The sequence below is a fragment of the Helianthus annuus genome, chromosome 9, assembly GCF_002127325.2.
Source record: "Helianthus annuus cultivar XRQ/B chromosome 9, HanXRQr2.0-SUNRISE, whole genome shotgun sequence".
Classification (NCBI taxonomy): domain Eukaryota; kingdom Viridiplantae; phylum Streptophyta; class Magnoliopsida; order Asterales; family Asteraceae; genus Helianthus; species Helianthus annuus.
In genome coordinates this window covers 37,710,698-37,782,786 of record NC_035441.2, presented here as the reverse complement: position 1 = coordinate 37,782,786, position 72,089 = coordinate 37,710,698, and the positions used below count along the sequence as shown (strand labels likewise).

General features: G+C 39.5%; 1 protein-coding gene and 1 long non-coding RNA gene across 2 annotated transcripts; both read left to right on the top strand.

Moving 5' to 3' along the window:
* The first annotated feature begins 33,005 nt into the window (after window positions 1-33,005).
* Window positions 33,006-38,138, top strand: LOC110872793. Its single transcript, XR_002554694.2, has 10 exons — window positions 33,006-33,202; window positions 33,358-33,439; window positions 34,206-34,253; window positions 34,395-34,418; window positions 34,907-35,088; window positions 35,220-35,295; window positions 35,505-35,635; window positions 36,233-36,335; window positions 36,915-37,171; window positions 37,352-38,138. It is a non-coding gene; the product is annotated as an uncharacterized LOC110872793 (long non-coding RNA).
* A 1,196-nt stretch (window positions 38,139-39,334) lies between these two features.
* Window positions 39,335-46,493, top strand: LOC110872794. Its single transcript, XM_022121668.2, has 7 exons — window positions 39,335-39,721; window positions 43,625-44,290; window positions 44,381-44,503; window positions 44,590-44,751; window positions 44,834-44,950; window positions 45,054-45,490; window positions 45,574-46,493. Exons 1-7 carry the CDS (start codon window positions 39,361-39,363, stop codon window positions 46,237-46,239), a joined length of 2,532 nt encoding a protein of 843 aa, XP_021977360.2. The 5' UTR covers window positions 39,335-39,360; the 3' UTR covers window positions 46,240-46,493.
* Window positions 46,494-72,089: the final 25,596 nt, after the last annotated feature.

Below are 72,089 nucleotides of genomic sequence, written 5' to 3'. Positions count from 1 at the left end.
TACATAATTAGCTATATCCTTTTTCATACCTATCCACTAGAAATTGTTTCTTAAATGTTGGTACATCTTATTATTTCCTGGATGTACGGTATACCTAGATTTATGAGATTCTTCTAAAATCTTATTTCTTAATTCTACCTGCTTAGGTACCCAAATTCGTTTCTTGTGGAATCTCCAAATTCCATCATTTCCTTGTTCCAATTCTTTTATGTAACCCTTCATTCCTTCAGCATCATCCTTGATTGCTGTTTCCTGAATTTCCTTCAATTGTTTCATTAAATCTACTTGTAGATTTAATCTAAGGGCACGAACTCGCTTTTGCTTCTCATGATATTTACGACTTAAGGCGTCTGCAACTACATTTGCCTTTCCTTCGTGATATTGGATATCACAGTCGTAATCGCTTAGGATTTCCATCCACCTCCTTTGCCTCATATTTAATTCTTTTTGCCCAAATATGTACCTTAAACTTTTATGATCTGTATAAACAGTAAACTTACTTCCATACAGATAATGTCTCTAGATCTTAAGGGCAAAAATTATGGCTCCTAATTCTAAGTCATGATTCGTATAATTCTTTTCATGCTTTTTCAATTGCCTAGAGGTATACGCAATTACCTTCTTGCGTTACACATCCAAATCCTAACTTTGAGGCATTACAATATACTTCGAAATCTTCTGTTCCTTCAGGTAAAGCTAAAATTGGAGCATTCGTCAATCGGTGTTTTAAAATCTTAAAAGCTTCTTCTTGCCTAGATCCCCATTCAAATTTAACGGTTTTACAGGTCAACTTAGTCAAGGGTACAGCTATTTTAGAGAAATCCTTAATAAATCTTCGGTAGTATCCAGCTAAGCCTAGAAAAGTTCTGATTTCCATAGATGTTTGTGGGACTTTCCATTTAGTGATTGCTTCTATTTTAGCAGGATCTACATGAATTCCTTCGTGATTTACTACATGTCCTAAAAATTGCATTTCTTGCAGCCAAAATTCACACTTCTAGAATTTGGCATAGAGCTTTTCTTTTCTTAACAAAGTTAAGAGTGCGTGTAAGTGCTCACAGTGTTCCTTCTGACTTTTGGAATAAATAAGTATATCGTCAATGAAGACAATTACGAATTTATCCAAATATGGTTTACAGATTCGATTCATCATGTCAATAAATGCTGTTGGGGCATTTGTTAATCCAAAGGGCATGACTGTAAACTCATAATGACCATACCTAGTTCTGAAAGCAGTTTTAGGTATGTCCTCTTCTTGTACTTTCAGCTGATGATATCTGGATCTTAAGTCTATCTTAGAAAAATACCTAGCGCCTTGGAGTTGATCAAAAAGATCATCGATCCTAGGTAATGGGTATCGATTCTTAATTGTAACTTTATTCAGCTCTCTATAATCAATACACATTCGCATCGACCCATCTTTCTTTTTCACAAACAACACTGGTGCTCCCCAAGGGGATGAACTAGGTTGTATAAATCCTTTGCTTAGTAATTCATCTAATTGCTTTTTCAATTCTAGCATTTCGGTGGGTGCTAATCGATAAGGTGCTTTAGCTATTGGTGTAGTACCCGGAATTAAATGAATTCTAAACTCTACTTCTCTATCGGGTGGTAACCCAGGTAATTCTTCTGAAATAACATCTGGGTATTCTGAGACTACACGGATGTCCTGAAGTTCCTTACTTTTAGCGTTAATGATTACGGAAATCATATACACCATTTCTTGTTTTCTCGAATAACTAGCCAATTTCATTACTGAGATGAATTTCAGTGGCTTTCGAGGTCTATCTCCTGTAATTAAAATTACATCTCCTGTGGGGGTACGAATTTCTACTGAATTCTTATCACATAGGATTCGAGCATGGTTGGCTACTAACCAATCCATTCCTAATACCACATCGAATCCAGCTAAGTTCATAGGTAACAGATTTGTGGAAAACTTATGGCCTAATAGTTCTATTTTTCCTTCTTGGAAAACTTTATTTATGTTAACAGAATTTCCTTCTGCTGTTTCGACCGTAAAAATATGCCTAAGGGTGGTTAATGGTATGTCAAGAGCTTGGCAGAATGAAGTATTAATAAAACTTTGGTTTGCACCAGAGTCAAATAATACTTTTGGAAACACGTCGTGAACTAGGAACGTGTGACAACTCGAAATTTAGAACCTTTCTTGTATCTTGATGTAACTTGCTTGAAACATTTCGTGACTAGTAACTTGTTAATGTAATAACATAAGTGAACATTTTATGTGACTATGTGCTTGCTTGTACGTATGGTATATATGTATGTATATTACGTGAACCGAGAACCCGACTCGAGACCATGAGGTTTCGAGTGAACAGTAACCATTAGGCCGGTTTGGGCCTTTGGCCGGTTGGGCCATTTGGGCCGTAAACCCTCATCCGAAACCTGTAGGGTGCACCACTTGAACTAGCATATATATCACCCCTCTAGCCAACTTTGCCATTCTTTGGGCAACCACTCTACACACACTCTCCTACTTTCCCTCTCACTAAAACCTTAAGAACACAAACACACCTCCAAGTTCTCGGATCCAATCGGTTGGCACAAGAACTCTCGGATTTGGACTTTGGATCGGCTCACACACACACCTCACCAACCGGTTAGTACTTATGGTGTTTATTGATTGATGTTTGTTGTGTTAAATGATAAAATGAATGATATGATGTTTATTGTGTTTGGATATTAGTGTTTACATGATGTTCTTGATGTATATGATGTTCTAATGTGTACAATGTTGATAATCGGTTAATATGTCTTGATTTCGGATATATAATGCATGATGGGTTATGGTATCTTGTGTCTAAATGTGATTCAAACCACTTATGTTGATGAACATGAAACCGGGTTGCACTTGTCATGTAATCGGATTTGTATAAAAACCGAGTTTGTGTGTTATGCTAAGTGTTTTGATGCTTGTTCATAATTTGGTAGAATAAGGGTTGTTTGTGTTATGAATATATGAAGAACTTGATGAATGTGTTTGAATACATGAAGAACAACTTGAATATGCAATGAAAGTGTGTTGAATATTTGAAATCTGCACTGTTTGATCCATTTTGAGTAAATATTAGACAACAAAACATGTTTAGTGGATAGTACATAATTCTGCATGAATTCTATTGGATAGTACAATCTGCGAAGGATCAGCAGCTGCTGGGGAGTCGGAACCCCTGGTTGCGACTCGAAACCTCCACGTTGCGACACCAGTTGCGAGTCGAGAACACCTGGTTACGACTCGCAACCATAGCATGACAAGCCGAGACCACAGGTTGCGACACAGGTTACGAGTCCCGTGCGACTCGAAACCTTAGCATGATCAGCCGAAACCATGGTTGCGACATAGGTTGCGACTCGCAACCATCCATGATCAACACAAACAGCATAACCCGCAACCATGCTTGCGAGTCCGGTTGCGACTCGAGACCACGCTTATTGGACTTGCTTAGTTACGGGCCTTAATTAATGGGCCGGCCTTATGGGCTTCTGAGTTACTGTTGATGAGTTATTTTGGGCCTGTTATTACGAACCCAATTGTTAGGACCTCACACTTAGACTTTGGGTTGTATTTGATTGTTAACTGTGCAACTTGTTGTGAACTATCGACGAACTGCCATACCAGAACTTGTATGCCATGACTACTACTTGTACGTGCACTGCTTGGTTTAAATCTGATAAATGGTATCCATGTTAGGACGTAATTGACTACTTGCGACTTGATTGACCTTTCTGTGTTACTACCGAGCAAACCAAGGTGAGTTCACACCCTCTACAAAGCATGGGATTCCCTGGGTTGGGAACGGGGTTAAGGAACGTGGATTCCTCGTCCTCCTTGGGTAGGACAGCTATGGTTCAGGAATGTGATTCCTCGTCCGGATGGACGGATAACTCGTACTAGACTAAAACTCTATCACGAAGTCCCTCCTTTTTATATCGACTTAATCGCCGGGCCAATGGCGAGCGGGTCATTAGTTAGATAGCGCTATTTAGGTCTGACAAACCTCACACCGTGCCGCAGAGGACGGGCGTGAACTAATGGATCTGGGGCACGTCAATGATGATAGACATTGATGTTTTCAGAGCACATAAACATGACTACAGTCAGCAGTCGATATGGTAACGAGTCTAGTGTACGCATGGGGTAGCCCCCACGGCCGAAATGCCTGATAACTAACATGGGGTAGCCCCCACGGCTGGAATGCCGGAGTGAATGGGAATGAACAAGTCACGTTTTTTTAAACTATGGGGTAACCCCCACGGCAGGATGCCAGATAAAGGAAACTGTTTTCGAAACAACTAAAACGAACACCCAACTGTGAACTCACTCAACTAGTTGTTGACTCGTTACTACATGCTTTGCAGGACCATAGGTACTCAGCTGGAGCTTGCATGGAGGAGAGTCGTTGTGGGACACGGATTGCTGCGTGCCATGTTCTATTTGAGAACATTTGAACTTATGTTATAACTTTAAACTTATGCTTCCGCTTACAACTTAAACTTGGTTATGTTGGAACACCAATCGTATTGGTTAAACTTTTATGATTATTTATATGCTTGTTCAGTATGATTGGTGGCTGGATCCTGGTCAGTCACGCCTCCAAGCGGTAGTACTCCGCGGGTGGGTTTTGGGGGTGTGACAGATTGGTATCAGAGCCATTGGTTATAGTGAACTTGGTTTTAATAAAGGGGAAACGTTTTTGTTAAAACCAGACTATAACCGGTACAGTGCTCAACGGTCCACAACGACGCTCCACTCCACATGCAAGGCTCGACATTCTAGGTGATATGATATGTGTATATTGCCTACTTGTTAGTTACATAGTACATTGCCCATGGTATGCTTGATTAGTATAATTACTGTTGCTTGAACACGTGCGTGCTTACTCTATCCTACTATCGTACTTTCGCGAACCTCTCTCACTCGTGTTACTCTTGAAATGAAGAATCATGTCTGGACGCGTTAACATGACACAAGCCCAGTTGACGGCTTTGATCAACGAACGAGTTGCCGCAGCACTCGCAGCTGCATACGCAGGAGGTATATCCTGCAGACCGAACTTATCTTAGGATCCTTAGGATCCTACTCTCGTGAACCAACCTTGTGTTAAACTCTGTCTTTCTTTCACCTACCTTAGGTCAACATGCTCAGGCACCGGTGTGCACTTTTAAGACCTTTATGGACTGCCGACCCACTACTTTTAGCGGAACTGAAGGAGCAGTAGGTCTCCTACACTGGTTTGAGAAACTAGAGTCTGTGTTCGAAATGTGTGAATGCCCTGAAGCGCGCAGGGTGAAGTATGCTACTGGTACTCTCGAGGGTTTGGCCCTCACGTGGTGGAATGCTCAAGTGCAAATGCTGGGGTTGGTTGCTGCCAACGCCACCCCATGGGAGAATTTCAAGGAAATGATCAGGGAGGAATACTGCAGTCGTGATGACATTCACAAGCTGGAAGATGAGTTCTACAATCTCAAGATGACGGGGTCAGAGATTGAAGCGTATACTAAGAGATCGCATGAGCTTGCCTTGTTGTGTCCTACTATGGTGGACCCTCCATATAAGCGAATTGAACTCTATCTCAAGGGCTTGGTGCCAGAGATCCAAAGTCATGTGACTTCAGCAAACTTGACTACTATCCAGCAGGTTGTTCAGCTGGCTCACCGTCTCACTGATCAGGCGGTAGAGCAGAACAAGTTACCAAAGCGCATAGGTGCTGCAACTACTTCTGGTACCTCTAGTGAGAACAAACGGAAATGGGATGGAACTTCAAGCAAGGGTTCAACTTCTGTGCAATCTCAGTCTCAGCAGAGAAAGACTGACGACCACAAGAGTCCCAGTCAGCAATCGTCTGGTGGTCAAAGTCATGGTGGGTACAAGGGGAATCACCCCAAATGCAATCGTTGCAACCTACACCACAGTGGGCCATGCACCAGGGGCAACTGTCATCGGTGCAACAAGCCTGGTCATGTTGCAAAGGATTGCAGGAGCGCATACCCCGCAAATCAGAATCGTCAGCAACCTCAACAGAACCAGCGACAACAACAGGGTAACAACAAAGGGTGCTTTCAGTGTGGAGCTGAAGGCCACTTCAAGAATGATTGTCCCCAACTGAACCAGAACAACAACAACAACAATCAGGGGAATGGTAACAATGGGAACCACAACAACAACAATGGTGCTAGGGGACGAGTGTTCGTGATTGGTCAAGGTGAAGCAAGGAACGATCCCAACGTGGTGACGGGTAAGTTCCTTCTCGACGACTTTTATGTTACAGTCTTATTTGATTCGGGTGCCGATACTAGCTATGTGTCACTAGAAGTTAGTAAAATGCTTAAGCGTATCCCAACACCCCTGAGCAACAAGCACACTGTAGAGCTAGCTAATGGTAAGAGCTTGGAAGCCTCACACGTAGTCAAAGGTTGCAAACTTGTCCTCGCTAACCAGACCTTCTCTATTGACCTTATCCCTATCGTCTTGGGTAGTTTCGACGTTGTCATTGGGATGGATTGGTTATCCCAACACCGAGCAGAGATTCTTTGCAACGAGAAGATCGTTCGTATTCCTGGTTCGGGTAGTGAACCACTTATGATTCGTGGCGACAAGAGAAGTGCTGTTGAGAACATCATCTCTCTCCTTAAGGCCCAGAAGTGCTTACGAAAGGGCCACACTGCGATTTTGGCTCTAGTTACTGATACCTCGGAGAAAGAGAAGAAGCTAGAAGATTTTCCAGTTGTACGAGACTATCCTGAGGTATTCCCTGAGGAATTACCTGGTCTTCCGCCCCATCGCCAAGTCGAGTTTCAGATTGAACTAGCTCCTGGAGCTGCGCCTGTAGCCCGTGCACCTTATCGTTTAGCTCCATCAGAGCTGGAAGAACTCTCCACGCAACTACAAGAACTCTTGGATAAGGGTTTCATTCGTCCTAGCTCATCGCCTTGGGGAGCTCCAGTACTATTTGTGAAGAAGAAGGACGGTACCTTCAGAATGTGTATCGACTATCGTGAACTCAACAAGGTGACTGTGAAGAATCGTTATCCTCTACCGCGCATTGACGACTTGTTCGACCAGTTGCAGGGGTCGAGTTACTATTCAAAGATCGACCTGAGATCGGGATATCACCAGCTGAGAGTTCGAGAAGAGGATGTCTCTAAGACAGCCTTTAGGACTCGATATGGGCACTATGAGTTTTTGGTCATGCCGTTTGGGCTGACAAACGCACCCGCAGTCTTCATGGATTTGATGAACCGAGTGTGCAAGCCTTACCTGGACAAGTTTGTTATAGTCTTCATCGACGACATCCTGATCTATTCTAAGAGTAAAGAGGAGCACGAACAGCATCTACGGCTTATTCTGGAACTTCTTCGAACAGAACAGCTTTACGCAAAGTTCTCGAAATGCGACTTCTGGCTTCGTGAAGTCCATTTCTTAGGGCATGTGGTGAACAAGGATGGGATTCACGTTGATCCATCCAAGGTAGACTCGATTAAGAACTGGCCTGCACCTCGTACACCAAAGGAAATTCGCCAATTCTTGGGATTGGCAGGTTACTACAGGAGATTCATTAAGGATTTTTCTAAGATCGCGCAGCCTCTCACCTTACTAACGCAGAAAGGCGTTGTTTATCATTGGGGAAATGCACAAGAGTTAGCTTTTCAGCATCTAAAGGATAGACTTTGTAGTGCACCTATCCTTTCACTGCCAGAGGGCACAGACGATTTTGTGGTTTACTGTGATGCATCAATTCAAGGTCTTGGTTGTGTATTGATGCAACGAGATAAAGTCATAGCCTACGCCTCACGTCAACTCAAAGTTCACGAGAAGAACTACACTACGCATGATTTGGAGCTGGGAGCTGTTGTTTTCGCACTTAAGTTATGGCGGCATTACCTGTACGGAACAAAGTGCGCAATCTACACCGACCACAGGAGCCTAGAGCACATATTCAAGCAGAAGGAACTGAATATGCGGCAACGACGATGGGTCGAATTGCTAAATGACTATGAGTGCTCCATCAGGTATCATCCGGGCAAGGCCAATGTTGTGGCTGACGCCCTCAGTCGAAAGGACACTGCGCCTAAGCGCGTAAGAGCTCTACAACTCACGATCCATTCTAGTCTACCTTCGCAAATACGAGCTGCTCAGATAGAAGCACTGAAACCAGAGAACGTAAGGGCCGAAGCCCTACGCGGGTCAAGACAACGCTTAGAACAGAAGGAAGACGGTGCTTACTACGTAACAGGACGCATTTGGGTCCCACTCTATGGCAACCTACGAGAACTTGTGTTGGATGAAGCACACAAATCTCGCTACTCGGTACACCCAGGTTCGGATAAGATGTACCACGATATCAAAACTACGTATTGGTGGCCTAGCATGAAGGCCCACATAGCAACTTATGTCAGCAAGTGTTTGACTTGTGCGCGAGTCAAGACAGAATATCAGAAACCCTCAGGCCTACTCCAACAACCAGAGATACCGCAATGGAAATGGGAGCAAATTTCCATGGATTTCGTTACTGGCCTACCTAGATCACAGCGCGGAAACGATACTATCTGGGTGATCGTGGATCGACTCACAAAATCCGCACACTTTTTGGCGATTAAGGAAACGGATAAATTCTCCACTCTGGCGGAAATATATCTCAAAGAAGTTGTTTCGAGGCACGGGGTACCCACCTCTATCATCTCTGATCGAGATGCACGTTTTACTTCAGAGCTGTGGCAAGCAATGCACAAGTCTTTTGGCTCACGTCTAGATATGAGCACAGCGTATCACCCACAGACGGACGGACAATCCGAGCGCACTATTCAAACCTTAGAGGATATGCTACGTGCCTGTGTAATCGACTTTGGCAACAGCTGGGAAAAGCACCTGCCACTCGTGGAATTTTCATACAATAACAGCTACCACACCAGCATTAAAGTTGCTCCGTTCGAGGCATTGTACGGACGTAAATGCCGGTCACCTCTTTGTTGGGCAGAGGTGGGGGATAGTCAAATCACTGGTCCTGAACATGTGGTAGACACTACTGAGCGGATTGCTCAAATACGACAACGCATGGCGGCCGCTCGAGACCGTCAGAAGGCCTACGCCGATAAGGGCAGGAAACCACTTGAGCTCCAGGTTGGGGAGCGGGTATTACTGAGTAAGTTTCACCCTGGAAGGGTGTGGTTCGTTTTGGTAAGCGAGGCAAACTCAACCCACGATACGTTGGACCTTTCGAAATCATTGAGAAAATAGGCAAGGTGGCCTACAGACTGAACTTACCAGCAGAACTCGGTGCAGTTCACAACGTTTTCCATGTGTCGAATCTGAAGAAGTGTCTGTCAGATGAGACCCACGTAGTTCCTCTGAAGGAACTCACGATCGACGAACAGTTGAAATTCGTCGAAGAACCAGTCGAAATCACGGACCGGGATGTTAAGGTCCTCAAGAGCACTAGAATACCTCTCGTTCGAGTTCGTTGGAACTCACGTCGCGGCCCAGAGTTCACCTGGGAGCGCGAAGATCGGATGAAACAAAAGTATCCCCAACTGTTCGCAAACAGTACAACCGCTACTGAGGCTGAAGCTACGGAATTTCGGGACGAAATTCCAGATCAACGGGGGGAGGATGTGACACCCCAGGAAAACCGGGAAAACCATACAACTTAACTAGCTTCCTCAGTGAGTGCCATCAAATTTCGGGACGAAATTTCTTTCAACTTGGGGATGATGTGACAACTCGAAATTTAGAACCTTTCTTGTATCTTGATGTAACTTGCTTGAAACATTTCGTGACTCGTAACTTGTTAATGTAATAACATAAGTGAACATTTTATGTGACTATGTGCTTGCTTGTACGTATGGTATATATGTATGTATATTACGTGAACCGAGAACCCGACTCGAGACCATGAGGTTTCGAGTGAACAGTAACCATTAGGCCGGTTTGGGCCTTTGGCCGGTTGGGCCATTTGGGCCGTAAACCCTCATCCGAAACCTGTAGGGTGCACCACTTGAACTAGCATATATATCACCCCTCTAGCCAACTTTGCCATTCTTTGGGCAACCACTCTACACACACTCTCCTACTTTCCCTCTCACTAAAACCTTAAGAACACAAACACACCTCCAAGTTCTCGGATCCAATCGGTTGGCACAAGAACTCTCGGATTTGGACTTTGGATCGGCTCACACACACACCTCACCAACCGGTTAGTACTTATGGTGTTTATTGATTGATGTTTGTTGTGTTAAATGATAAAATGAATGATATGATGTTTATTGTGTTTGGATATTAGTGTTTACATGATGTTCTTGATGTATATGATGTTCTAATGTGTACAATGTTGATAATCGGTTAATATGTCTTGATTTCGGATATATAATGCATGATGGGTTATGGTATCTTGTGTCTAAATGTGATTCAAACCACTTATGTTGATGAACATGAAACCGGGTTGCACTTGTCATGTAATCGGATTTGTATAAAAACCGAGTTTGTGTGTTATGCTAAGTGTTTTGATGCTTGTTCATAATTTGGTAGAATAAGGGTTGTTTGTGTTATGAATATATGAAGAACTTGATGAATGTGTTTGAATACATGAAGAACAACTTGAATATGCAATGAAAGTGTGTTGAATATTTGAAATCTGCACTGTTTGATCCATTTTGAGTAAATATTAGACAACAAAACATGTTTAGTGGATAGTACATAATTCTGCATGAATTCTATTGGATAGTACAATCTGCGAAGGATCAGCAGCTGCTGGGGAGTCGGAACCCCTGGTTGCGACTCGAAACCTCCACGTTGCGACACCAGTTGCGAGTCGAGAACACCTGGTTACGACTCACAACCATAGCATGACAAGCCGAGACCACAGGTTGTGACACAGGTTACGAGTCCCGTGCGACTCGAAACCTTAGCATGATCAGCCGAAACCATGGTTGCGACATAGGTTGCGACTCGCAACCATCCATGATCAACACAAACAGCATAACCCGCAACCATGCTTGCGAGTCCGGTTGCGACTCGAGACCACGCTTATTGGACTTGCTTAGTTACGGGCCTTAATTAATGGGCCGGCCTTATGGGCTTCTGAGTTACTGTTGATGAGTTGTTTTGGGCCTGTTATTACGAACCCAACTGTTAGGACCTCACACTTAGACTTTGGGTTGTATTTGATTGTTAACTGAGCAACTTGTTGTGAACTATCGACGAACTGCCATACCAGAACTTGTATGCCATGACTACTACTTGTACGTGCACTGCTTGGTTTAAATCTGATAAATGGTATCCATGTTAGGACGTAATTGACTACTTGCGACTTGATTGACCTTTCTGTGTTACTACCGAGCAAACCAAGGTGAGTTCACACCCTCTACAAAGCATGGGATTCCCTGGGTTGGGAACGGGGTTAAGGAACGTGGATTCCTCGTCCTCCTTGGGTAGGACAGCTATGGTTCAGGAATGTGATTCCTCGTCCAGATGGACGGATAACTCGTACTAGAATAAAACTCTATCACGAAGTCCCTCCTTTTTATATCGACTTAATCGCCGGGCCAATGGCGAGCGGGTCATTAGTTAGATAGCGCTATTTAGGTCTGACAAACCTCACACCGTGCCGCAGAGGACGGGCGTGAACTAATGGATCTGGGGCACGTCAATGATGATAGACATTGATGTTTTCAGGGCACATAAACATGACTACAGTCAGCAGTCGATATGGTAACGAGTCTAGTGTACGCATGGGGTAGCCCCCACGGCCGAAATGCCTGATAACTAACATGGGGTAGCCCCCACGGCTGGAATGCCGGAGTGAATGGGAATGAACAAGTCACGTTTTTTTAAACTATGGGGTAACCCCCACGGCAGGATGCCAGATAAAGGAAACTGTTTTCGAAACAACTAAAACGAACACCCAACTGTGAACTCACTCAACTAGTTGTTGACTCGTTACTACATGCTTTGCAGGACCATAGGTACTCAGCTGGAGCTTGCATGGAGGAGAGTCGTTGTGGGACACGGATTGCTGCGTGCCATGTTCTATTTGAGAACATTTGAACTTATGTTATAACTTTAAACTTATGCTTCCGCTTACAACTTAAACTTGGTTATGTTGGAACACCAATCGTATTGGTTAAACTTTTATGATTATTTATATGCTTGTTCAGTATGATTGGTGGCTGGATCCTGGTCAGTCACGCCTCCAAGCGGTAGTACTCCGCGGGTGGGTTTTGGGGGTGTGACAGAACGTACCAGCTATCACATCCGAGATGAGTTCGGCTTCTTGAGTGGTCAGCTGGAATGCTCGTGCATTCTTTTTAGTAGCTCCCTCAGTTAGCTTGCCTTTGTTGTCTGCGGTTTTAACCAATTTGGGACATTCTGTTTTGTAATGCCTGGTTTCTCCACAGTGAAAGCAGACTATGGTTTTCTTTTTACAGTGTTCTTCACTACGTCCTCCAGATTTGCAATAATTACAGGTTACATTGCATCTTCCAAAATGTTTCCTTTTGCAATTCCTGCAGAACGGCGGGGTTGAAGATTGCCCTGCTCCTCTTCTTTTAAAACTGGTATTATTACCCGTACGAACTCCTTAGGTAATTTTCTGAACCAAGTCCTTCTTCCTATTTTCATCTCTAGTGCGTATTAATTCATCAGTTAGGGTATTAGCTAATTCCACATCATCGTCAATAGTACGAGGTCTCGCAGCTTTAACGATGTTACGGATTTCACTAATTAATCCCCAAATGTAACGGGATATGAGAATCGGTTCTGGCGAGGCCAGTGTTGGTACTACTCTAGCATATTTAAAGAATTTCGAAGTATAACTGCGACAATCTACTCCCGTCATATGATGATTTAGGAATTTATTCGCCATTTGATCTTTTTCATATTCGGGACAAAATTTTCTTTCTACAAGACTCTTAAATTCTTCCCAGCTCATGGCATAAGCAGTTCTTCTTCCTTTTGCTTATAAAACTGTATTCCACCATTCTAATGCTCCTTCTTTAAACAAATTTGAAGCATACATAACCTGATCTTCTTCGGCACATTTGCTTATTGCAATTACTGCTTCGGTTTTCTCTAACCAACACAGTGTTGCAGTTGCCCCTTCATTACCTGCAAATTCAGCGGGTTTGCAAGCGAGAAATTCTTTGTAAGTGCAACCAGGTGTTGCAGCTTTCATTTTATTAGGAAGTGGGGCTTGTCGTGGATCATTATCATGATTGTCATGATTGCCGCCTCCATTTACACTATGGCTAAAATTGTCTTCCTGAGTACGTTTAATAGGAATGATTTGTTGCGATTCAACAGGTTTCCGAGCAGCAGCCATGATTGCTGGAATAGCATTGGCTATCCCTTGAGTAATGATATTTTCAATATCTTGTCTAGTCATATACTGGTTTTCCTGGTTTTGCTCAGATTGATTTTCTTCATTAACTGGCTCATTATTAGCGTTTTCCATCTGATGATTTTTATAGATATAAACTTATTAGTGTCGAATAATTGATAATTTAACAAAACAATTGCATGTAATCACATAATCTTATCACCACACATCTATAGCCAAAATTGTTGATTTCTCGACATCTATTTTGTTTTATAGATTATATATGCATCCATACACACCGTGTATCTTACAAGGTTTTATTTCCCATTTTACAGAATTCTATTTTACTACTAATACTATTATACAACATACTTCCCCGACTCCCCTATTCCGTTTGTTAACCGGCAATTCTAGTAACGACGTTCCCTTTCGTCGTATTTCCAGGAAAGTTGTTCCCCCATCTCCCTGATCCTATTTCCTGTACCTATCAGCTCTTCTCCAAACTGTCGAAGTTCGGCTAAGTTTTCATTGCTCATTGGAGGATTGGGGATAGGTTCTGGATCAAATTGAGGAAGGAAGGTATAAGGACTATTGATCATGGTTTGAAATTGCCAGTCATTTGTCCACCTTTCTTCCATTTCTCCTAGAGGTCGAGTATGGATTAGAGGGTCTGGAATAACTGGTTCCAGATTCACTGGAAGTTGGATTGTAGCCGGATAAGGGTACAGATTATTGTGGATAGGGCTTATGACCTCACAATTTGCCAGTAGACGGTCTTTTTCGTCTTGAAACGTGATTTCGTTGGGTTGTTCAGAGCTCTCTCCAATCTCTATTCCCTTTTGTTTAAAATTTTCTCTAGTTTCTATTTCTACTGGTTTAGAACTCTCCCCGGTCTCGATTCCTTTTCCTTTGTCTATAGGGTTTTCTATTTTGGGAAGTCTCCTAGTGGCTGGCTTCCTCCTACGCACTTTCCTCCTACGCACTTTCCTCCATCCTACATATCTTCTTCCCTTTTTAGGTTTTGCTTTTTCCAGTGGTGGAGCTTGGAATTCCAGGGGTTCCTCTATGTCAGCAATATAACCAGTAAAGTCGTGGGAGACTTCAATTGGTACTGGGTAGAGGTTGAGATTCTGGAATGCTTCTGATATCTCATTCATGCTGCATAGCATATATGCAAAATGCACAAAAAATGCTAAGTTAAAACTTTGGAACAAAGTTTTACAAATAAACATTAAAGTTTTATTGCATACTAATTTGTACAAAGGACAATAAGAAAGAGACACACTAGGATTTATTTATTTATTGGGTAGTAATTTTCTACTAGACTATGCTTATTAGTGGTTTAGAGGTTTGCATTTTCTGCTACGGTAGCTAGCATATAAAGATCTGCCCATTTTTCATCTAATTTATCTTCCCAAGGTGGACTCTTGCCTAATTCCTGGCTTTCTGGATTAAACCTCACTTTCTTGGGTTGGGTTTTCTTCCCTTTTTCCCGACTCTTTCTAAGTATCATGTTTCGTTTACTGGGAGAAAGTGGCTTTTCAAATTGGGCTTTTCGGACAAATATTCCCTCGTCCATATTTACGGGATATTTTGAAGAAGTTCCTTTTTCCTTTGGTGCAGTATCTAATTTATGGTAGATAGCAGAAAGCTTTTGTTTACCCATATTGTAACTAACAAATAACAAGTTAATAAAGCACATAATCACAGAATGGCAATTAGTAGAATTAAGTATTTTGTTAAATACTTAATTTATTTAAATTAACAATAGGCTTAAATCAATGGCTCGATCAGTGGCTCTGATACCACCTTTTCCTGTCACGACCCTCGGCCCCGGTTTGACCCGGTTCAAGAGCCGCGAGGCAGGAATCCCGTGGTATCTACTTTAGGCGACAGCAGAAGTTTTTTAATACAGGATCTTTTAATACTAAAAATGCCCGTTTAATATGTTATATAAATTTTAGGGATAAAATCCCATAATTTACAATAAGATGATTTCACAAGGAAATCTTTATTTCTCAAAACATGTTTCTTTATTTATTCACATTGAACCACTTCTCTGGGCTTGTAGTGCTTCACGGCACTTTTCTTGGATCATAACAGATCACCTGAAACATGTTTGAAAAAGGTTTTGTCAGCGGGGAAATACTGAGTGAATCATTCATTTTACTAAAATGATGCATTTGTTATAATTTACAGTATTAAGAGCGATTACAATGCTTCTGATATCAAACCAACTACCTACGGTACTTTATCACTCGACCCATTGGCCCACCTGTCCAATGGTGTCTGTGATTATGGTCATATCACCCATTGGCTGCCCCAATGGTGAAGATTATCAAGTAATGTATACAAAACCCCACATACCGGCTGTAACGTGGCGATTACAAAGACTTAATCCCTGTAATTATAACTTTGAAAATAACTTGGAGTTTTGTAAAATAGTTGATAAAAAGAGAATGACTCACATTGCAGATTTAACGAGCAAAGTATAAGCCTACTGATTAGACTTTGATTTAACCTAGTTTAACAACAATGCACACACAAACGGGTTAGTAACTAATACAGCAATTACGACAATTCACGAGATTAAACCCTCACAACGATTAATATAGTGCAATACTTAACAATTAAACGGATTCACAACGAATAACAGAGCATAGTCCGAATTCGAACAGCACTCAAATATTCAAGCCGAAATCACGATGAATAACAAAGTATAAACTCAATTTGAGCAGCACTTAAACAATCGTTGGATAGTTATAATCGATCGGACGTTGAATCGTAATAGCGATCGAGTTATTACCCTGATTGCGGCAGCACCTCGTGAATTAGAAGTACAAGATTTGAGTTGAAAACTTACAAGAATCGTGAGGAATCGAGAGAAATAGGGCTAAGAGCGTGCTGGTCGAACGAGAGCTGTCACATCACATGAACAGTGATGTGACATGTGCTATTTATAAGTGAAAGGGTGAGAAGAGGCGGTGTACAGGTGCGATCGGCAGGCAATCTGATCGGATCGCCATGCGATCGGATGGTCATCCGGATGGATGACCATTCGATCGAATGGTCCTTCGATCGGATGGTTTAAGTGAGTTGGGTTTTGACGTTTCGTTTCGTGCATTGAGCGTTGCGATGCGTTTAAGCGAGTGTCGATTAAGCGGTGCGATAGGTTTAGATAATAGTTACACAAATAACTAACATTCAACAACATAAATAAACTTGCATTTCCAGTTTGCGATAAGATTGCGTTGCGATAGACTTGCGATTGCGTTGCGATTAATCACCTCAAACATATAATAAACATGCATAAGTAACACATAATAGCACACACACGTAAAACAATATCCAGAACATGCGATTCAAGTTGTGATGCGATAGCGATGAGACTAGCGTTAATTAGATTAGCGATTAAACTGCGATTATTGCATTTACTCCACATAATACAACTAAAGTAACATAAACTAGAATATCGATTAACAACTCAAAGAGTACAATCAATAATTATGCAAGGAGTGACAGATCGCATTTAAAATCTTTTCTTCCTTTGACTTTGACTTTGACTTGTACTTTGACTTCAAAGACGCGGGTTGTTACATTTATAACGAAACTTCCACGTACGCCATCAGGTCAGGATAGCATCTGGGTTTTCGTTGACCGACTTACTAAATCTGCTCATTTTATGCCGATACGAGAAGACTTTATAACGACTTGCTATTAATCGCTAATCTATTTATCGCTAATCTCATCGCTATCGCATCGCAACTTGAATTGCATGTTCTGGATATTGTTTTTCGTGTGTGTGCTCTTATGTGTTACTTGTGCATGTTTATTATATGTTTGTGGTGATTAATCAAAAACGAAGTCACAACTCTATTGCAACGCAATCACAACACAAATTGGAAACGCAAAGGTTATTTATATTGTTGTATGTTAGTTATGATATTTGTGTAACTATTATTTAAACCTATCGCATCGCTTAATCGACACTCGCTCAAAACATCGCAACGCTCAACGCACAAACCGAAATGTCGAAATCCAACTCACTCGATCCATCCGATCGATGGACCTTTCGATCGGATGGTCATCCGGGTGGGTGACCATTCGATCGGATGGTCATCCGATCGGATTGTCCTCCAATCGCACCATTACACCGCCTTTCTCATCCTCTCGCCTATAAATAGCACCTGTCACATCACTGTTCATGTGATGTGACAGCTCTCCTCCGACCCTTCCACTTCTCAGATATTTTCTCTCTTATTACTCGCGATCCTTGTAAGTTTTCATCTCAAATCTTGTACTTCTATGATCTTTACACACTTCTTCATTATTTTCACCATCAAATCTTAACTTTTCACCATGAAATCCATCTGATTTGGGTTGTTCTAGGATGATGTCATCATGGGTCCTCATGAACTTCAAAGTATGATCCCATTCCACCAAGAACAACTCAGATCTAAGAGATTTCAACATGATTAAACACTGATTTTATCATAATCTAAACATTTTTCAACAAGATTTCCACTTTTCTTAGATGTTCTTAACTTTTCTACTTAAAACTGATAGAATCTGAGCTCATTCAGGCCTTCTACTCATTCTCTAGTGTAGTGCCGGTATGAGAGCTGATCCCTATTAACGAGATGACCAACTTAACGGGTTGAATATGAACAACAGTCAAGAACAGTTAACTGATCGGACGTGGTGATTCCCCTTCGATCGGATGACTTGGACTTGGGGAAGTTTCTGTTGTTTAACACATTGTCATACCGTCTCGGTAAAAATGTAAACTTTCTAAACTTAACAAAATTCTGGAAGTTCCAAATGATCAGGTCACTGAATGGATTATCGTCCGATCGGATTGCCATCCGATTGAACGACGATCCGATCGGACGACTTGTGACCTCCAACACTTAACAAAATTTGCAAACTTCAACTATATTAGTTTCCAACGAATAGTCATCCGATCGGATGACCATTCTCCGTTTCAACACATCTGCACATTCTTAACCCAGAAATAAATTTTCTAATTTTATCAATTTTATGTGCACCAACACTAACATGTAACCGCGCACCAACACAGACTCCCTCTCAAACCAAACCCAAATTCTGATAAACCACATGAAAGGTTATATTATGAAAACATTTAATTTCATACAAACACTCCCCCTCAAATGCTGCTCATCATGTTTAGCACGCGGAATTTTGAAAATCAGTTTTCCAACATCAGTTGTCGAAAATCTTTTTGGCTTTTCAAAATTTATGCTAAAACACACTAAAATCTTTTTGAATTTTTCTTGAAAGAAAATAAAATGTAGAAAAAGAAATATTTACAGACAATATTTTGTGAGTTCGTGTAAGAGGATCATATCAGTTATTGAGACAAATCACTAACACCGTTAAGCTTGATTGCATTTTCAGTTCAAAACAATTCACCTAGAGTGTCAGTATATCGGTCCACTGAAATTTTCACACAAAGTTCAATTGATCCGAGATACGATATTAATGTCTTAAGAACTTAAACTTATCCGTGTGTCCCACTACTTGAATATACTCCCGTATCCAGATCCCAATATTCAGTCTTACAGGTGAGTATACCACAGATGATATCTGTTCAGGGGTTAAATGCGAAACTGTGAGAGCTCAGGTCAGAACTTCCGTTCAGCAGAGAGATGACGGCTCGACTTTTGGTGTGTCCCCTTTAGAGGATCTTTTGATTACAACAGCAGCGACTATCAATTTTATTGTTTCATCAGCTTGCTGAGGGAGATGCTGTGTTTCAAGCATTTGCGGAAAGTATTATCCAGGGACTAGGTCAGTACTTCCATACAGCAGAAGTCCCGGGATAATACCCCAGATATCACTGAGCATAAAGACCTAGTATCTCAGAATAAGGGACGTATCAAACAAGATTTCAGGGGTTACCTATATATCCAAGTTTGTGTTAACCCACAGAACAAGCAAGTTTGAAATTTAGTTTATATCTCGTCACAATTTACTAAATGTGTAAAAACCTACTGGCATATCCTCAGTGAGATTGTTTATCACATTTTATCTTTACAGTTCTTTAGCATGTTGTGACAGCCTACTGACGTACTATCATTTCCTCTTTTCACAACGAAACTCAATTTTGAATTTTATCATGTTTTTGGCTTTTTCAAATTTTCAAATGTTTTTGGATTTTCAGAAATTTCCCTACTCCCCCTAAAATGCAAACACATTTCGAAGAAAATTTGAAAACGTCTAGACTCTTGACCCACTAGAAACATGAAAAGTAAAACAAACTGTACAGAAACTTGACAATTGACATCGAATCACATCAAATCGCCATTCACTAGGCATAAACAATCTGAACTCCCCCTTTCAACAAACCATTTTCTCATTTAGATCTCAAAACATTCAAGTTTGTTTTAATCGAAATGATTTTTCCGGAAAATGAGTTTGTGTTTACCACTTTTAAGTTTACCACTTATGAAGCATGGGGATATGGTTCATCATTTTGTTTATCAACCTCATATGAATAGTAAATCAAGTACAACTTAATGTCCCTGATTTACCATTTGCAGTTCAGAATCACTGTACCACTTGTAAATGTAAATTCTTCAAGGTATAACCACAAATACCACTTGTAGATCAAAAATACCACTTGTAGGTTTTACTGTAGGAATGAAACATCTACAGAAACCTCTTTACCACTTGTCAAATTATTCAGAAAGATGCCGATTCCTGCTTCTCAATTACCAACTTGGAAGCTCCAGCGTAGTCCTTTCACCTGAAAAATTCAAACAATTATTCAAAATATTTCAAACCAACTTTTCAAACACTAGAATGATGCCGATTCCTGATCCACGAAATAAACTTGGGATCTCCGGAATAGTCCTTCGACTATCATGGAAAACAAACTTCCATCCAAGTCTTCTCAGACTTGATGGCTTTCAGCTCTTGAGCAGTAGGGTTGTATGTTGCCTTTTTAGTCGCGTAAAAATCTTTAATCTCCTTTGCTCTCCCACTCAACATTTTCCCAAAAATCTTTTTAACATTCCCGTTGAATGTTTTCTCAACATCAAATTCATGTTTCTCACTGTAAAACTGATCTGAAATCTTAGTTTTTCCAACTTTCTTTTTCACTTCCTCAAATTTCAGTGATGGAAACTCCTCATCATTTACTGAAATTTTCTCTTCAACATGTGGCTCTTCTGGCTTTGTGGAACCAGATTCATCGCCGACATTCACATCACCCTTTTTAGCAACCCACACTTGGTTGTCTTTCCCTTTCTTTTCATATCGATTTTTCTTCGAACACTCACCAACCTCAAATTTTGAATTTTCAAAAATTTTAAGTCTATTGGTTGGTGGTTCAACATCGACAACTTTTTCTTTTAATTTCTGAGAAACTCCCTGTTTTGTTTTTGCATTTGTCGAACAGTTCCATGCAATGTGACCAGCTTCATTGCACTTGTAACAGGTTCGAGTCTCTCTTTGATAAAACACTTCAGTTCCATTCTTCTTTCTTTCAGCATGAAACTCTTGATTTGACTGTCTCTAGAATGGTTTCTTCTGTTCATCTTCTGAGCTTCCACCTGACACAAATTCTGTTTTTTTTTTTTTTAGAATTTTTATCATTTTTATAGTTTTCTGATGGAACAAAGCCTAATCCTTTCTTTTTGTATCTACGATTTTGGTTAGGTTTCTTTTGAAAACCAGAACCAGAATTGTAACCCTTTTTCTTGTTAAGACGTTGTTGAACTCTTGAAGTGTACTTTTTAGGTTTTTCAGTAAGATTTAAATCTTTTATTTCAGAAATATTGATTTCTGTCATTTTGAAAACCTTTTTGATCATATCAAAGCGAACACTTCTTATTGGAAATTCTTTGTCACAGTATAATTTGTCCGAATCATTTAAAGTGTATGCAACTTCAAATGTTTCATCATCCAAATTTGCTTTTGATAACAAAAATTCTATAGTGTAAGACCGTTTAACCGACGAATTTTGACTGTTGACTGACGAATTTGACCCTCCAGACTTAGATTTTGACCCGGACTCCTCATCAGTATCCAACACCTGATCGACCACCTTTTTAATTAACTCAGACTCATGATCATCGGACGAGGTAAACGTGACATCAATGTTATCTGGTAAAACGTCAGTTGTGTCGGTTTTTAGCTTTATATTGACTGCTTTTTCAAGTTGCTTCTCGTTTGGTTTCCTAGGAGAATACCCATCCCAAATTGGAGGCGGACACTTGTTATAGCTAACAGTCGGTTTCTTACCACAATCTTTCTTTTCCTTTGGCTTCTCATCTTGAAAAGCTTCCATACCTGCAACAGTTGGGTAAATACAATCAATGAGATAATAAGAACTAGAATAACTTAGCAGTAATCGTCTAATTCTCTCATTCTCTATTTTTTCTGTTTCCAACTCTTACTTCCATTTAGCACTCTCTTCGATGTAGAAATTTATTGCTTTCTGCTTTGTCATCATGACTGCATTCATCATCGTCAGTGCTTGTTCTCTTTCTGAGTTTGTCTTTTGGAGACCAGTTACTGTTTTGTTCAAGACATCGTACGATTCTTTCACGTAGTTGAGGTTGAACAGTAACTGCTCCTTCTTCTTCTTCTTCTTGTACTCAGCTATAATGTCGTCTTTTGCTGCACATTCCTTGCAAGCTTCCAAACACTTCTCGCAAGGCTTGACGACTTTAACAATCTTCTCAACCTCGATTGTTTTCACAACTTCAATCACTTTTTAAACTTCGATCACCTTTTCTTCTTCTTTTTCAACCTCGGTAATCTTCTCAGCAACACTTTCAGCATTTTGAACATCACCTTCAGATTTCGTTTGTTGTTTTTTAGCAGCTCTTTTCTTTTTCAGTTTCTCCATGCGTTCTGCAAAATAGAAATGAAAACTTTCAGGAGAAAGATGAGTTTTAGCAACATTTATATGTCTTTCTTCCTCATGATCACTGCTACTGTGATCTGGTGATTGATCAAATTGAACAGATTTTTCAGACTCAGCTTCCAATACACCAGAATCAGACGGCGTTTTATCAAATACAACTGTTTTTTCTGAAACAACCTCATTCTGTACACTCTCATCATAACTCTGTAAACTTTCATCTGAACCCTCTGAAATTTCTCTAGATCTTTCTGAGAGTTCATCAGTGTTTTCTAAATTTTCATCAGATGTGACAGACTTTTCATCCTCACTAGTCACATTCACCCCAATTGATTTCATCCAGGTAGCAAACAAATCTGGCTCTCTGATAATCTTTGCAATGAATGCTTTGAACTCTCCCTTCTCATCCACAAACATATCCCAACTAAAACCTTCCGGTAGTTTCTCATCATCTTGATCGATTATGCGTGTTGCTTTACCATCAGATGATATGTAATCACTCCAGCTGAAATCTACCAAACATGCTCTTTTGGGATCTTCAATCTTCCTCCCATGAGCCGTCTGTGGTTCTTGAGATTGACCAACTTGCTGATAGATAGCTTTCCGATAGTAGTCATCTTTTCCGAATGGATTCTGTGCTCTGCTAGCTTCTCTTCCCTTACATTCCCGTTTAAAATGGCCTTTCTCCCTTCATCGAAAACAAGTATCTTTAGATTTATCAAAACCTAAAGTAGATACATGAGCATCAAGAAAGTCATTTCTCCCGGTGATTGTTTTGAACTTCTCAGCGCGTCGAAGAACACTTGCAAGACACCATTTAATATCCATGAGTTCCATTTCTTCAGCGTCTATTTGATCGTAATCCTCTTTGGTGAGCATAGGATTCCCGATCCGACCAGCAACAAGACCTTCATAGGATAACAGTACTGAACCCAGAAGTGCCATGTGGTCTTTTGCAGTGTCTTCAGAAAAGCTTTGACCTTCTGGAAGATTGAGAGCTATGTTGCACTGAATCACGTATCTATTTCCTGTTTTTGTACTCTGAGACTGAAAACTTGTGTTAGTCTCTTTTGGATTGACACTCGGAAATGATGAAAACCCGTTGCTACTCTTGTTTGAACCCTAATCAGTTTTATAAGATGAATCACCAGCACTGAAAGCTGTTTGAATTTTCGGACTTCTCTCAGACTCAGTGACTGGAATACTACCTCTGTAGTACATTTTCACATCTTGTTGACCACTCGGACTATTCATCCTCGCGATCTTTTGCTGTTCAAGATCCTGACTCTCAATTTTCTCAATAAACTGTGAAATTGTCAGCCTGTCATACACACCAGTATTCTTCAATATCTCAATTTTCTCAATCTGAAGGTGATGTTCAAAATGCTGAAAGTGTTGCTGAGAAGATTACCGAGGTTGAAAAAGAAGAAGAAAAGGTGATCGAAGTTGAAAAAGTGATTGAGGTTGTGAAAACAATCGAGGTTGAGAAGATTGTTAAAGTCGTCAAGCCTTGCGAGAAGTGTTTGAAAGCTTGCAAGGAATGTGCAGCAAAAGACGACATTATAGCTGAGTACGAGAAGAAGAAGAAGAAGAAGGAGCAGTTACTGTTCAACCTCAACTACGTGAAAGAATCGTACGATGTCTTGAACAAAACAGTAACTGGTCTCCAAAAGACAAACTCAGAAAGAGAACAAGCATTGACGATGATGAATGCAGTCATGATGACAAAGCAGAAAGCAATAAATTTCTACATCGAAGAGAGTGCTAAATGGAAGCAAGAGTTGGAAACAGAAAAAATAGAGAATGAGAGAATTAGACGATTACTGCTAAGCTATTCTAGTTCTTATTATCTCATTGATTGTATTTACCCAACTGTTGCAGGTATGGAAGCTTTTCAAGATGAGAAGCCAAAGGAAAAGAAAGATTGTGGTAAGAAACCGACTGTTAGCTATAACAAGTGTCCGCCTCCAATTTGGGATGGGTGTTCTCCTAGGAAACCAAACGAGGAGCAACTTGAAAAAGCAGTCAATATAAAGCTAAAAACCGACACAACTGACGTTTTACCAGATAACATTGATGTCACGTTTACCTCGTCCGATGATCATGAGTCTGAGTTAATTAAAAAGGTGGTCGATCAGGTGTTGGATACTGATGAGGAGTCCGGGTCAAAATCTAAGTCTGGAGGGTCAAATTCGTCAGTCAACAGTCAAAATTCGTCGGTTAAACGGTCTTACACTATAGAATTTTTGTTATCAAAAGCAAATTTGGATGATGAAACATTTGAAGTTGCATACACTTTAAATGATTCGGACAAATTATACTATGACAAAGAATTTCCAATAAGAAGTGTTCGCTTTGATATGATCAAAAAGGTTTTCAAAATGACAGAAATCAATATTTCTGAAATAAAAGATTTAAATCTTACTGAAAAACCTAAAAAGTACACTTCAAGAGTTCAACAACGTCTTAACAAGAAAAAGGGTTATAATTCTGGTTCTGGTTTTCAAAAGAAACCTAACCAAAATCGTAGCTACAAAAAGAAAGGATTAGGCTTTGTTCCATCAGAAAACTATAAAAATGATAAAAATTCTAAAAAAAACAGAATTTGTGTCAGGTGGAAGCTCAGAAGATGAACAGAAGAAACCATTCTGGAGACAGCCAAATCAAGAGTTTCATGCTGAAAGAAAGAAGAATGGAACTGAAGTGTTTTATCAAAGAGAGACTCAAACCTGTTACAAGTGCAATGAAGCTGGTCACATTGCATGGAACTGTTCGAAAAATGCAAAAACAAAACAGGGAGTTTCTCAGAAATTAAAAGAAAAAGTTGTCGATGTTGAACCACCAACCAATAGACTTAAAATTTTTGAAAATTCAAAATTTGAGGTTGGTGAGTGTTCGAAGAAAAATCGATATGAAAAGAAAGGGAAAGACAACCAAGTGTGGGTTGCTAAAAAGGGTGATGTGAATGTCGGCAATGAATCTGGTTCCACAAAGCCAGAAGAGCCACATGTTGAAGAGAAAATTTCAGTAAATGATGTGGAGTTTCCATCACTGAAATTTGAGGAAGTGAAAAAGAAAGTTGGAAAAACTAAGATTTCAGATCAGTTTTACAGTGAGAAACATGAATTTGATGTTGAGAAAACATTCAACGGGAATGTTAAAAAGATTTTTGGGAAAATGTTGAGTGGGAGAGCAAAGGGGATTAAAGATTTTTACGCGACTAAAAAGGCAACATACAACCCTACTGCTCAAGAGCTGAAAGCCATCAAGTCTGAGAAGACTTGGATGGAAGTTTGTTTTCCATGATAGTCGAAGGACTATTCCGGAGATCCCAAGTTTATTTCGCGGATCAGGAATCGGCATCATTCTAGTGTTTGAAAAGTTGGTTTGAAATATTTTGAATAATTGTTTGAATTTTTCAGGTGAAAGGACTACGCCGGAGCTACCAAGTTGGTAATTGAGAAGCAGGAATCGGCATCTTTCTGAATAATTTGACAAGTGGTAAAGAGGTTTCTGTAGATGTTTCATTCCTACAGTAAAACCTACAAGTGGTATTTTTGATCTACAAGTGGTATTTGTGGTTATACCTTGAAGAATTTACATTTACAAGTGGTATAGTGATTCTGAACTGTAAATGGTAAATCAGGGACATTAAGTTGTACTTGATTTACTATTCATATGAAGTTGATAAACAAAATGATGAACCATATCCCCATGCTTCATAAGTGGTAAACTTAAAAGTGGTAAACACAAACTCATTTTCCGGAAAAATCATTTCGATTAAAACAAACTTGAATGTTTTGAGATCTAAATGAGAAAATGGTTTGTTGAAAGGGGGAGTTCAGATTGTTTATACCTAGTGAATGGCGATTTGATGTGATTCGATGTCAATTGTCAAGTTTCTGTACAGTTTGTTTTACTTTTCATGTTTCTAGTGGGTCAAGAGTCTAGAAGTTTTCAAATTTACTTCGAAATGTGTTTGCATTTTAGGGGGAGTAGGGAAATTTCTGAAAATCCAAAAACATTTGAAAATTTGAAAAAGCCAAAAACATGATAAAATTCAAAATTGAGTTTCGTTGTGAAAAGAGGAAATGATAGTACGTCAGTAGGCTGTCACAACATGCTAAAGAAATGTAAAGATAAAATGTGATAAACAATCTCACTGAGGATATGCCAGTAGGTTTTTACACATTTAGTAAATTGTGACGAGATATAAACTAAATTTCAAACTTGCTTGTTCTGTGGGTTAACACAAACTTGGATATATAGGTAACCCCTGAAATCTTGTTTGATACGTCCCTTATTCTGAGATACTAGGTCTTTATGCTCAGTGATATCTGGGGTATTATCCCGGGACTTCTGTTGTATGGAAGTACTGACCTAGTCCCTGGATAATACTTTCCGCAAATGCTTGAAACACAGCATCTCCCTCAGCAAGCTGATGAAACAATAAAATTGATAGTCGCTGCTGTTGTAATCAAAAGATCCTCTAAAGGGGACACACCAAAAGTCGAGCCGTCATCTCTCTGCTGAACGGAAGTTCTGACCTGAGCTCTCACAGTTTCACATTTAACCCCTGAACAGATATCATCTGTGGTATACTCACCTGTAAGACTGAATATTGGGATCTGGATACGGGAGTATATTCAAGTAGTGGGACACACAGATAAGTTTAAGTTCTTAAGACATTAATATCGTATCTCGGATCAATTGAACTTTGTGTGAAAATTTCAGTGGACCGATATACTGACACTCTAGGTGAATTGTTTTGAACTGAAAATGCAATCAAGCTTAACGGTGTTAGTGATTTATCTCAATAACTGATATGATCCTCTTACACGAACTCACAAAATATTGTCTGTAAATATTTCTTTTTCTGCATTTTATTTTCTTTCAAGAAAAATTCAAAAAGATTTTAGTGTGTTTTAGCATAAATTTTGAAAAGCCAAAAAGATTTTCGACAACTGATGTTGGAAAACTGATTTTCAAAATTCCGCGTGCTAAACATGATGAGCAGCATTTGAGGGGGAGTGTTTGTATGAAATTAAATGTTTTCATAATATAACCTTTCATGCGGTTTATCAGAATTTGGGTTTGGTTTGAGAGGGAGTCTGTGTTGGTGCGCGGTTACATGTTAGTGTTGGTGCACATAAAATTGATAAAATTAGAAAATTTATTTCTGGGTTAAGAATGTGCAGATGTGTTGAAACGGAGAAGGTGATTGAAGTTGAGAAAGTTGAGAAAGGTGATTAAAATTAAAAAAGAAGAAATGTGAAAGCAATGATCAAAATGAAAAGATTGTTCAAAATAAAGAGGTTAAAATTGCTGAGGAGATTGTTGAAACGGAGAAGGTGATTGAAGTTGAGAAAGTTGTTGAAGTTGAGAAGATTATTGAAGTAGAAAAAATTGTGGAAGTCATCAAGCCTTGCTTAAAGTGTTTAGAATCTTGCAAGGAATGTACAGCGAAAGATGAGAAGTTGAGTGAGCAAGTCAAGATGAAAGAAAAGTTACTGTTTGATCTCAATTACGTGAAGGAATCATACGATGTGTTGAACAGAACAGTAACTGGTCTACAAAAGACAAATTCTGAAAGAGAAGATGCACTGACAATGTTGAATGTTGTGATAATGTCGAAGCAGAAAGCCATTAATTTCTACATTGAAGAAAGTGCAAAGTGGAAGCAAGAGTTGGAGACAGAAAAGACAGAAAATGAACGAATCAAACGGTTATTACAAAGTTATTCTAGTTCTGATTATCTAATTGATCGAATTTATCCAACTGTTGCAGGTCTTGAAGCATTTCAAGATGAGAAACCGAAAAAGAAGGATACTGGTAAGAAACAGAGTGTTAGTTATAACAAATGTCTGCCTCCGATTTGGGAAGGGTATTCTCCTAGAAAATCAAATGAGGAGCAAGTCAAAAAGGCTGTCAATATAAAGTTCAAATCCGAAACAACTGATAAGTTACCAGAAAACATTGACGTTACGTTCACATCGTCTGACACTGATCATGAGTCGAGTTAATAAAAAGGTGGTCAATCAGGTGTTGGAAACAGATGAGGAGTCGGAGTCAAAGTCGGAGTCTGAAAGTCCGGAATCATCATCAGTTGACGGTCAAAAGTCGTTGGTTAAACGGGTTTACAATAAAGAATTCCTGTTATCAAAGTCTAATTTGAATGATGAACTATTCAAAGTTGCTTATACTTTGAATGATTCAGAAAAATTATATTTTGATGAGTAATTTCCAATAAGAAGTATTCAAGTGAAAAAAATCAAAAAGGTGTTCAAATTAATAGAAATTAATGTTTCTGAAATAAAAGGTGTAAATCTTAATGAAAAACCTAAAAGAAAATACACTTCAAGAGATCAACAAAAGAAAAACAAAATTTTAAACAAGAAAAAGAATTACAGTTCTGATTCTGGCTTTCAAAAGAAACCAAGTCATAACGGTAATTTCAAAAAGAAAGGTCTTGGATTTATTCCACTCTAAAATTATAAAAATGAGAAAATTTCTAAAACAAAAACAATGTTTGTTTCAGGAATAAGTTCGGAGGAAGAAGCAAAGAGCTCATTCTGGAAGCAATCAAACAAAGACTTCCTTGCAAAAAAGGAAGAAGGAATGAGGAATGGAGCTAATCAGAAGAAGGAAACAAGAACCTGTTATCGTTGTCAAGAAGATGGTCACATTGCATGGAACTGTCCTAAAGCTACTAACATCAAACAAGAAGTTTTTTCTAAACTTAAAGAAGAAGTTGTTGAGAATAATGAACCTCCAATTGAAAGATTCAAAGTTTTCAAAAACTCAACATATGAAGTTGGAGAATGTTCAAAAAGATTTTATAGAAGAAATGTGAATTCTAACAACCAAGAATGGGTTGTTAAGAAATCAGATGTGAAATCTGGCGATGAATCTGATTCCATAAAGTCAGAGGAGCCACAGGTTGAAGTAAAAGAAGAAAACTCAGTGCCTCCAGTGGATGATGTTAATTTTCCACCATTGAGGGCTGAGAATTTTAAATCAAAAGTTGGGAAGGTTGAGATCTCGAATCAATTCTATTCTGAAAAGAAAGAATTTGATGTCGAGAAAGCATTTAATGGAAATGTCAAAAAGATTTTTGGAAGAATGGTCGAGGGTAAGGTGAAAGGGGTAAAAGACTTTTATGAAACAAAGAAAGCAACTTATTACCCAAGTGAAGTTGAGGAGGAAACATCCAAGTTTGGTCAGGCTTGGATGGCAGTTTTTCACAAGTAAAATCCTGACTTGCCGGAGCTCCCAAGTTTGTAATCGTGGAGCAGGAATCGGCATCATTCTTACAAGTTTGTTTCGAGAAAAATTTAAAATTGTTAAAATTTTACAGGTTGTGGACTTGCCGGAACTCCCAGGTTGGTAAGTGAGGAGTAGGTATCGGCATCTTTCTTGAGAAATTCATTTATGTGATATTTCAATCTTCAAGATTAATCAGGGACATTAAATTGTACTTGATTTATCTTTCCTACAAGTGGTTAAAGAAGAACAATATGATGAATTGAACCCCAATCTACATGTGGTAAAATCAAACGTATTTTCTAGAAAAATCATTCTGATTAAAACAAACTTAAGTGTTTTGAAATCAAAATGAGAAAATAGTTTGTTTTAAAGGGGAGTTCTGATTGTTTATGCCAAGTGGTTGGAGATTTGAAGCTTAAAACATCAGTTTGTCAAGTTTGTACAGTTTATTTTCAAATTTTCCCAGAAAATCAAAATTGAGACATATTTTGATTTTAGGGGGAGTTAAAAATTTTATAGAAATTTCGAAAATTTGAAAATCTGAAAAAGCCAAAAACATTAAAAAATTCAAAATCGAGTTTTGTTGGAAAAAGATGAAATGATAGTTCATCAGTGGACTATCACGACACGCTAAAGATATGGAATGCTTAAAAGTGATAAACGATTTCACTGAGGATGTGTCAGTAGGTTTTTACTCATTTAGTAGATTGTTTTCGAGATATAAACATAAAGGTCAATGCTTACTTATCTCGTGGGGAACATCTCTCGGATATATGGGTAACCCTCGAAATCTTGTTTGAAAGATTTTCTATTTCTGACATACTTGGTCTTTGTGCGTGGTGATATCCGGGGTATTATACCAGGACTTCTGATTTTGCGGAAGCAATAGCCTAGTCCCGTATAATACTTTGCAAATGCTCTAATTTTTAAAAGCCAGCCCTCTGCTAAAAAATTGAGAAACATCGAAAGATATGTATCAATGGCAGTTGAAGAAAAGATCCCCAAACGGGACACACCGAAAGTTGAACCGTCATCTCTCTGATTTTGCGGAAGCAATAGCCTAAGCTCTCACGGCCTCGCATTTACCCATTTACAGATATCACTAGTGTACATTCACCTGTAAGACTGAATATAGAAATCTAGATACGGGAGTATATTCTGAGGTGGGACACGCGAATAAGTTTAAGTACTTAAAACGTTAATCTCGTATCTCGAAACAGTTGAACTTTGTGTGAAAACTTAAGTGGATCAGTATACTGACAATCTAGGTGAATCATTTAGAACTTAAAATGTCTAAAGCTTGACGGTGTTAGTGATATGTCTCATTAACTGATATGATCCTCTTACACAATCTCACAAAAATATTATCTGTAAATATTTCTTTATAGTCTTTCATTTCTTTAAACTCAAAAAATCCAAAAAGATTTTAGTGTGTTTTAGCATAAATTTTGAAAAAATACAAAATGATTTTCAACAACTGATGTTGAAAAGCTGATTTTCAATATTCCAAAATGCTAAACATGATGATCATTTTGTGAGTGGGAGTCTGTGTTATTAAACGATAATTTTTGAATGTTTCTTTACAAGTGGTTCATCAGGAATTATCTTTGTTAAATCATTCTGGTTAAATTTGAGGGGGAGTCTGGATAAATAAATTTGCTAAATTGTAAATTTGAGAAATTTATTGTGAGGTAGAGAATGTGCAGGATAGCCAGGATTCAGATCTTGATTCAAAATGGTAGAGAGCCAGTTTCCGATACTTGAGGACTTTGTGATTTAAGCAAGAGCCAAGTAACGATCCTGGAGCTAAAGTTCTCGCAAGCTGATGATGCTGATGAACTTAAGGAATCAAGAGATCTGATCAAGATAATTAGAAAGCCTGAGAACCAGATTGCGATACTGATTTGTTGAAGATCAACATTCGAGGGAGATTATTTGTTAAAGGGCAGTTTGTTGGTACTGATGAAGAGAGAATATTGAAGAAATTTTACATTGTTAGATACTTCAGAGAGAGCAGACAGACTGATAAAAACTGAAGATGTTGAAGACTCGACACTTAAGACACGTCAACATCCGAGGGGGAGTCTGTAGGTGCATACGTCTGTCGACTTTGTCTTGTATTGAGTCTTGTATTGTTCAGAGCACGAAGTTCGAGAAAACAAGTCAAAAAGTTAATTTCGCATGAATTAGGTAATTCCGCACGAAATTACCATCAGGTAATTCCGTACGGAATTAGCTAGTATTTCTGTTTGAATTGTATTTCCACTTGGAATTCTAATTCCGCATGGAATCTAATTCCGTGTGAGTCATGTTGGTGCAGAATTAGGTTGCCTATAAATAGGGCTCTGTAATTTCGTTTGAAGTAGTTCATGAATGTGTGTTTCCGGAGCCGAAGTGTTGCCGAAGTGTCGTTTCACTGTAAAACTTTTTTTCAAATTAATCAGAACAACGTTTAAAGTGAATTTCTTGCTGAATCGAACTCAATATGTCTGTTTCCGCCTTTCATATTGAGTAGAACGCCTCTAAACGACTCGTTTCGGGTCCGTATACGATCCTACAATCTGAAAATGTACAAAGCACCACTAATTAACCTTAAGCACTTTCTCTCTCTAGACTTTCTCTCTCTAAGCACCAATCTCTCCAATCTCCAAAATGGCAAAAAGTCTTAAACTCTAACTCTAAGTGTTCTATTTATAGGCCAAGGGGCTTAATGAGATTTCTCATTAATTACATAAATGCCACCTTGCCTTTTCCTAATTATTACAATATAAAATCTAGTTAGATCGATTTCTTGCTACGGACCGGAATGACGGAAGCGATAGACATAAATGCACTAACAATATCTATGTGTGTAATAACTGCTTTATTTGATAAGTTATGGTATTGGACATAATGTTAATCATCTAGTTAGTTGTTATGGATTTCTCCTAGACAATCTGTTTCGCTCAGTGCCTCACCCTGATGTTTCTGCCATCGGTTGGGGTGTAATAGTGGTTATCATGTGATAGATTCTGATAACTTTCTAATATTGTTGTGCGGAATGATACCGTAAACGGGGTCGTCACTTTATTTAATTAGCACACACATTATCCCTTGCTTCTTATAACGACTTTAGACGGTTATCACATGAGATGATCGTGTCAACTTTTTGAAGAGACTTATGATTAACCAGTGATCATTGTAACTACTAATTAATTATTCATAATTTGATTAAATACGGGAGATTAAAGTGTAATAAGATAAAGGGATTAAAATGTAAGTAGTGTTTAAAAGACCAATTTACCCTCATTTTTGGGTTAGACATTATGCATTAAGAGAAAAAAAAGTTTTTAGTTTTTTAAAATGCCTCTCTCATCTATTATAATCTATTATATATAAGAAATGAAAGTGATTTAGGCCACGTGTCACTTGATTAGGGAATCCTCAATCCCATTTTCCCGCCCAACAGTATATAATAAATGAAAGTGATTTGGGCCACGTGTCACTAGATTAGGGAATCCTCAATCCCATTTTCCCGCCCAACAGTGTTCCGTCCCTTTATCTCACTCCTAAAAACCCTAGATCTTCTAATTCTTCTTCCGTACTCTTCTCTTCTCCCTTCTTTGGCAATTCAAGAAGACCATGCGATTCTTCTTTAGATCTACGATTCCTTTTCTTCAGCCGGGATCTATGAAGTAGTAATTAGGGCTATCTCTTCTTTAACTCCACTGTAAGCCGAAATCTGTCATTTATTTTAAGTTTTGGTTTTAATTTCATCTCAGAACATTAATCTTAGGTTTTAGTGATTCTTTTTTATTTCGACTTTTGTTGGATTGACTTCGATTCACAGTTTTCGGCGGTGTTTGTGTCGTCTTTTGTTGTCAGGTGAATATGAACTGACTTCAGCAGATCAGCCAATGTTCATCCTTTGTTTGATATTGACGACAATCTCTTCTTTAACTCCATTGTAAGTCGAAATCTGTCATTTATTTTAGGTTTTGGTTTTAATTTCATCTCAGAACATTAATCTTAGGTTTTAGTGATTCTTTTTTGTTTTGTTTTTTGTTGGATTGTCTTTGATTCACAGTTTTCAGCGGTGTTTGTGTCGTGTTATGTTGTTAGGTTTAGGTTTTGGTTTTGGTTTGGATTTTTTGTTAGTTTTCTTATTAACTGTTGGATGAAAGTGTGAACTGTAGCGATCTGATGTGTTTTAGGGCTCAGTGGCGATGATTTGTGATGTCTAAGTTGTCTAAATTTTGTCTTAGATAATTTTGTGATCTTAGTTAGGATAATGATGTTAATGTTAGGGTTTTGCAGTTGGATTACTGTTATTTTCTATCTCGATTTATGGTTTAGGTTTATAGTTTTAACGGTTGCTAAGTATTGAACTGTTTATATGAAGCTCTGGCTTTACTACAAACTGGCATTGCCATGTGACAGTTGAATTATATGATCTAATGGTAACATGGTTGGTGGTTATATATGTTGATTTTCTGTTACTGGTGGCTTAATTATGTAAGAGGAAGATACCTTGGATGAGGTGTATGAAATTACACACAAAGTATTCTTGGATGTGGATGTTGATAAGCAAGGTTTTGGTATTGTTCATTATGTTTATCTACGGGTTATGCTGTATTTTGACTAATGTACTTGTCGTATAAATTTTTATTAACAGACAGAGAGAATATCTATGGGTATATGTTAAGTTCTAACCTTATACTCTTATACTGCAGGAAGAACAGTTATCGGATTGTATGGTGAAGTGGTGCCAAAAACTGTTGGTAAGCTTTAAATCTTATCTTTTCTCTTTGTAGAACAGTGGTTTTAACTCTTTAAGTGAGCATATTGCTTCATCTCATGCTCTTCTTGACCCAAAAGATTATCTGTTTTTAACTTATTCTTTATTGTTTTCATCTTTGCAGAGAATTTTCATGCCCTATGCACAGGTAACTATGGTTTTAACCTCTATTAGATTTCTAAGATTCTATTAGATTAATAAATTTCATCTGTGCCAAAAAAAAATCGATTGAAGTTGCAATTAGTTTATTTAAAGTATCCGGCTTCTTAGACGTTTGATTTAAGGTAAATCTAAAGCCAAAGCCGGGCATAATGTTGTTGCTTGAAAACCTAACTGGTTTATGTTAGTGATTACCTTAAATCTAAGTGTATGAACTTTGATGGTTGTTTCTGGCCAAACGCAACTTAGTTATCCAAAACCGAAAACCCAAAAGTTAGCAAATCCTTTACGCATATAGCCCTTTAGCTTGATTATCAATTTTCATATTGCAACATTTTATTATTTAATCATAAAACACTTTAAAAATAAAGAAAAGTGATTATTGTGACTTCAAGTGGCAATAATCAAGTCAAATCCACGTACAAAGTACAAACACATTATGTGTATTTACATCATGTAACTAACTGTTTTTATCAGGGAATTGGGAAAAAGTAAAAGTGGTAAACTACTACACTATAAAGGAACACCATTCCATCGTATCATATCCGGGTTTATGATTCAAGGTGGATAAATTGTCCACGGTGATGGGCGCGGGAATGAATCCATATACGGTGGCACATTTCGCGATGAAAATTTCAAAATTAAGCAGTCACATCCAGGTTTTTGACCTCTTTCTTTACTGTTCTATACTCTATATTCGTAAACTGGGGACCTTTTTGTTAACTTATTAATAGTATATGTTATCTTCCTCTGAAGCTATGTTTTTTTTTTTTTTTTTTTTTTTTTGTAGTTATGGTGGCTATGGTGAATTCAGGACCAGATTACAATGGCTCATAATTCTTTATGACCACTGTTAAGGCCTACTAGTGAGTTTTTAAGCACCATGATTATTGTTTTAAAATACTTGTTTACGGGTTTTACATGACAAAATGGGTAGTTTTTATGCGTGGGTCAAAATGTGTAGTTTTTATGTGTGGGTCAAAATGGGTCGGATGGGGTTGTGCTAACCCGTGAGCACCATCTTGTAGTTTTTTATGCTTTTAAACAGTCAATTAACGAGAAGTTGTTTTTAAAGGTAAGCATGTTCAGGTGGCTGAGACTGTGGAGGAGGTCAAGAACATGAGCTATCTTTAGGGTCCTAAACCGGTCGAAGGAATTTTCAATTACATAGGACAAGCGGTGCATCATGTTGGCTTACAGCTGCAGGTAAATTTATTATTGTTTGGTTTTACTGATGTGGTCAACTGTTGGGTTAAAATTGTGGGTTGAAATAACTTTTGGGTTATAACAGTGTTTGAAACCACTGTTGGGTTAAAGCAGTGTTTTGAAACCACTTTTGGGTCAAAACAGTGTTTGAAACCACTGTGTTTGAAACCACTGTTGGGTTAAAACAGTCTGTGAACCCACTTTTGGGTCAAAACAGTGTTTGAAACCACTGTTAGGTTAAAACAGTGTTCGAAACCACTTTTGAGTCAAAACGGTGTTTGAAACCATTGTCGGGTTAAAACAGTGTTTGAAACCACTTTTGGGTTAAAACAGCGTTTGAAACCACTTGGGTCAAAACAGTGTTTGAAACCACTATTGGGTTAAAATAGTGTTTGAAACCCAAGTTGGGAGTGTCCTTGCTGTTCCTGTTAGGTAATATTATAAACAGAAACCTTTAATTTCTTAATCACTTACCATTTAAATAACCTAAACTTTTTTAAGAAGTTCTTTTTTTTTTGAAAAAAAAACTGTTCAAGCCAACCTGGCCAAACTTTACACGCTACCCAACCCGCTCATTTTGGTTTTGTGAATGTGCAGCTTTGTAAGCGAAAATATAGAGACAACTGAAGAAATAGATATGGAATATATAGAGCTGGCTCTTGAAGAAATAGACAACTGAAGAAATAGGTTCATTGTAAAGGTGATGTTGATTATTTTCATTTAACATACACTTCATGTTCAACCCATTTCACCTATTTTCTTTTATGCTTTTCTTTTTACCAATTGGACCATTATACACAATCTGAATTACCATACTCCTTATTTAATGGGCCAATAGACAATGTAAACTAAACCCGAACTAAACCAGAGCCAACGATTTGAAAATAGGGTGATCGAACCAGTCTGTGTGATATTGTTTATTCGCAAAACAAGGACGAGAGTCTTGATCAAATATTGCCATTCATTCCGAATTTAGGGCGGTTAGGTTCTTGAATTTTGACCATGTTAAATGACATGCTGAATAATGACAAACAAGTCTATGTTGGTCCTTTTAGTCGCAAGCAAGGACGAGACCCTTTGTCAAGCTAAAAGTTCAGCTAGATCACTCTTATCAACAATACCTTTCGTAAATTCTATATTTTATTTATTTTTTAGATTTTAATGTATCTTATATAATTACTGAAAAGAGGTTACAAATGAATGATACAAGATTTTCCAAAAAAAAAATCAATCTGCTTAGTTCCAATTGGTTAAAGCTAACTTTTATCGTGCAATGCAGAAATTATGTTATGCAGTACATTCTCGAACTGCGGATTCCTTCGGCCGTGTCCACGCTGACCTCTCAATTTAAGGGTAACATGTGCATCTAACAATTCAAAAAATCAGCAACCATGTGGTAGAGAAATATTTAGCTGTATTAGACGGCTAATCAGGTAAACCATCATCCATGAACTGATCTCGGCTACTCATTTCAAACAGTTGCTTCAAGTTCCAAACGACAACTATGTTGTTCAAATCGTTCTTCGTGTTGCTAAGGTTTGTAATCTTCCACTAAAGTTGTGGTTTATTTTATAAGTTGCAAAATAGGCGGGTCGGATTGACAGAAAGTTTTGTAAACAAGTGTTCCATTTTCATTGTTTACATCTTTGCTTTTTAATTAATTTGCCCTAGATTAGTAGCTTACCGTATAAATATTCTATGCCAAATTTATTTCAGATGGAAGAAGAAAAATTGTGCTTTGTTGCAGATCGCTTAGTGAAATCGGGGCAGATTGTTATCTGGAGTTGGAAGAGGAAGAAACAAATCACGGCTGAACTTACTGAATGGAACAATTAATGAGGCTGATGGATTCGTTTAGTATATCGGATAAAAAGGACACCTGGGAATGGCAAGGTAATGAAACAGATGGGTTCTCGGTTAAAGGGATAAAAAGGATTTTGCAAGAATTGAGGGATGTTAGTTCGCTCTATGCTATGCATTGGTTTCGTCGAGTTTCAATTAGATGTAACCTTTTCACGTGGAGGAAAGAAATGGATAGGATCCTTACGGCTGATGCCTTAATCAAACGAAATATTCAAGTTATTTTGGATGGTTGCGCATTTTGTGATAGCCTAGTAGAGGCCTCAGGAATTATCTTGCGCATTTTGTGATAGCCTAGTAGAGGCCTCGGAAATTATCTTTTCGGGATGTGTTGTTTCTACAGCGATATGGCTTTGGGTTCGCCACTGGTGTAAGATCCCTTATATATATGGCTTCAATTTTTGAGACCTGTCGGAGTTTCAAGACCACACAGGAGCAAGTGTTAGAAAAAGGAGGTGGTTCATACTTGGCTGCCTTGCATGTTGGCTTGGTAGTTTTGTGAACGAAGTTGAACTTTTGGTAAAAAAAAAATTGTAAACTGTGAACTGATTCCACATTGCCTTTTGTTTCATTCATAAAAGGGTCGCCAATCTATTTGTTTATATCTTACATTTAAATGAAATTTACTAAACAATTAAATGTCTTTGGATATTTTTAAAAAATTACTATTATATTCTAATGTATAGATTAGATTTAACATCACATTACCCATTTAGTTAAGTTTAATACATATTATTTCTTACGATTAATAAATCCTATTTTCTAATCAACTATTAACTGCAATTAAAAATCAAAAAATATTATTCAATCTTAAGTGAAAACATTGGGCCTGGGTGTTGAAGATCTGCAAGATATCCTTGATCTTACACTGTGCAAGGATGAAGATAACATAGATTCTTTGGACTTTGAATTACAATTCAAAGGGCAAGTCAGGGAATTATTGATGAGGCAATAAAGATCCAGTGGTTTGAACAGTGGTGATGTAATTTTGTAATTTTGTAAAGAAGTACAATAACTAACAGTGGTTTGAACATCTGTTTGCCTTTTGGTCAATAGTTAATGGTAACCCATGTTAGGTTGAACAGTGTTTTGAAGAGGAAAACAGTGTGAGAAGATTAGATCTTATTAAGTTAAACATCTGTTCAGCCTTAAACAGATGTTTGGCCTTTTATATCAGAGGTTTGGACTTAAACAGTTGTTTGACCTTAAACAGATGTTTGGCCATAAACAGATGTTTGGATTAAACATCTGTTTGACTATTGGTCAACATCTGATTGACTTTTTGGCAACATCTGTTTGAATTTTGGTCAACATCTTATTTTGTAAATAAGTACAAAAACAAACATTTTTACAAAATCCCAAATTACGCTATCACGTAAGTGCATTGAAGTAAAATTGGAAATGATATTATTCATGTGGTTTTGATGTGCTTTTGTTTGACCTCCAAAATGGGTTCATGATTTAATCCGATGAGTTGAAGACATTGTTGTTGAATCGAATGATATGTTTTATGTAATGTGATCGTATTAGTAACAAATAGTAATTAATATAACTAAATTTTCCGAGCCCGGAAAGCAATCCCGGATAAAAAACTAGTATAGCATAAATAAATATTTGTAAACTTAAAATTTTGCCATTTGGGAAGTGAAATAAAAAATAGCTTTACTTTATGCTACATAAGCGCAAAGCTTGCTGATCTTGCAACCAAGTAGGTCTCGGTCAACGGCCAATTGTGTAAGAAAAAAAAGATAAGGGTCATTTTGACACTTTCTTAGAGCAACAGGGTTATTTTTATAATTTTTCTTAGAAAAGAACTAACAACCCCCTCCCTCTAGTATAAAAAGAGGAGTGGAGTAGATCATTAAATGTATCAAAAACCCCAAAATAACGCTAAGATGAGTGCTTCAAACGCAATTCCATATGATACTAATGTATCCAACTTCGTTTCTGTGAAACTTTCAGGCAAGAAAAACTATCTTCTTTGGAAAGCCCAAATGCTTTGCCTACTGAAGAGTGTCAATGTGTATGGCATCCTAGATAACACATTTGTTGGGCCAATAGATTCTGACGCAGAAACCATGACACAATACGATAATCTTGTCAGAGGCTGGATTTTCGGTTCTGTCAGTGAAGATGTACTAGCAGAAGTCTTCAACCTCGGTTCTGCCAAAGCTGTTTGGGGAAAACTACAATCCAACTATGATCCTCCTAAGCGCTTCGAAGAAGGTACAGCTTTTATTATTCTTCCAACCGAGTATGGTTTTTTTTCTGTGATTTCTAAACTTCGTATTAGTTCGTCTTTACGGATCTCTTAAAATTAGTATGGGTTTGTAATAAAAAAATCTCTGGTAACGCCGCGAGTAGAATTAGGGGGTCGGGGTCCTTGAGCCTCGGCCCCCATGTTTTCTTAACAAGCAGATCTATCATCAAGTTGATTTTTATACCAGACTCCAAGAATATTAGTCGATGGGTCTTGCAACGATAATTAGATGAAGTAAAAGAAGAAAAATGGAAAAATGATTCGCCGGAATATATATTTTGATGCGTGTCAGAGAAGTAGAAATGGAGATTTAGGTGAAGAAATTAAGATGACGGTGCTATTTTGATAAACAAGCTACCTAATAAAAAGAAAGTCCGGTGTCCTGTGTGCAAAACCAAAATCAATAGTCTTTTCTTGTCAAATTAAAAATATATCCAGTGAGTGTGAGAACACCCACCACTACGATGAAATATTTAATTAATAACTATAATTCTAAAGTAATTATATATTATATATTATATATATCTTTATAAAAAAGCAACTAAATGTTGCAATTAACATTTTCCGTCTGCTTTTGACACCGCCTTTTCCGCCTAAAATCGATCGCCGTTTCATATTTAACACCACCTGCCGACAATCGCGTCTATAATCTCCGTTTCATATTTATTGCTACCGGTCAAGTATCACGTCGCTTCATCAACACCAAATCACCATATTTAACTACCAACCGTTACAAAACCCTTCGTGGAACAGTCATATATCCTACAAACAGACACGTCGTCACAAAAACCTTTATATAATCGTCGTGTCTCCGAACACACACATGACACATATATACATAAACAAGGGTGGTGGCTATCATTGGTTAACGTTCTAGGGTTTCTTTGCTAGAAAAATAGATTGTTGAATATTTTTTTTTCCAGGTCTCGAGTTTACATTTTTTTTTCTCTGTATCTGTATATACATAGTGGAGAGTGATCTTGGTTTGCTTACTCCTTAAAGAGACTATCCGTCACGTAGGCACCACATCACGAAGGACCATCCCCTTGGGGACTACTCAAACGTGTGGAGGATAGTCCCCCCCCCCCCCCCCCCACCCTTTTGATTTAGTTAAATAATTAAAAGAAAGTAAATAAAAATAAAAGAGTTACATTTAAATAAAAACCTAAAGTTACATTTTAATAAAAACTAAATATTAAAAAAATACCACACACTTAAAAAAACCTAAAGTTACATTTAAAAGAAAAAAACTACACTTCTTCACTCCATTTTTTAATTTTTTTCTTCTTTTTGTAAAATGTGACGATCTTCCTCGGGATATGCACTAAGGTCGGTGATCATTATTCTCCATTCCTCCAACTGCTGCGCTTCTTCTTGCCTCCTTTGCTTCTTCTCGGCTTGTCGTTTCTTCACTTTTACCTTCTCGTTTTGCGTCTCGGTAATAGTTTGGTTGCATTTTAATCAACTGATTAACTATATACTGCTTATATTAACAGCAGTTGTTTACCACCATCACTTGTTACCATCAGCTGTTGTCCACCATCAGTATTTGACCACAAGCAGTGCTTAGAATTCTATATGTTGTTTGTCTCATTTAGTCGTCTCAAACAGTGGTTTGTTTATTTATTTAGAACTCATCAAAATGTTACTTTTCTCAACAAATTCAGTATCTAGTAATCAAATTTGAAGGTATTGTACAATAGAATGTATCCTTTCTATGAACGATAATCAAAATGAACACACTAGCATAATTACGTTGTTCATATCGCAGTAGCGTATCTTTTTGATCAAATCCGAATCGGAAGTTGCTCTTTCAATTTCCAGATTAGGAATTCTAGGTTACAGAGCAAATTGATAAACAAAGAGCAGAAAATTCAAAAACAGGTACATATTGAACAAATAACATCAATACATGCATATGATTTGAATGAATATAAACAAAGAGTTGATTGAAATTACCTGATTGATCTGAATGCAATTGATGGAGCGTGCCTATTAAAATTTGTACTGGCGATTAATTTGTACGAGCCCTAACAGAGGTGGACAATATCGATTGATGGAGCGTATCGAGCCCTAACAGAGGTGGAGCGGAGCAGCGGCGGTGTATCGGTGGAGCGAAGGTGATGTGAAGCGGAGGTGGATATGAAATCCTAACAGAACTCAGGAACGTAACACGGTCTATTATAACAAAAAAGAAAAGTAATTTCCGACCTACTTTGCCACCAAATCATAAAGAGGTAGGCATATTGTTGGAATAATCTTGATCGGGTCAGATACGGGTCAAGTTGGATACGGTTCGGGTCAAGCTAACAGTCAAGATCGTGGGAGCTGGAATAAAGGGATTATTCACATGCTTTATTAGCTGCACGTTGATGAGAAATAGTCATGTTTGGCCGAGTTTATGGATTTGAACGTTGCAAGGCAGTATGTGGTTCCTAGAAAGCTGGAGATCATGGTTTAATTAGCATGTGCTTGTTTTATTTTATTATAAATAGGGTAGTAGGTCTGTCATTTGATACTTGTACTCTCAATTCTAATATTACGAAAGTTCAAGCAGAAAACCCCTTCTCTTATTTCGTGAGTTTGAGTGAGGGGCCTGAACCAACACATATTGCATTTAGGATGTAAATTATTAGCTAAGTTTTATGGTGGCTATTGCACATTATTCTAGTAGTGATTCGAGAGTCGTACTAAGATTGTTGAATTTCCCTTCAACAGCACTTATCTTTGCGGCAAAGTCATTCTCTTTCATCTTCAACATCTCTAACTTCGACCTTAAAACATGTATTCTCTCCTTTTCAATTCGATCCGCTCCTAAGAACCATACCTGAATCGCTTCCCACACTTCATGCGCCATGGCATACTTTGCAACATGCAAAAGGATATCTTCGGGTAACGATTGGAATAGTAGTGCCATGACGGTTTGTTTATATCGGTTATCCACAGCTCCTTCGGTTACAGAGTTGATCGCAACGTGCAAAACCAAATGCCCCAAAGACTGTTCGTTCCACCACACACCAATGTGAGTAGCTGGTTGTGGTTAACTTTGGGCATTGTGTAAATTTTGTTCTGGTGATCCCTTACGTTTGCAAGAGCGTTGATTGGTTGCTCTCCGTCGGCCATAAACGCAAAATCAAATTGATGTGTTTAAACACCCCTCAGTCAATTGATTGGCCTGCCCTTTTGATCTGGTTATTCTCCCCATATCAGTTCTTCTTTCAGTTTGGTTATACACCCCAAAGCTTCTTATCGGCAGGCTTCCATGATCTTAAATAACATAAAATCGAATCCGCTTCGGACGTTATGCTCTAATACCAATTGTTGGGGTCAATCGGTAAACAACTAAAACATAAACGCTAACACGGAACTTTGTGAGAGGGACTCACCCCCGACTTCTTTTCATTTTATTGACAGAAACATAAAACATATAGAAAACACGTGACAGAAACATATAAAAATTATAGAAAACACGTGAACAAATTTGATACATCGACATCCGTATATTATTCTTTTATCTTGGCATGTAATCCAAAGAGTTATATTTTACCTAGGACTTCTAATTTAATTCAAACAAGAAACAATATGATATTTAAATAAAATCAACAAATTTCATGCGCTCGCTTTCCAAACCGACTAAACATACCGGGATTAAGCTATTAATTTTCCTGTCTCCAGTTTTCTCGTAATTTATTTTTCTCACTTCAGAAATCTATTAGAAACTAAAAGGAAATATTCAGTGGAGAAAATCATAACAAAAATAAGGTTATTGACGGTCCATAACCGTAAATGTTTATTTGTTTATTCCAGCATTTCATAACTGCTTCTGTAAATCAATATCTGAGCCTGCATAACAAATGAAATTTCAACAGATTCAACTCCAAAAGAATCAGATGCAAAAACCGAAAAAGAAGACAGAGATGCTGTTTCTGTAGAAACAAGCACAGTTGATGAAGGCGCAATTTCATTAGATGTAATAGAAGAAAGTGAAATCAAAGAAAGTGAAATCGAAGAAACTGAATTGGAAACAAAGAATGAAGTGATTGAGCGCAAGAAGAAATTGAAGAAACTGAAATCACATCTTATAAAGGGGGATTGGCCAGAACTACATTCCATGCTAAAAGAAGATGAAGGCCTGGCGACAGAGGCAATCAGTAGTGATGGTAGCACCATACTTCACATTGCTGTGGGAATACGTCGTAATGATATCGTGAGAAAGCTGCTTTGTTATATAACAAATAATGTAAGGTATACGTATATAAATGAAGCACAAGTACTTAAAAAGAGAAATTCTGATGGAAGCACAGCACTTCACATTGCTGCCATTGTTGGCAACAAAGAAGCAGCAGGTGTCCTCCTTGAAACGAACAGGGCGTTGTTACATACTAGAGACAATAATGGTCATCTCCCATGGCGTAAAGCTTATGAAAATATGCATCTTGATACGATTGCATATTTTTTGGAGAAATCCAGTGTCTGTGGTGAAGAAATTGACTATGTAAACCTTATTGTTAATGCTATTTCAGCAAAACAATACAGTAAGTATAGTAGGCAATACATACAATATAGTAAGTATAGTAGGCAATATATAACATAAACATATTGCATTTTGTTGTGTATGTTTGTAGGTTTAGCATCAGAGTTTTTGAAACAGTTTCCCAAGGCTGCTTCAAAAAGTGACCAGGTACTCATGGCATTGATTAAAACCTTTCCGAATGGGCTAGACGACAGGGAAAAACTTTTCTATCCTTGTATGTTTCTAACATATTATAAACTGTTTCATTTATTGTTCTTTTTTGGTTTCTTTTGTCTTACTGATTGTCGTTTTATATTTTAGCTCTAAAAAGTACTTTGGAAATGCTGCGTAAAACAACTTTGGTTACTGTGTATATTTTTGCCTTCCCTGCAATCACTGCACATCGAAGTTTCGGTGATTACACGGCTACGTGCGGCTATGTTTGTGAGGTTGTTGCGGGAATAATATTCTCAATATTTATAGGTAAGAACAACTTAAGAATTAATTGAATATATAATTGATCTAAAATTGAACAGTATTTTTTTTTTAATTTTTGTTATTGCAGTACCAATTTGCACGCTTGCATCAGCCTTTGCATTTATATGCCTCCTCGTATTGATAGTTTGTTTCCCATTCCTTATTCTTTATTACCTCTTGTGGAAGGGCGCAAAGATACTAGATTGTAAGATCATGGAGTAAATTCATTCCCTGACATTTTAGTTCTACAATTTATCTTCGGAACACAACTGATAATCTTTTTTAACTGATAATTTCATGACTTTTAGTTGCGCTCATCAACAAAATCGAGTACAAAATTATGAAACGGGAAGAAGCAAAAAAATTTCTAGCATTGGTATGTGATGAAATAGACCAAATGAAGTACCGAGGTTCTCATCACCCCTTTTATACACGACCAATTCTTGAGGCTGCTTGTCAAAATGCTTATTATGTTGTTGAAGAGATTTTATCTAGATCCCCGGAAGCAATTCAGAGTAAAGATGAAAGTGGGTATGATATTATTCAGTTAGCAATAGCAAACCGCTCAGAAAAAATCTACAACCTTATCTATGATGTTGACGAGCGTAAGAATATGCATAAAACGTACGAAGATTCTTCTAAAAACAATATCTTGCACTTGGCCGCAAGGTTGGCACCTTTAAGTGTTCTCAATCAGAGAAGAGGTGCAGCATTACAACTACAACGAGAGCTTCAATGGCTTGAGGTACATTGTAACTAAACTATTAGTCATAAGTGAATCATTAAGTTATTTTCTAGCAGTATACCAAAGTTAATCTAATTTTACAGGAAGTGGAGAAACTTGTGATTCCTACATTTATCACTCAAGAGAACATTTTTAAGGAGACGCCAGATATGGTTTTCACAAGGGAGCACATGGATTTAGTGAAGGATGGAGAGCAATGGATGAAAACCACCGCAGAGTCATGTAGTATCACTGCTGCGCTTATTACCACAATTGTATTTGCAGCTGCAATTACAGTACCAGGTGGAAGTAACCAAGAAAAAGGGACCCCCTTGTTTAAAAAGGAACCTGCATTCATTATATTTGCTATATCAGATGCAATCTCACTATTCGCATCCAGTACGTCGTTACTAGTGTTTTTGTCTATCCTAACGGCGCGTTTTGCTGAGAAAGACTTTCTAGTCAATTTACCTTGGAGATTGTTTATCGGACTTTTCTCCTTGTTACTTTCTACAACAGCCATGATGGTAGCGTTTAGTGCAACCGTGTTCCTTGTCTTTTGTAACAGAAAACTATGGATGCTTGCTCCGATATGTGGATTGGCTTTCATTCCAGTCGCTTTTTTTGTCGGCTTGCAATTTCCCCTCATGATAGATCTTTTCAGCTCCACATATTTACCCATCTTTGGTAAAGAAAGGAAAGCAAGTTTCAAAAACTTAATCCGGAAGACATATGAATTTACGCTTGAATATGCTACTATATCAAGTTAGTTCATATCTTCGAATCATTATTCCGTCATACTAAAAGGTAGTAGAGTGAGAAAAAAAATTGTGTTATTGAATATCATGACATTATCGTCTCTTCTTGTTATGTGCGTACGTTGCATAGTAAGTACCAAAATCATCTATTTATTTAACAATTTGTAGTTTAATCCCAAATGAAGTTTCTTTCACGCATGATCCACAATGTATGTTTTTTTTGATAGTTTGTATGAAATATGAAAAACTATGGTTTATTTGAGTAAGAGTGTTTGGTTGTATTGTTCTTGTTTTTCTCTTTTTTTTTTTTAAGTTATTACGTGATTAGTAATCAATGTATAGTTAGTTTAATGGTTTATATTAGTAGGAGTGTTTGGTTGTGATTTTTTTTAAAGTTATTACGAGATTGAGTAATCAAAGTATAGTTACTTAACACGAGGCATAATAATTACACCTTTATAATTAGACATTTGTCACTAGATAAACTTATTTCTAAGAGTTATTTGTTTTCGTTTAAGCTTTGGCTAGGTGGTAGAGGCTCGTGACTTTCGAAGAAAAGAGCAGGGTTCAAATCTTGATATGGGTATAATACTCTAGTATTTATTCGTGTAGCTGTAGTGTAGGAGTAAGAGTAATGTAATCTTCACGGTTAAAAAAAGATTGTATTTTTTAATTGGTTCATATGCTTTATAAATCTTTTATCCTCGATGTTTAATAATTATATAATCAGTCCTAATGGTTGTAAACCTGTTACTTAGTTATTTCCTACGGCTGAATTTTCATAACATAGATGGTACTCACTAGCTAACCTCGTTAAATTTTATGGTTAAGTCAGGTAAAATTAATATATATATATACAATTTAGGTAGGATGTTAGGTACAGTCATTTTTTTTTTTTTGTCTTTTGTTGTTTTTTTTAATAGTTAAGTATTTTTAATTCATTTTTGGTCCTTTGCGTTTATATATTTAACTTTTTAACATTTAAGTTCTTTTACGTTCACGTCATGTTGCAATATAAGTTTGTGTTTGTCTTTGCATCACGTCACGGTAAAAATTCACGTTTTTGTTTTATGATTTCTCGGTTTTGGTCGTCGTTTGCTTAATACTTGACAAACGCGCACCTATACGCGGGGGTTACACACTAGTTAATTAAATAAACAAAAACATAAATGGGCCTCCCAACCTCCATATGTTCATCACTCAACCCTATCTTCATCATCCACCATGAAACCACCATTACCATTGTCGGAGGATCGCTTGATGAGTTGTAGGTCACCGGAGAATTAGTGTGTGTGTATGTGTGTTGGATTTCACGGGAATTAATTCTAGGTCGTCGGAGACAAGGAGGCTGATTTCCACAAACAACTTGTATGATCCATTAAATGTGGGCAGGGCCGTTCCAACGTTTTGGAGACCCTAAGCGAGCTGCGAAGTGAAGACCCTTTTGCACAATTATCCTTTTTAAAATATTTAGTAAAGCATCGACTTTGTTCCTTTTTTCCACTTCTTTTTTTAACAGATGATTGAACTTAAGACTTGTTTTTTTTTTGCTAGTAGACAACCTTCAAACAAAGAAACAGATCAACAAGTTCAAAATAAACAGAGCAATAAGTTCAAAAAATACCTTATGTATCTTATACAATGCATCTAGAATAAGTCATAAAAGTACAACTTAGAAACATTAGTAAGGGTTCTTAAAAAAAACACACATCCTGTTTCTATTGAGCCATTGCCACAAAATGCCAAGTGAAAACTGTAACATTACAAAGAAATTAATATGTATCAAAGTTCTATTACCATTAGAAATACATACCGCAATATAGTGGCGGATCTAGAGAACTCTTATAGGGGCAACGTTTCAAAGAAAAGGGGTAACGAAATCGAAAAAACGTCAAAATTTTTCAAAATTTACACTAAATTTACGCTACCGTCGAAGCGTCAAGGGGCAACGTAGGTTACCCCTTATTAAGAGGTACATCCGCCCCTGCCGCAATATAAAGAATAAAGATGCCATAAAATATGTTACAAATGTTTGTTTGAAGCATGACATAAAGAAACGAACTACAAGCAACTTGGAAATGTTGAACCAATCTAGTAACCCAAAGAACATTAGTAAAACCATTCTCTCTCTTGAAATATACCATTTGGCAAAATAATTACTTTAAAAAAATCAAGTAGCAAAGAAATCGACGGTGGATTACTGATCTTAATGGTCGTTTCTTCGAAGACCCTAAACTAAAAGAACTGGGTGTTAGGGCCTGAATGCTTGATTATGGAATATATGAGGGCTGGGTATTTAATTCTATTTTAAACTACATGGATTTTCCTCATGTGGATATTTAATTCTTTTTTAAACTACACGTCTTTCCTCAAGTGGGCCATGGATAGAACGTAACTGTAAAAAAAGGTTAGTTGATGGGATTTGAGGATTTGAACTTGGGTTTGCAAAGTAGCAAAGTGGCAGGCTTGCCACTAAGCTGGAATTACATAATGTTCTTTCTTAATCACATTACATGATATATTTTGTTTTCTTTCAATTTCAAACTGAGGCCCTAAAATTGTGAAGGCACTAGGCCCAAACCTTGGTTTAATATAGGGTTGGGCCGGCCCTGAATGTGGGTAGGGTTAACTACCAATTAAACGCTAGCGACTCAACCTAATGATTTTCAGAAATAGAGACTTAAAGTATCAATTGCAGTAAACCACAAGACTCAAACTATAGTTTACTCCTATATTTATTTATAAGGTAGGATATTAAAAAATAACTAGGGTATTCGGCGTCACGCGGTGCGCGACTTGGCAGGTTTGTTTTATCTAGGTACGGTTGTAAGCGTTCATCATGTTAAACGTAGTGGGGCGGTATGGATGGGCATAGCACCCCATCGCGCTGCCGAACACCACCACAAGGGGCGGTATGAAGGAGAAAATGGGGTGGGGCGCGACCTCCATAGCGGCGGTATGTGTGTGTTTGTTTGAATTTTTATTTTTTATTTTTTGGTTTTCCCCTCCATTGCTCTGCTTCTCTTTTGTTCTTTTGTTGCAGGAATAGAAGAAAGAAGAAGGAAGAATGTTCTTTTGTTGCAGGTATAGAAGAAGGAAGAAGGAAGAACTTGGAAACGGCTGGAAAAGAAAAATAGGTTTTGAGTTTGTATTGAGTTTGTATTGAACTGGGCTCAAAAGGTTTTGTGGTTTTATAGAGCCAAGAAGCCCGGTTATTATAATTTGAGTTAATTAATGTAAAGTTTTTTTGTTTATTTTATTTTAACTTTTTTTTTTATTTTATTGTAATGTTTTTTTATTTAATGAAATGGTTTTTAATTTTATAAAGTTACAAATTAATTAAAAAAACAAAAATTAATTAATTGAGTAATGATGAGGTAGGGGCTATATGACTACGGGCTCTAGTAACATAACGCCCCATAAAGCCCCTGTGTGACGTGGCACGACACGTGTCGCATAACGCCCCACAAGGGCTCTATGACTACGGATGGCCTAACAATGTCGTTCATTCATAATAGTGTTGCGTATATATACAGCAAACAAATTTTTGAACATCTACAAATTCTGATCATTAATTAGCATTTGGTTTACCAACATAAGAAAGTGCCCTCCTCAGTCCACATGTGCCTTAACTCAGTGATTATATTTTAATCGCAATTCCCAGAGAACATTTGAATCAAGGGAAATCATATGAGAAATAGATCGAGTTATAAAATCAAACTGCTACTTCTTTATCATTCGCCATATCATAAAATCAGGGTTATTGAATCAAGGTAGAGTATCTAGGCAAGGTTTCATATGCTGAAAAAAAGATTATAGAATATCGTCTTCGGTTAACCATTTCTACCTCCAATTGTAGTAACAAATTACTAACAATCATATGTGCAGTTTCAGTTGATTTCCATCCACCATTGTTTCCTACATTTCCTAAAACGCAAGGGAAATCATATGAGAAATAGATCGAGTACATACTTTCAAAACAATTTTGACTGACTCAACAGAGGACAACCTTTTCCAACTTGTCATATCTAATTTCATCTCACTATTTTTCTTTGGCAGTTTGCCAATAACTTCTCTCGTTGCTGACAATTAAACTTCGAATTCTCACCACCGGTGAATCAACTGTGCTAATATCTCTTCAAGCTTCTTGCAATGGTCTTTTTGACATTGTAACGTGATATGTCGAAATTTGTAATCGCGTTAACTCCATGAAATTTAAGGGTAGCCACATCATAAGCCTCAGAAGCTTCTTGTTGTGTGTGTTATTTATTTTGTGAGTTAATTTAATTGGTGAATAGAAGCCTAATAGAAAAATGCATAACATAATTTTGTCAAACTTAAAATTTTCTTTTAGTTTTGATCATTTTAAAGCAAGGTCAAGACTTTAAGTTTCTGTTTGTTTTTGCTTATAATATCTGTAAAGAGCTCATGTCTGCGGGCGAGCAGACATAAGCCCTTGAAGACTGTCTGTTTAAAAAAAAGAAGATCTTAAAATAGTTTTTAATAGCTTCAAAAAAAAGCTATGTATAATAGCTTCAAAAAAAAGTTCTTCACACAACCATCTTCTTCCTCTTCTCCCCTGCCACCACCTCTCCTCCCACATCACCTCCACTTCCCTTGCCGACACCACCTCCGCCACCACCACCTCCACCTGCCACCACATCTCCGCCACCACCTCCTACCTCTCAGCCACCACCTCCACCACCACCATCGTCACAACAAGACCGTAGAGAGAGAGAGAGAGATCTGTGAGAGAGAGAGAGAGAGAGATCTGAGAGAGAGAGAGATCGTAGAGAGAGAGACCATAGAGAGAGAGAGATCTGTGATGGCGGTGGTGTGATGGCGGAGGTGTGATGGCGGTGGTGTGATGGCGGAGGTGGTGCGGTGGTGGTGGCGGAGGTGTTGGTGGTTGTAGAGAGAGAGAGAGTTTGTAGAGAGAGAGAGAGAGAGCAGACCTGTTGTGTGTGTGTTGTGTGTGAAGTTGTTTTTGAAGGAAAAAAACAAACCCTCTTCTCCTTACAGACTGCAGACATTTGGTCCACATGTTCTCTTGCAGATGCCTGCAGATGTGGTTCGCAGACTACAGACATTTTACATCTGAAAAAACAAACAGCACCTAAGAGATTTTAGGGGCTGTCAGGCGGCTTTTGGTTTTAAAAGCATTCATATATGTCCCATGTAAAGATCCTTGACATAAAGTTTTTAATCAACTTCTGAGTGCATGTTTTGCTTAGCTTTTTAAAGGGGCTTATGACTTTTTAGAAAAGTCAGGAGGTTGTGACTTTTTGGAAAAATTACTTTTCTCCTCACATACACCTCATTGCCAAACAGACTTTTTAAAGCTTTTAACTTTTCAAAAAGCCAATAAGTCAATGAGTTATTTCAAAAAGCTTAGCCAAACATGCCCCGAATGTCTCCATGTAATGATCCTTGTTCCCGGCTACGCGACCAATCCAAGCTTGCCATCTACCGTGTTGATGGTGTCTGAACATTACAAACAATAAACCAGCTCATTTAAATAGAGTAAATAATAAGTTTTGTCCTTTATGTTTACAATAAATTACAGACGGTGTCCTTTGTCTTTAAAATTAACAAGTTTTATAATTTTTTTTTTCAAAATCCAGCACGGTTTGTCCTTTATCTCTAACTCAATTTTTTTTTCTGTTAAGTGAGTAATGTGCAACACACATGAGGGTATTTTTGACATTTTATCCTATTATTTAATAAATATCTTAAAAGAAAAAAAATAAAAATAAGAGTGACTTTCAAATTTTGTCCTTTATCTATATACTCAATTTCAAGCGGTGTCTTTTATCTTTAAAGTTGACAAATTTTGTACTTATTGTTTCAACATCTTGCAATGTATGTCCTTTGACCTTAACCAAGTTAGTTTTTTCTGCTAAATAATATCACACAAGAGTAGTTTAGTCTTTTTACTATTTTTTAAAATTAACAAATAAAACAAAAATAAATCAAACAAAACTAATACAATATATGATACGTGTACATAAACTAAAACATGCCTCTCTTTACCCCTTTTTCTCCACAGCACTGTTAACCCACCAACAACCACCTCTAGCCACCACCCTCCACCATTTTCCAACATCAGATCACGCCACCGTTATCACCACCCCCACCTCACACCACCCACATCCACACCCACACCCACGACCATCACCAACCCTCCTCCACCATCACACCACCTACCACCGCCGCAGCCATCAACTGCCATTGTTACCACCTACCCTCTCTTCCACTCGAACAACCTTCTCCTCGCTGAAACCCTAGCTACGTCGTCGTCATCTGTACCATCGTCATCTGCTTTGCCGTCATCTACGTCGCCGTCACCATCATCATGTGTACCTAACCACCACAGGTTGTTAAGTGGGAATTTTGGATTTGATGAATTTGTGTCTTGCTTTAAATTTTGGTCAGATTTACGTGAATCTTCAAGGACTTTGACTAATTTGTTTCTTGATTTGAATTTTTCATGTGAGATTTTTTGGGATTTAATCAGGGATTGTTTGTAGGGTTTAGGAAAGCGAGAGAGATGGGTGGGTAGGTGGGTGGGTGGGTTTGATTGGTAATTGTTGTTGGTGGGTTACAATTCTAGGTTGGGTTGGAAATGATGCACTAGGTGGTGGTAAGTCGTGACAGTGGGGTGGATGGTGGTGGTTGATAGCTTTTGGTGGTGGTGGTTAGTGATATTCAGAGATAGATATGTGAGAATGGGAGAGAGTATCTTTTTGTTTTTATTTAAACCTTTTTGTTAAAGTTATTTACACAATTAGTCCTTTTAACGATGAAATGAAAAAAATGCCCACACACTCAAGTAACATGACCAGATTTAACAGAAAAAACTAACTTTGTTATGGTCAAAGGATATATCATGCATGATTTTGAAACAATAAGTACAAAACTTACCATTTTTAAAGATAAAGGACACTGCCTGCAATTGAGTATAAAGATAAAGGACAAAATTTGAAATTCACTCTAAAAATAATATATATTAACTCCCTCTCCCTCTCGCTCTACCACTTCCACCACCTCCTTCCACCACCACCACCTTCCTCCACCACCACATCCACCGCCACTCTTCTTCTCTCTACACTACATCGCCCCCACAACCACCACTAGCACATCCCCACCAACCGGATCTCCAGAAGCCGTCCTTCAAGTATCACTAGCGTCACTGTGGCTATGGCTGTTGTTAACGGGGTTGAAGGACGGTGAAACGATGTCGTTGTGGCATTATTCGGTGCAGGATTTCTTTTTCCGGTGAAATAAGTTCTTCTATCTCATGGATGAGATGGTTGAACGATTTGGGGATTTTATGAAACCCTAAATTATCGCCCCAGTTTTAGGTGTGATTGTATGTCGAAGATGTTTATACTGCACACAAGTGTTTATAATCAGCAATCGACTTCATTTGTTATCATGTGATTATCTTCTGAGCACCGGATCCAAAATTGTCCAGTCTCGTTTGTTTGAAGTGCAAAATAGAAAAGAACTGGAGGATTTTTTGTTGGTTCTAGCAAAATTTTGTTTTGATCATGGTTTCATGATTGACGAAAACTTTTATAAATATTGAATTTGATTTATGGTGCTTACTGTTGTTTATTGAGTGATAATGAAGAAAGTGAAAGAAGAATGGATCTAGTGATAGACTTTAATGCAATGCTTCTTATTGAATGATAATGAAGAAGGTGAATGAAAAGTGGATCTAGTGAAAAAAGTTTGATGCAATTCTGCACAAAATGGTACATTTATAGTGCCATTATTTCTAAGTTGGAGCCATGATAGAAACGACACCAACATCACAACTTTATGAAGGTTTTGTTTGTTGATTTGGAGTGTGTGGTGGCAGGTACGTGCGGTGGGGGCTGTTGGTGGTGTGGGTGGTGGAGGTGGAGGGTAGTTGTGATGGTGGTTGTAGATGATGAAGGGTGGCGGCAGTGGTGACACCTGTAATTTGGTGTAAACATAAAGAACAAAACTTGTAATTGACTCATTTAAATTGTCACACCCCCAAAATCCACCATGCGGAGTATCACCGCTTGGAGGCATGACATGACCAGGATCGAGCCACCAATCATATTGAACAACATAATCAAGTAAATAAAACCAAACACAATACGATTGGTGACCAATAGGAAGTAATCCGATTTTAGTTTAATAGCGGAAGCGTAAAACATAAAGTTCGAAACATAAGTTCGCAGTTCATAAGTTTAAAGTCCAAAACGTAGGTTTAATAAGTTCATAAAGTTTATTTATTAAATACGAGACATATCAGTTCACATCCCACAGCGACCACCTCCATATGCAAGCTCCATAGCATTTAATGACCTGCAAAGCATGTAATAACGAGTCAACAACAAAGTTGAGTGAGTTCACGGTTGGTTGTCCACTTTAGAGTTATTTCCAAAAAAACATAATTTAATCTCATTCGGCTATCCAGCCATGGGGGTTACCCCATAGTTCGAAAACGTTTATTAGTTAACCATCCCATGTCCACCTTCCCTGGCTATCCAGCCCGGCACTTTGGCCGTGGGGAGCTACCCCAGTATTTTAAACTACCAGACTCGTTTATCATATCGACTACTAACAAAATCAATTGTGCCCTAGCGTCGGTGTTCTATCACCACCGACGTGCCATAGTCCATTAGTACACGCCCGTCCGACTGGCATGGTGTGAGGTTTGTTAAACCTAATAGCGCTATTAACTAATGACCCGCTCGCCATAGCCTCGGCGATTAAGTCGATACAAAAGGGAGGGACTTCGCTGATAGAGTTCTAGTCCAGTAAGTCTAACACGTCCCAACAGGACGAGGAATTTACATTCCTGAACACGTCTCAAAGGACGAGGAATCCCTATTCCTGTACCCATTCCCATTCCCACCGGGAATTTACCATGCTTTGTAGAAAAGTGTGAACTCACCTCGGTTTGCTCGGTTAGATACTCAAATATCGCTAACAGTCAAGGTTGGTCAATCACGTCCTAGTATGATTTACAGTTAGTCATTTAATGTCTTACAAATAGAGCACAAAGTTCCTACACGTATCTATCACATAGCATGCATTACTTTAACTGTTTATGCCCGTATATATATATTTCCCATCCATTCCCACTCATAAGCATACATACGATAGTGCACGTAACACATATAACATGTTAGATCATTCACAGATAGCATACTCGACATTTAGACACGCAAGTCACAGCTTATATCAATTCAGCATTAATATTCAAAACCGGCTGTTTTCGGACATTTAAATAAAATAGTTAAATTATTCCAAAAATTCCCAAATTTTTACAGAATGTCCAAAACGCTCCAAATTTAATTGTGTAAAAATATCGGGGTCCGGTTCACTACCATTATTTTATAAAAATTCATATTCCGGACTGAACTTAGATTTATGTATTTCTGACCACAGTCCACGGAACAATTTATTAAAAGTTCATCGATTGTCCGATTTATGAAATTCCAGTGGGGTAATTACAAATACATCGGTGGTCAACTATGGTATAAATTTCGTGATCAGACTCCACACAGATTACAAGTTATAACAGAAAACAAGACGCACTTTTTTAGCAGAAAAATTGCAGCTTTAGCTGCTGTTACGAAAAGACGCTTTTAAAATAGTAAACGGAGTCCAAAAATTACGATTCCGGTTCCATTAGAACCGTATTTCATAATAACATATATTAGATTCAAAACATCGGTTTTTCGTTGAGTTTATGACCTGTTTACAGGCGGATGAAGTCGGCTGGAAATGTGATTCAGCATGTTCTTTATAGTTTAATATGTTACTATATTGTATCAATACATGTCCGAACAACGGATTTTATCAAGAGTTCGACGATCAATCATCATATATGTATTAACCAACCCTAAACCAACAACATACCCATGACAACATCAACTAATAGCATTTCATATACAAGTAAACTTCATGTAACCTTTATGTTTATATTTTTAGTGTTCTTGCATTTTAGTTGTAAACATAAGCATCATACTACAATGTTACCCATAAAATAAGATGAACAAAGGTTAAACAAGAGCTTACTACTAGCTTATAGCTAGGGTAGAATCTATTGAGGAGGATGATGAGAAAAGATGAAGAACAAGCAAGACAAAGCCCTTCTTGAAGCTCCACAAGTAGCTACCTTCTTGAATCCTTCTAAGCTTGAAACAAGCTTAAAAATGGAATGATGGTGGTGACAAGGTGGTGGTGGCGGCACAAGAGAGGGCCGAGAGGGAGAGAGAGATGTATGAGGGAGATGAGTGTGAACTTGTGAAGATATCAAATGATCTTGCATATCATCCTACCATACTTATAATGATTCTCAAATATTATGTCCAAGATCACAAGCAAAGATCAAATAAAATATAGTGATCAAATCTTGGGAGGTAAGGTGGTGGATTTGGTGAATCTTGTAAAGATATGATATGAAATATGAAATGATCTAGTATCTAAGTCACCATACTTATAATCTCTTACACAATATCATGGCTACTCAATCAAGCAAGATATCAAATAAAATATAAAGGAAATCTAGTGAGATATGGGGTGGGTCCATGGTGACCGTAAATGGGCATGGGGGGGGGGTTATTTGTAAATTGTGATGGTAAGTTGGTAAATATTAGTTCAATTTCAAGTATAAGGTTACTAGTGTTAATTAGTAGATATTCTAGTGGGTGTTATGGTGTTCGGGGACCATAACTAGCCAAGAAATAATTAAACAATGTTTCTAGCAATATTTTGGTGTCCTGGGTAATGTCCGGTTGTTCGGTCGGATACTGTTTCGTTAAAGTGTTTAATTATTCCGTAAGGCGTCTTATACATATATTTTTGTAACGCAATTAATTCCTAACACATAGGAAAATATTCAGGACCATTTAGTCAAGTTTTCTGCACAAGCCAAGTACGTTAACAAAAACATGTAAGTATATCACAGTAATCAGAGAGCAGTTAATGATTCAGCACAGTCATCAAGCCTTTTAATTATCATTAATTAATTGTACGGATTACATGAAATTTTGAGGGTTGTCACATTCTCCCCCTGTTAAGGGAATTTCGTCCCGAAATTTAGCACCTGGTTACTGAGGAAGCTAGTTAAGTTGCGTTGGTTTCCTGGTTTTCCTGGGGTGTCACATCATCCTGTTGATTTGGAATTTCGTCCCTAAATTCTACAATAGCTTCAGTCTCAGTAGTGTTTACACTTTTCTTAAACAGCTAGGGATACTTGAGTTTCATTTGGTTTTCTCGTTCCCAGGTATACTCTGGGCCACGACGGGAATTCCAACGAACTCGGACGAGAGGTATTCTGGTGTGCTTGAGAATCTTAATGTCTTGATCCGTAATCTCTACTGGTTCCTCAACGAATCGCAGCTTGTCGTCGATTGTGAGCTCTTTGAGAGGAACTATGAGGGTCTCATCTGACAGACACTTTTTCAGATTCGACACATGGAATACGTTGTGAACTCCACTGAGTTCGTCAGGTAGGTTCAGCCTGTAAGCGACTTTGCCAACTCTCTTGGTGATTTCGAAGGGTCCAACGTATCGCGGGTTGAGTTTGCCTCGTTTTCCGAAACGAACTACACCTTTCCAAGGTGAAACTTTGAGTAGCACCCGATCCCCAACCTGGAACTCGAGTGGCTTTCTTCGCTTATCGGCATAGCTTTTTTGACGGTCACGAGCTGCCGCCATTCGTTGGCGTATCTGAGCAATCTTCTCGGTTGTATCTACTACAAGTTCTGGACCAGTGATTTGACTGTCACCAACTTCTGCCCAACAAAGAGTTGATCGGCACTTTCGTCCATACAATGCCTCAAACGGAACGGCCTGGATAATGGTGTGGTAACTGTTGTTGTATGAAAACTCCACTAACGGGAGATGCTTTTCCCAGCCGTTACCAAAATCGATTACACATGCCCTAAGCATGTCTTCAAGGGTTTGGATGGTGCGTTCAGATTGCCCATCCGTCTGTGGGTGATAAGCGGTGCTCATATCTAAACATGAGCCAAAAGACTTATGCATAACTTGCCACAGTTCAGAGGTAAAACGAGCATCACGATCAGAAATGATGGAGGTTGGCACTCCGTGCCGTGATACCACTTCTTTTAAGTAGATGTCTGCTAGAGTAGAAAACTTATCCGTTTCTTTGATAGGCAGAAAATGTGCAGACTTGGTCAGTCGATCCACGATCACCCAAATGGTATCGTTTCCGCGTTGAGATCTGGGCAGACCGGTAACGAAATCCATGGAAATTTGCTCCCATTTCCATTTAGGTATCTCTGGTTGTTGGAGTGGGCCTGATGGTTTCTGGTATTCGACCTTGACCCTGGCACAAGTCAAGCATTTACCGACGTAGATTGCTATGCTGGCTTTCATACCAGGCCACCAGTATGTAGTCTTGAGATCATGGTACATCTTGTCCGAACCAGGATGTACTGAGTAACGAGCCTTATGCGCTTCATCCATCACAAGCTGGCGTAGGTCTCCATACAGTGGAACCCATATGCGTCCGTTAACATAGTAGGCGCCGTTTTCTTTTTGTTCTAGTCGTTGCCTCGATCCTCGTAAGGACTCAGCCCTGATGTTCTCTGCCTTCAATGCTTCAACTTGAGCATCGCAGATCTGAGCGGGAAGGTTAGATTGGATGGTAAGCTGTAACGCACGTACACGCCTAGGTATAGTATCCTTTTCGACTGAGGGCGTCGGCCACAACATTGGCTTTGCCCGGATGATACTTGATAGCGCATTCGTAATCATTCAAGAGCTCTACCCATCGGCGTTGTCGCATATTCAATTACTTTTGCTTGAAAATATGCTCGAGACTCCTGTGATCGGTGTAAATGGTGCACTTGGTACCGTACAGGTAATGTCTCCATATCTTAAGCGCAAAAACAACTGCTCCCAATTCCAGATCGTGGGTAGTGTAGTTCCTTTCGTGAACTTTAAGTTGACGTGATGCGTAGGCAATGACCTTGTCACGTTGCATCAACACGCAACCAAGTCCTTGGATGGAAGCATCGCAGTAAACCACAAAATTGTCTGTGCTTTCAGGCAATGAGAGGATAGGCGCGCTACAAAGTCTATCCTTCAAGTGCTGAAATGCGGACTCTTGTGCATCACCCCAACGATAGGTGACACCCTTCTGAGTCAGTGAAGTGAGAGGTTGCACAATCTTGGAGAAATCTTTGATAAACCTTCTGTAATATCCTGCCAAACCTAAGAATTGGCGGATCTCTGTTGGTGTGCGGGGTGCAGGCCAATTCTTGATCGCTTCAACCTTAGATGGATCCACATGAATTCCATCCTTGTTTACCACATGGCCTAGAAAGTGGACTTCGCGAAGCCAGAAGTCACATTTTGAAAACTTGGCATACAACTGCTCTTTTCGAAGAAGTTCCAGCATAAGTCGTAGATGCTGCTCGTGTTCCTCCTGACTCTTAGAATAGATCAGGATATCGTCGATGAACACAATAACGAACTTATCCAGGTAAGGCTTGCACACTTGGTTCATGAGATCCATGAAGACCGCTGGTGCATTCGTCAGCCAAAAAGGCATAACCAGAAACTCGTAATGGTCGTAACGAGTTCTGAATGTTGTTTTGGACACGTCCTCATCTCGGACTCTCAGCTGATGGTATCCCGATCTCAAATCAATCTTAGAGTAATAGCTCGACCCTTGCAACTGGTCGAACAAGTCGTCAATACGTGGAAGAGGATAACGATTCTTCACAGTCACCTTGTTAAGCTCGCGATAGTCAATACACATTCTGAAAATACCATCTTTCTTCTTTACGAACAAGACTGGAGCTCCCCAGGGCAAAGAGCTAGGATGTATAAAACCCTTTTCCAAGAGTTCTTGTAGTTGCGTGGACAGTTCTTCAAGTTCTGATGGAGATAGACGATATGGTGCTCGAGCTACTGGCGCTGCTCCAGGAGCTAGCTCGATTTGAAACTCAACTTGGCGATGAGGCGGAAGACCAGGTAATTCCTCAGGAAATACCTCGGGAAAATCGCGCACAATAGGGATGTCTTCAATTCTCTTCTCTTCCGTTGATGTGTCAGTAACGAGTGCTAGAATGGCAGTGTGGCCCTTTCACAAACACTTCTGGGCCTTAAGGAAAGAGATGGTGCCTTCGACAACACCACTCTTGTCGCCACGAATCATGAGAGGTTCTTTACCAGGACGAGGAATGCGGACGATTTTCTCCTTACAAACAATCTCCGCTCGATGATGAGATAGCCAATCCATCCCAATAACAACGTCGAAACTACCCAGTGTGATAGGAATAAGATCGATAGAGAAAGTCTGACCAGCTAAGACGAGGTTACAACCTTTAACTACGTGTGTGGCTTCAAGACTATTACCGTCAGCTAGTTCTACCGTGTGTTTTGGTGTTCAGAAGTGTTGGAGTGCGCTTAAGCATTTGGCTAACTTTTACGGACACATAACTAGTATCGGCACCCGAATCGAACAAAACAGTAACAAAGAAGTCGTCCAGAAGAAACTTACCCATCACAACGTTGGGATCGTTCCTTGCTTCTCTCTGACCAATCACGAACACACGACCTTGGGCGCCATTTCCATTATTGTTACCTTCATTGTTGCCTCCGTTGTTGTTTCCATTGTGGTTCCCGTTTCTTTGGTTATTATTCTGGTTTTGGTTCAGCTGGGGGCAGTTCCTCTTAAAGTGGCCTTCAGCGCCAATTTGAAAGCATCCTTTGTTGTTACCTTGTTGTTGCCGCTGCTGGCGTTGATTGGGTGGGGCTTGTTGTTGCTGCCGGTTCTGATTCGCTGGATGCTAACTCCTGCAGTCCCTTGCCATGTGACCAGGCTTGTTGCATCGATGACAGTTGCCCTTACCACATGGCCCACTGTGGTGCAAGTTACAGTGATTACATTTGGGGTGATTTCCCTTGTATCCACCCTGACTTTGATTCCCAGAAGACTGCTGACTGGGGCTCCTGTACTCATCCGTCTTTCGCTGCTGAGATTGAGCTGAAACAGAACCCTTGCCCAGATTTCCATCCCACTTGCGCTTATTGTCGTTGGGAGCATCAGAAGTAGTGGCGCTAATACGCTTTGGCAGCCTGTTCTGCTCAACTGCCTAATCAGTGAGGCGATGAGCCAACTTGACGACTTGCTGTATAGTGCCAAGGTTAGCTGAGGTTACATGGCTTTGAATTTCTAGCACCAAGCCCTTAAGGTACAGCTCAATGCATTTGTAGGGAGGGTCCACCATAGTAGGACACAAGATGGCCAGCTTGTTCGACCTCTTCGTGTATGCCTCGATCTCAGACCCCGTCATCTTCAGATTGAAAAATTCCACTTCCAGCTTGTGGATGTCATCACGACTGCAGTACTCTTCTCTAATCAGTTCTTTGAAACCGTTCCACGGGATGGCATTAGCAACCGCCAACCCAAGCAGTTGAACCTGTGCTTTCCACCAGGTTAACGCAGCACCCTCGAGTGTTCCAGTAGCACACTTCACCCTGCGATCTTCAGGGCATTCACACATCTCGAAAACAGACTCGAGCTTCTCAAACCAGTGAAGAAGGCCTACAGCTCCTTCTGTGCCGCTGAAAGTGCTAGGTCGGCAATCCATGAAGGTTTTGAATGTACACACAGGAGGCTGAGCATGTTGACCTGTGGTGCGAGAATAAAAGACAAGGTTAAGCACGAGGGTTGATTCGCGAAGGTGGGATCTAAACGTCCTAAGATGGGTTGAAGTAGCAGGTTATACCTCCTGCAGGAACAGCTGCGAGTGCCTCTGCAACTCGTTCGTTGATCAAAGCCGTCAACTGGGCTTGAGTGAGGTTGATACGTCCTCCGCGTCCGCTCATGATCTTCACAATGAAGCAACGTAAGTGAGGAAGTGTCGCGAAAGTGCATAAGTGTGGGACGACAGTAGAGAGTAAGCACACAAGGTTCAAATAGCAATTATCACATTATCCAATGCACAGTGTGAACTATCTAACCGAAAGTATAACATATATCATACCACCTATGGTGTCGAGTCTTGCACGTGGAGCGATGCGTCGTTGTGGATCGTTGAGCACTGTACAGGTTATAGCCTGGTTTTATCAAAAATATTTTCCCTTTTTACAACCAAGTTCACTATAACCGATTGCTCTGATACCAATCTGTCACACCCCCAAAATCCACCATGCGGAGTATCACCGCTTGGAGGCGTGACATGACCAGGATCGAGCCACCAATCATATTGAATGTAACACTCTAGTTATTATTTTAAAGGTTTTTGTATAAATTACGAATACACACATGTATTTAGTGTTATGTATCCTTAGGAAATTCCGAGTAAATTAAAACTTTTACAATTCATAAGCTATTCTACGAACGTGATGGGGTTCGTCGTTAAAATTTACAACGAGGCAATGTGCGGAAGCATGAGTCTTTATTGTGTTCGGTTCTTCAGCTTGATCGTCTTCCGGCATCCCATAGTGTACCTACATTTCATAAACATGAAATGCTTAGTCATACAGGGTTTTAAACGTGTCTAAACGGGTCCGAGAAACAATTGATAACAAAACAACAATTTCAACCTGACCTCCATCGTAAATTACGGTGGCACCGTAATTTACGGTGGCCACTGGTTTTACATGCCCCTACCGTAAACCAGTAGGGGGCTACCGTAAGACTTTTCATCTCCACCGTAAATTACGGTGGCACCGTAATTTATGGTGGACTCTGCATCCAGCTTTTCCAATTTGCCGTAATTTTGACCCATTCATGTTTTTATCAAACGAAACATGTTTGTTTGATCCTTATTCTCACGGTAATCGTAATTTCAATAATTCCTATCATATTAGGTTCAAGTCACGGCTTCCTTACGTATCTTAAACCCGTTTACGCTCATATGCATATTTTGACCCGTTAAGGGTGTTTATGCATATTTTGATCATGAAACGCTCTCATTCATTTCTAGCATTAACATACAACATTTCTTATCAAGTGATCTTCCACCACAAACTTATTTGTGGTGGACTTAAGGGGGAAATCTATATAATCCGAGTTTTTCCTCGTCGGATTACTAAATTCACGACAAAGACTCGTATGGAGTCATTTGACCAAAGGTTTACATCCTTTGCGACTTAATACTTATTTCAATTACTTACTTGATCGTAAAACTCGTTTCAAAACTACCTTTAAAGGTAGTTTGTCCAGTTTAGCTTATAAGGGCGTTTTAGTCCGTTTAGCCAATCATTTACGATGAAGGACTTTTGGAAGTATATTCGACCCGCAATCCCTCTTTTAACTTATGATTTTGTTTGAAAAGTCATTAAGCTTCCCAACGCAATGTTCACTATATTAAACATTCGGTTTACTTATCAAGTAACCAAATGTTTATTTTGACTTCTATTAGCACTCGTTGAACCACATATTCTAAATGAGTGTTACCCTTTTTCACATACCTGGCGCGGATCAATATATCAACCCGTTTTCAATACCTTGCTTTTATAACCGCTAATCCATGGCGTTGCTAATACCCATTTCACATTTACTCCTGAAATAATATAACTCGACAATAATCATTAGTCGTTATTGTCAAGAGGTGATATCTTCACCTTTTGACCCGTTTGGTCTAAGTGACCGGTTAGGTTGACGAGATGGCATTTATTACCAACTCATCTATACGACTCGCCCCGGTTTATGTCACACCCCCAAAATCCCACCTGCGGAGTACTACCGCTTGGAGGCGTGACTGACCAGGATCCAGCCACCAATCATACTGAACAAGCATAAAGGTAGTTATAAAAGTTTAACCAATACGATTGTTGTTACAAAACAAACAAGTTAAGTTGCAAGCGGAAGCATAAGTTTAAAGTTATAACATGAGTTCAAAGGTTCGAGTTTAACATGGCACGTAGCGATCCGTGTCCCACAACGACCCTCCTCCATGCAAGCTCCAGCTGAGTACCTATGGTCCTGCAAAGCATGTAGTAACGAGTCAACAACTAGTTGAGTGAGTTCACGGTTGGGTGTTCGTTTTAGTTGTTTCGAAAACAGTTTACTTTAACTGGCATCCTGCCGTGGGGGTTACCCCATAGTTTAAAAACGTGACATGTTCATTCCCAGTTACTCCGGCATTCCAGCCGTGGGGGCTACCCCATGTTAGTTATCAGGCATTTCGGCCGTGGGGGCTACCCCATGCGTACACTAGACTCGTTACCATATCGACTGCTGACTGTAGTCATGTTTAAGTGCCCTGAAAAACATCAATGTCTATCATCATTGACGTGCCCCAGATCCATTAGTTCACGCCCGTCCTCTGCGGCACGGTGTGAGGCTTGTCAGACCTAAATAGCGCTATCTAACTAATGACCCGCTCGCCATTGGCCCGGCGATTAGTCGATACAAAAAGGAGGGACTTCGTGATAGAGTTTTAGTCTAGTACGTTTATCCGTCCATCCGGACGAGGAATCACATTCCTGAACCACTGACGTCCTACCCAAGGAGGACGAGGAATCCACGTTCCTTAACCCCGTTCCCAACCCAGGGAATCCCATGCTTTGTAAAGGGTGTGAACTCACCTTGGTTTGCTCGGCAGTTAATCACAGAAAGTCAATCAAGTCGCAAGTAGTCAATAACGTCCTAATCATGGATACCACTTATAATCAGATTCAAACCAAGTAGTGCACAAATGTTCAACACGTATGGCAAACACGTTTAACAGTAACAGTTCGTAGTTATCATTCAAACACAGCCCAAAGTCTAAGTGTGAGGCCCAAACAGTTCGTCATCAATAGCACAGAAGTTCATAGGTCCGGCCCACTAACTTAGGCCCAAAAGTGTGGTCTCGAGTCGCAACCGGACTCGCAAGCATGGTCTCGAGTCATGCTGTGTGTGCTGATCTCAGGTGGTTGCGAGTCGCAACCGGTGTCGCAACCATGGTTTCGGCTTGTCATGCTGAGGTCTCGAGTCGCAACGGGACTCGTAATCCTGTGGTCTCGGCTTGTCCTGTTATGGTTGCGAGTCGCAACCGCGTGGTCTCGAGTTGTCACGCTATGGTTGCGAGTCGCAACCGTGTGATTGCGAGTCGGTATGCTGTCATTTTCACGTTCAGTGTTGATTCAGGTGTGGTCAGCTTAATGGTACAATGTAATCAGGCCCAGATCAGGAAACAACCAATAGAATTCCACTAACAGTTTTCCTAATCAGGCTATTAGTCAAAAATGGATCAAAATCACAAGGGTTTTCATGTCTTCAACTATCATTCAAAGTGTTCTTCAAATATTCAAACATATATTCAAGTTCTTCATAACATAAACAACACTTATTCAACCAAAACTATGAACAACTATCAAGATACAATTTACTAGCATGCATCCTACATGACAAACATATTCATTAGCCGATTTGTTTAGTACAAACACCCAAACTTTTCGGATCCAAATCCGAGTGCAACCGATAACATCATTCACCTTTTTAAACATACAATGAACCGGTTTTCAATATCAAACATTTATGCATAGTTCAACTTATAACAAGAAACATTCATGAGCCGATTTCTTTTCAAAACATCATGCATAACTCAACAACTAACATATTGTCATAATCATTAATTCAAGCACAAAACTCAACATGATTCACTAAGCATTTAACAATAATCATTAAGAACACTAACCGGTTAATGGGTTTCGAGGGTGTGCGTAAAGCTTCCAACCGGGTGTGTGTGTGAGCCGATCCAAGTCCAAAGATCCGAGAATGATGAGTGTGTTTGTGTTCTAGAGTTTTTAGTGAGAGGGGAAGTAGGAGAGTGTGTGTGTGTAATGTTTCAACAAATGACAAGGGTTAACTAAGGGTGGTTTATATAGGCTAGTTCCAAGTGTTGCACCCTTAATGGGTTCGAGTGGGGGTTTACGGCCCAAATGGCCCAACCGGCCAAAGGCCCGAACCGGCCTAATGGTTACGGTTCACTCGAGACCACATGGTCTCGAGTCGGGTCCTTGTTGTTTCGTGTTGGGTTCTCGGCTCGCATACATACATAGATACATACGAATGCACACATAACAAAGCACATAAAAGTTCACGTTTATCATTAAGTTTAATCGGTCAGCTAGTCACATAACGTACAAGCAAGTTACAACGAAAGGTTCTAAATTTCGAGTTGTCACATCATCCCCAAGTTGAAAGAAATTTCGTCCCGAAATTTGATGGCACTCACTGAGGAAGCTAGTCAAGTTGCATGGTTTTCCTGGTTCTCCTGGGGTGTCACATCCACCCCCCGTTGATCTGGAATTTCGTCCCGAAATTCCGTAGCTTCAACCTCAGTAGCGTTTGTACTGTTCTCAAACAGTCGGGGATACTTTTGTTTCATCCGATCTTCGCGCTCCCAGGTAAACTCGGGGCCGCGACGTGAGTTCCAACGAACTCGAACAAGAGGTATTCTAGTGCTCTTGAGGACCTTAACATCCCGGTCCGTGATCTCGACTGGTTCTTCGACGAATTTCAACTGTTCGTCGATCGTGAGTTCCTTCAGAGGAACTACGTGCGTCTCATCTGACAGACACTTCTTCAGATTTGACACATGGAAGACGTTGTGAACTGTACCGAGTTCTGCTGGTAAGTTCAGTCTGTAGGCCACCTTGCCTATTTTTTCAATGATTTCGAAAGGTCCAACGTATCGTGGGTTAAGTTTGCCTCGTTTACCAAAACGAACCACACCCTTCCAGGGTGAAACTTTGAGTAGAACCCGCTCCCCAACCTGGAGCTCAAGTGGTTTCCTGCCCTTATCGGCGTAAGCCTTCTGACGGTCACGAGCGGCCGCCATGCGTTGTCGTATTTGAGCAATCCGCTCAGTAGTGTCTACCACATGTTCTGGACCAGTGATCTGACTATCCCCCACCTCTGCCCAACAAAGAGGGGACCGGCATTTACGTCCGTACAATGCCTCAAACGGAGCAGCTTTAATGCTGGTGTGGTAGCTGTTATTGTACGAGAATTCCACGAGTGGCAGATGCCTTTCCCAGCTGTTGCCAAAGTCGATTACACAAGCGCGAAGCATGTCTTCTAATGTATGGATAGTGCGCTCGGACTGCCCGTCCGTCTGTGGGTGATACGCTGTGCTCATATCTAGACGTGAGCCAAAAGACTTGTGCATTGCCTGCCACAGTTCCGAAGTAAAACGTGCATCTCGATCAGAGATGATAGAGGTGGGCACCCCGTGCCTCGAAACAACTTCCTTGAGGTATATCTCCGCTAGAGTGGAGAATTTATCTGTTTCTTTGATTGCCAAGAAGTGTGCGGATTTCGTGAGTCGATCCACGATCACCCAGATAGTATCGTTTCCGCGCTGTGATCTAGGTAGGCCAGTAACGAAATCCATGGAAATTTGCTCCCATTTCCATTGTGGTATCTCTGGTTGCTGAAGTAGGCCTGAGGGTTTCTGATATTCCGTCTTGACTCGCGCACAAGTCAAACACTTGGTGACGTAAGTTGCTATGTGGGCCTTCATGCTAGGCCACCAATACGTAGTCTTAATATCGTGGTACATCTTGTCCGAACCAGGGTGTACCGAGTAGCGAGATTTGTGCGCTTCATCCATCACGAGTTCCCGTAAATCGCCATAAAGTGGGACCCAAATGCGTCCTGTTACATAATAAGCACCGTCTTCCTTCTGTTCTAATCGTTGCCTTGACCCGCGTAGGGCTTCAGCTCTAACGTTCTCTGGTTTCAGTGCTTCTATCTGAGCAGCTCGTATCTGCGAAGGTAGACTAGAATGGATCGTGAGTTGTAAAGCTCTTACGCGCTTAGGCGTAGTGTCCTTTCGACTCAGGGCGTCGGCCACAACATTGGCCTTGCCCGGGTGATACCTGATAGAGCACTCGTAGTCATTCAGCAGCTCGACCCATCGTCGCTGCCGCATATTCAGTTCCTTCTGCTTGAATATGTGCTCTAAACTCCTGTGGTCAGTGTAGATGGCGCACTTGGTTCCGTATAGGTAATGCCGCCATAGCTTAAGTGCGAAAACAACAGCTCCCAGCTCTAAATCATGCGTAGTGTAGTTCTTCTCGTGAACTTTGAGTTGTCGTGAGGCGTAGGCTATGACTTTATCTCGTTGCATCAACACACAACCAAGACCTTGAATTGATGCGTCACAGTAAACCACAAAATCTTCTGTGCCCTCTGGCAGTGAAAGGATAGGTGCACTACAAAGTCTATCCTTTAGATGCTGAAAAGCTAACTCTTGTGCATTTCCCCAATGATAAACAACGCCTTTCTGCGTTAACAAAGTGAGAGGCTGCGCGATTTTAGAAAAATCCTTAATGAATCTCCTGTAATAACCTGCCAATCCCAAAAATTGGCGAATTTCCTTTGGTGTGCGAGGCGCAGGCCAGTTCTTAATAGAGTCCACCTTGGATGGATCAACGTGAATCCCATCCTTGTTCACCACATGCCCTAGGAAATGGACCTCTCGAAGCCAGAAGTCGCATTTCGAGAACTTTGCGTAAAGCTGTTCCTTCCGAAGGAGTTCCAGGATAAGTCGTAGATGCTGTTCGTGCTCTTCTTTGCTCTTAGAATAGATCAGGATGTCGTCGATGAAGACTATAACAAACTTATCCAGGTACGGCTTGCAAACTCGGTTCATCAAATCCATAAAAACTGCCGGTGCGTTCGTCAGCCCAAACGGCATGACCAGAAATTCATAGTGCCCATAACGAGTTCTAAAGGTTGTCTTAGAGACATCCTCTTCTCGAACTCTCAACTGGTGATATCCTGACCTTAGATCGATCTTTGAATAGTAGCTCGACCCCTGCAACTGGTCGAACAAGTCGTCAATGCGCGGTAGAGGGTAACGATTCTTCACAGTCACCTTGTTGAGTTCACGATAGTCGATACACATTCTGAAGGTACCATCTTTCTTTTTCACAAATAGTACTGGAGCTCCCCAAGGCGATGAGCTAGGACGAATAAAACCTTTATCCAGGAGTTCTTGTAGTTGCGTGGAGAGTTCTTCCAATTCTGATGGCGCTAAACGATAAGGTGCACGGGCTACAGGCGCGGCTCCAGGAGCTAGTTCAATCTGAAACTCGACTTGGCGATGGGGCGGAAGACCAGGTAATTCCTCGGGGAATACCTCAGGATAGTCGCGTACAACGGGAAAATCTTCTAGCTTCTTCTCCTTCTCTGTGGTGTCAGTAACTAGAGCCAAAATCGCAGTGCGCCCCTTTCGTAAGTACTTCTGGGCCTTAAGAAGAGAGATGATGTTCTCAACAGCACTTCTCTTGTCGCCACGAATCATGAGAGGTTCACTACCAAAACCAGGAATACGAACGATCTTCTCGTTGCAAAGAATCTCTGCTCGGTGTTGGGATAACCAGTCCATTCCAATGACAACGTCGAAACTACCCAGGACAATAGGAATAAGATCAATAGAGAAGGTCTGGTTAGCGAGAATAAGCTGGCAACCCTTGACTACGTGTGAGGCTTCCAAACTCTTACCATTAGCTAGCTCTACGGTGTGTTTGTCGCTCAGGGGTGTTGGAATACGCTTAAGCATCTTACTAACTTCTAGTGACACATAGCTAGTATCGGCACCCGAATCAAATAAGACTGTAACATAAAAGTCGTCGAGAAGGAACTTACCCGTCACCACGTTGGGATCATTCCTTGCTTCACCTTGACCAATCACGAACACTCGTCCCCTAGCACCATTGTTGTTGTTTTTCCCATTGATACCATTCCCCTGATTGTTGTTGTTGTTCTGATTCAGTTGGGGACAATCTTTCTTGAAGTGGCCTTCAGCTCCACACTGAAAGCACCCTTTGTTGTTACCCTGCTGCTGTCGCTGGTTCTGCTGAGGTTGCTGACGATTCTGATTGGCGGGGTATGCGCTCCTGCAATCCTTTGCAACATGACCAGGCTTGTTGCATCGATGACAGTTGCCCCTGGTGCATGGCCCACTGTGGTGTAGGTTGCAACGATTGCACTTGGGGTGATTTCCTTTGTACCCACCATGACTTTGACCACCAGATGACTGCTGACTGGGGCTCTTGTGATCATCCGTCTTTCTCTGCTGAGACTGAGTTTGCACCGAAGTTGAACCCCTGCTTGAAGTTCCATCCCATTTCCGTTTATCCCCACTAGAAGCACCAGAAGTAGTTGCAGCACCTATACGCTTCGGTAACTTGTTCTGCTCCACCGCTTGGTCAGTGAGACGGTGAGCCAACTGTACAACCTGCTGGATAGTGGTCAAGTTTGCTGAAGTCACATGACTTTGGATCTCTGGCACCAAGCCCTTGAGGTAGAGTTCAATTCGCTTATACGGAGGGTCCACCATAGTAGGACACAACAAGGCTAGCTCATGCGATCTCTTAGTGTATGCCTCAATCTCTGACCCCGACATCTTGAGGTTGTAGAACTCATCTTCCAGCTTGTGAATGTCGTCACGACTGCAGTATTCTTCCCTGATCATTTCCTTGAAGTTTTCCCATGGGGTGGCGTTGGCAGCAACCAACCCCAGCATCTGCACTTGAGCATTCCACCACGTGAGGGCCAAACCCTCGAGAGTACCAGTAGCATACTTCACCCTGCGCGCTTCAGGGCATTCACACATTTCGAACACAGATTCCAGTTTCTCAAACCAGTGTAGGAGACCTACTGCTCCTTCAGTTCCGCTAAAAGTTGTGGGTCGACAGTCCATAAAGGTCTTAAAAGTACACACCGGTGCCTGAGCATATTGACCTAAGGTAGGTGAAAGAAAGACAGAGTTTAACACAAAGGTTGGTTCACGAGAGTAGGATCCAAATGATCCTAGAACAATTTCGGACTGCAGGATATACCTCCTGATTTTGCAGCTGCAAGCGCTGCGGCAACTCGTTCGTTGATCAAAGCCGTCAACTGGGCTTGTGTCATGTTAACGCGTCCAGACATGGTTCTTCATAATAAGAGTAATACGTGTGAGAGAGGTTCGCGAAAGTACGATAGTAGGACAGAGTAAGCACACACGTGTTCAAACAACAGTAGTTATACTAATCAAACATACCATGAGCAATGTACTACGTATCTAACAAGTAGGCAATATTCGCACATCGTATTACCTAGAACGTCGAGCCTTGCATGAAGAGCGAAGTGTCGTTGTGGACCGTTGAGCTCTAAACCGGTTATAGTCTGGTTTTAACAAAAAAGCGTTTCTCATTTATTAAAACCACGTTCACTATAACCAATGGCTCTGATACCAATCTGTCACACCCCCAAAATCCCACCTGCGGAGTACTACCGCTTGGAGGCGTGACTGACCAGGATCCAGCCACCAATCATACTGAACAAGCATAAAGGTAGTTATAAAAGTTTAACCAATACGATTGTTGTTACAAAACAAACAAGTTAAGTTGCAAGCGGAAGCATAAGTTTAAAGTTATAACATGAGTTCAAAGGTTCGAGTTTAACATGGCACGTAGCGATCCGTGTCCCACAACGACCCTCCTCCATGCAAGCTCCAGCTGAGTACCTATGGTCCTGCAAAGCATGTAGTAACGAGTCAACAACTAGTTGAGTGAGTTCACGGTTGGGTGTTCGTTTTAGTTGTTTCGAAAACAGTTTACTTTAACTGGCATCCTGCCGTGGGGGTTACCCCATAGTTTAAAAACGTGACATGTTCATTCCCAGTTACTCCGGCATTCCAGCCGTGGGGGCTACCCCATGTTAGTTATCAGGCATTTCGGCCGTGGGGGCTACCCCATGCGTACACTAGACTCGTTACCATATCGACTGCTGACTGTAGTCATGTTTAAGTGCCCTGAAAAACATCAATGTCTATCATCATTGACGTGCCCCAGATCCATTAGTTCACGCCCGTCCTCTGCGGCACGGTGTGAGGCTT

Excerpts from the sequence above, each read along its gene's own strand:
- LOC110872794 (XM_022121668.2), top strand. The coding sequence starts at position 39,361 with ATGTATCAAAAACCCCAAAATAACGCTAAGATGAGTGCTTCAAACGCA. Across the intron at positions 44,752-44,833 it reads AATATTCTCAATATTTATAG|TACCAATTTGCACGCTTGCA; the intron begins GTAAGAACAACT and ends TTGTTATTGCAG. Across the intron at positions 45,491-45,573 it reads GAGAGCTTCAATGGCTTGAG|GAAGTGGAGAAACTTGTGAT; the intron begins GTACATTGTAAC and ends CTAATTTTACAG.